Source organism: Bubalus kerabau, chromosome 16 (genome assembly GCF_029407905.1).
Source record: "Bubalus kerabau isolate K-KA32 ecotype Philippines breed swamp buffalo chromosome 16, PCC_UOA_SB_1v2, whole genome shotgun sequence".
Classification (NCBI taxonomy): Eukaryota; Metazoa; Chordata; class Mammalia; order Artiodactyla; family Bovidae; genus Bubalus; species Bubalus kerabau.
In genome coordinates, this window is record NC_073639.1 from 44,852,543 (window position 1) to 44,924,631 (window position 72,089).

The 72,089-nt window shown below is 38.6% G+C and overlaps 1 protein-coding gene and 1 pseudogene across 1 annotated transcript; one reads left to right on the forward strand and one right to left on the reverse strand.

Moving 5' to 3' along the window:
• Positions 1-21,230: 21,230 nt before the first annotated feature.
• On the reverse strand, positions 21,231-56,215 carry TMEM144 (transmembrane protein 144). The gene is made up of 11 exons (XM_055550205.1): positions 56,052-56,215; positions 53,108-53,230; positions 50,514-50,613; positions 48,402-48,482; positions 41,281-41,362; positions 38,990-39,066; positions 36,847-36,965; positions 33,916-34,035; positions 31,649-31,746; positions 26,990-27,043; positions 21,231-21,314 (listed from the first exon to the last, which is right to left on the reverse strand). Exons 1-11 carry the CDS (start codon positions 56,158-56,160, stop codon positions 21,231-21,233), a joined length of 1,047 nt encoding a protein of 348 aa, XP_055406180.1. The 5' UTR covers positions 56,161-56,215.
• On the forward strand, positions 41,828-43,829 carry LOC129630275 (ubiquitin-40S ribosomal protein S27a-like; annotated as a pseudogene).
• Positions 56,216-72,089: the final 15,874 nt, after the last annotated feature.

The window sequence follows — 72,089 nt, forward strand, 5'->3', positions numbered from 1 at the left end:
TTCTAAGATCCTATCGGGGAGGCCTCAGTGTCTCCTCTCCTTTGGGAGAATGGAAGGATGTCTGCGGCCTACGTAAGTGGTGCAAACTTCTTGTCTTAAAGTTTTACTGGTTTCCCGCGTAAACCAAGCTACTCAGCCTCTTTTCTCCACTGAATTTTCCTGCTGAGCTATCCTCATTCTATTACTCTTTACATCTCTAATTAATATCTAATTGAAGCTATTGTATCCTGATCCTCGCCGACACCGTCCCTGCTTCGAACTCCCTGGATCAGCCGGGGCTGGACCGCGGTAAATGTGTGAGTCTTGAATCAATCCTGGATCAAAAACATGAAAGCAGCATAAAGGATCTTATTTTAACAGTCAGGTAGCTTAAATTCAGACTCAGTAATTGTAATAGGGAAGACCAACTCTGACTCCATATTGGATCTGTCTTTTACTTTAACCTTTTATTTTTGCTATAAGTTAAACATGTGTCCTACAGCCTGAGATATACAGGAAGCCCATTCTCAAGGCTCTGACCTTTAGAGGTATTATACTCTTCCAATAACATAGAGATAAAAAGTTTCAGAACACAGAATAACATTTGTCTTGTTGGAGGTTTACAGAAACCTCACGACCTAACCCATGAGGACAGCTGCAAGAGCTAAGGATTCCAGCATCAAGAAGTTTGCACCAGCCAATCACCTTCCCTTTAAGTATAAAAGAAGAGTGAATTCTAACTCAGGTGATTCTTTGGGACTTAACTCCACCATCTCAGTCTATTCTGTGGGCTTTCCTTATAAATTCCCTATTCCTTACCCTAGCCCTTCATTTCTCAGTTTATTGGCAGGAGCATATGAGTTGAGGCTCAGTAACAGTATCATATATTTATTGCTGTGCAACCAATCCAAGCTAAGAAACTTAGAAAGTAATTTGTCAAGTTTCTGTGGATGGGTTGGGAATTTCCTCTGTTGGCATTGTCTGCACTCATGCAGGAATCTGGAGGGACCACTGGGTCATGGACTCCTCTGTCCGCAAGCCCTTTATCCTCAAGCAGGGTGGACCAGACTCTGTGGCTCCAGCAGCCTTCCTAGTCTTAAGCAAAAAAAAACTGGATTAGTTAAAGGTAGTGTGACATGATTTGTGTCATGACTGGTGGAATTTACTTTCAGTTATTTTAGGGAAGAAGGGAGGGAGGGAAGTGGTAGGTGGGGAGAGGAGTATAAAGAAAGATGGAGAGAGAGAGAGAGCGAGAGAGTGAGAGAGCAAAATGTTGGCAACTGTGCAGGTTAGGAAGCAACAGTTAGAACTGGACATGGAACAACAGACTAGTTCCAAACAGGAAAAGGAGTACGTCAAGGCTGCATATTGTCAACCTGCTTATTTAACGTATATGCAGAGTACATCATGAGAAACGCTGAGCTGGAAGAGGCACAAGCTGGAATCAAGATTGCCGGGAGAAATATCAATCACCTCAGATATGCAGATGACACCACCCTTATGGCAGAAAGTGAAGAGGCACTAAAAAGCCTTTTGATGAAAGTGAAAGAGGAGAGTGAAAAAGTTGGCTTAAAGCTCAACATTCAGAAAATGAAGATCATGGCATCTGGTCCCATCACTTCATGGGAAATAGATGGGGAAACAGTGGAAACAGTGTCAGACTTTATTTTTGGGGGCTCCAAAATCACTGCAGATGGTGACTGTAGCCATGAAATTAAAAGATGCTTACTCCTTGGAAGGAAAGTTATGACCAACCTAGATAGCATATTCAGAAGCAGAGACATTACTTTGCCAACAAAGGTCCGTCTAGTCAAGGCTATGGTTTTTCCATTGGTCATGTATGGATGTGAGAGTTGGACTGTGAAGAAAGCTGAGCGTTGAAGAATTGATGCTTTTGAACTGTGGTGTTGGAGAAGACTCTTGAGAGTCCCTTGGACTGCAAGGAGATCCAACCAGTCCATCCTAAAGGAGATCAGTCCTGGGTGTTCATTGGAAGGACTGATGCTAAAGGTGAAACTCCAACACTTTGGTCACCTCATGCGAAGAACTGACTCATTGGGAAAGACTCTGACGCTGGGAGGGGTTGGGGGCAGAGGAGAAGGGGACGACGACAAAGGATGAGATGGCTGGATGGCATCACCGACTCGATGGACATGAGTTTGGGTGGACTCTGGGAGTTGGTGATGGACAGGGAGGCCTGGAGTGCTGAGATTCATGGGGTCGCAAAGAGTTGGACACAACTGATCGACTGAACTGAACTGAACTGAACTGATTAACCTTAAATGAGGGGCATACAGCTGTTTATACTACTATTTTTGCAAAATTTCAAACTTGAGTTTGTTGTACATGTTGTCAGTAGGTTTGAAATTTTGCAGTGTAAAACTTGGAGGAATTAAAAAGAGCCCATGGCAAGCTTGACCAAGCACACCTCTCCTCCATCTTTGAGATCTGGGGTTCAGTAGGTCTGAGATCAGCCTGAGTAATATGCACTAAGGTGACTCTGTGATTCCATGGTCCACACTTTCAGAAACACTACCCTATACAGAACTAAGAGAGGTGCATATATTTTCTAAATTACAAGGAGGACAGAGGGTCAGAGAATACAGATTACGTAGGAAAAGATTGGGAAAAAAAAGGAAGTTACAAAAAATGAAAGACAGAAGATGAAAGAATTGAAATAAAACCTTGGGTTTAAAAGGATAACTATAAATGGATAAAACTCATTTCTTAAGTAAAAAAAAAAAAAAACTCTTTTACTGGATCAAAAAGCAAGACTCAACTATATGCTGCTTACATGCAATTCATCTAAAGTTAAATGAAAAAGTATATTCAAAGATAAAAAGATCTTTTATCTTCTGTAATGAAGATCTAGTTAACTAGTAAATCTCTTTGAACTAAGTAATATAACATCAGAATTCAAGAAGCAAACCTACATGGAATACAAAAGAAAGTTAATAGAAAAATAATTATTTCAGGGAACATTAACTGATAGATTAAATAAAGAAAACAGACTTGTTTAAAGGTGATGAAAAAGATAATAAATAAGGTTGATTTAATAGGTATATGCTGAATTTAATAGCTTTAGAACAGTTATGACATCTGGTTTTCAAACTTTGTTAAGTACTTATAGAAATAATATCCTATCTTAGCACACAAAAATTCTTAAATATATTTTAATAAATATAAGATATAGATTATCTTAATTTTTTGAAAAATAGAAATTATAAAAATTGAAAGCTTTAAACACCTGGAAAATTTTAAATGCTACCTTAATTATTGTTGTGTAAAGCAGGATACTGAAATTCATGGTACACAATTTCTAGAATGAAAATAAAACTCTAGATATCAAAAATTATATGACTTGTCTAAAATCATGTTACTAAAAATATTAGTAGACCTAGGAACTTATACTTACTAAAAAAGATAGAGCAAAATACTGAATTGGAGGCATTCAAAATATTGAAGAGAATTAAAATGATTAAAACAAGTATAAAAGATAAGTAGAATTCATTAATAAAGCCAATATCTGATATTATACTTTAAAACAATAATAAAATACAAGATCATGCAATAGCACAACCAAAATGTTTTTTAAATGTGCAAAGATATTAAATGCTCTTGAATAGAAAGACTATTTGAAGTTTATGTATTGAATTTTTCAGATTTAACATTAAAATTAAATCTGAAAATTCAGATACTATCCAATAAATATACCAGCTGACATCTCATTGCTGTTGTATGTGTTTGCTTGAAACTTTATAGACTTATTCTAAATTCATCCATAAAAATAAAGATGCAAGAATAGCCTGGAATAACGTGAAAGAGAATAACAAAGATAATGGACAAGCTAAACAATTTTAGTCAATATTGTTAATACAGTAATTACAATTCTGTGGTCCTAGCACAAAAAATGATTACATGATCCAGAGGTTGATTCAAGTTCCTATAGGAATCTAGCATTTCTAAAAACATTTCTGAACACAGGATAAAAGAAGAATTATTTGGCAATCAGTGCTGAAATAACTCCTGAGGTGTTTGGAAAAATAATATAGGTAAGTCTTCACCCCTCACTCTAAAATTGACTATGTGTAGATTACAATTTTAAATATGAAACATCAAAATGAAAGTGTAAGAAAAAAAAAATCACAGAGATTAAAAAAAAAATTATCCTGAGAGTGAGACCAAAATCCGTTAAATGGAGACATTGATACTTTTGCTGCTGCTGCTGCTGCTGCTAAGTCGCGTCAGTCGTGTCCGACTCTGTGCAACCCCATAGACGGCAGCCCACAGGCTCCCCCGTCCCTGGGATTCTCCAGGCAAGAACACTGGAGTGGGTTGCTATTTCCTTCTCCAATGCATGAAAGTGAAAAGTGAAAGTGAAGTCGCTCGGTCGTGTCCAACTCCTAGCGACCCCATGGACTGTAGCCTACCAGGCTCCTCCATCCATGGGATTTTCCAGGCAAGAGTACTGGAGTGGGGTACCATTGCCTTCTCCCTTGATACCTTTACCATATAAGAATTAAATGTATGGTCAGTTCAGTTTAGTTCAGTCGCTCAGTCGTGTCCGACTCTTTGCGACCCCATGAATTACAGCACGCCAGGCCTCCCTGTCCATCACTAACTCCCGGAGTTTACTCAAACTCATGTCCAATAACTTCAGGGACACCAGACAGAGTTGCTGAGCCACCTAATGCCAGTTTTTGGCTCTAAACTTGTAGGGGGGGGGAAATATATATATATATACACATACACACACACAAGACCTTCATGAGGATATAAAACCTCTTCCTATTCCCTTGGGGAGCAGGGCACAGTTCGTGAGGCACTGTGTTAATTGTTCTGTCGTGTCAGACTCTTTGCCAGTCCACGGACTGTAGCCTGCCAGGCTCATCTGTCCATGGGATTCTGCAGGCAAGAATACTGGAGTGGGTTGCCATTTCCTCCTCCAGGGGATCTTCCCGACCCACGGATCGAACCCGGGTCTCCTGCACTGCAGGCAGATTCTTTACCTTCTTGAGGCGCTAGCCTGCTACATACTCCCCTTTGCCAGGCAAAGATAAAGCCATTTTTCTATTTCCTCCAAACTGTCTCCATATATATATATATATATTTTTTTTATTTGAGGGACAGGGGGCTATGATTTTGACAACAATTACACCAAAGAGATGAATTCTTTTACTAAACAAAGGTATCCTACAAATTATGTTTAGACCCCAAAACTCCCTAGGAAAAAAATCAACAACAGGAGCAAGAAGAAATCACAAGAAAGGCAATACAAGGAGCCAATACACATAGAAAGGATTGATCAGTTCTGTCCACATATTAATGATCACTTAGACACATTTAGTGGTTTAAATGCCATTTTAACCACATCGCATTGGGAAATAAGAAAGAAAATCCTTTTAGCAAGTGTATGGAGAATCTTAACAGTGTTAAAATATAGTTACAACTTTTTGCAAAGTATTGTGAAAATATATACAGAAATTTTAAGTGTGTAACTATCTCATGATACAGTAATTCTACTGGGAATATGCCTTGTAAACAAATGTAAGTGTATCACAATATACAATATATATGGAAAGATATTAATGGCAGCATTTCATTTAGTAACAAACAGGAAATGCTGGGACACAGTGTGTGTAAGAAAGAAATTGACAGATTGGGAGACAATGAAAGCATGAATAAAGGTGCTATTTAACTCACAGTTTTGTACTTTTGATCTTTCACTATTTTAAAAACAAAGTTGTTTTACTGATAAACAAACAAACCTACTTAAACAATATCTATGTCCATTTTGGAGAGAATTTAGATGGACAGCATAAGCTACATGAAAAAAAAAAAGAAGAATCAGAATCTTGTTCTATAAATAAATTTTAAAAATATAATTTTAAACTCCAGCCAATATGAATAGCAATTTATGTTGATGTGCTTCTCTCTCTTGGACAGGTCAGTTGCAATCAGACTGGACTGTTTTGGCTCTGCTGGAGTTTTCAGAGACTTTTCTGAAAAGTTTGCCTGAATCAAGCAGCTGAGGCTGTAGAACCCCAAAAACACACAACACATGAGGATAATTACATTTTGCCCCTTTCATTCATGAACTTGAAACATCTTCTCAGGAGGAGAAATCAATCCCACACAGCATTGACATTAAGCAGTGATTGGGCACTTAGAATTTTTGCAGCAGTCATGTAAAAGACACCCACATAAAACAGCACAGCATGTGGAGACAGCCTTGTTTCTGCAGAAAATCTTTCCTATGCAAAAGTGTCCAATACCAAGTTGTCAATAAAATGCACGAAAACCTATTAGAATATATTGAGAGAGTTAATTATATGTATTTTTTCTAACCACATAAGAAATATATCATGCTGCTAAGCTGCTAAGTCACTTCAGTTGTGTCCGACTCTGTGCAACCCCATAGACAGCAGAGAAGGCAATGGCACCCCACTCCAGTACTCGTCTGGAAAATCCCATGGACGGAGGAGCCTGGTAGGCTACAGTCCTTGGGGTCTCGAAGAGTCGGACACGACTGAACAATTTCACTTTCACTTTTCACTTTCATGCATTGGAGAAGGAAATGGCAACCCACTCCAGTGTTCTTGCCTGGAGAATCTCAGGGACCAGGGAGCCTGGTGGGCTGCTGTCTCTGGGGTTGCAGAGTCAGACATGACTGAAGCAACCACAGCATAGACGGCAGCCCACCAGGCTCCCCCGTCCCTGGGATTCTCCAGGCAAGAACATTGGAGTGGGTTGCCATTTCCTTCTCCAATGCATGAAAGTGAAAAGTGAAAGTGAAGTTGCTCAGTCATGTCTTGACTCTTAGCAACCCCATGGACTGCAGCCTAGGCTCCTCCATCCATGGGATTTTCCAGTCAAGAGTAAAGGATCATAGTTTCATGTTAAATTTGAAGGCCTTATTACTAAGACAACACTTATATGTGACTTTGGAATTTCAGACTTGAGGTCTTCTATAGGAAGCAACACAAGATGATGTAAATGAAGAGACAGGATTCTGAATGACATTTATTGCATAAATGAAGAGAAATTAAGATGCTGGTGCATAGTTGCTCATTTGTGTCTAACTCTTTGCGACTCCTTGGACCATAGCCCGCCAGGCTCTCTGTCCAAGGGGATTCTCCAGGCAAGAATACTGGAATGGGTTGCCATGCCCTCCTCCAGGGGACCTTCCAAAACCAGGGATTGAACCCAGGTCTCCTGCATTGCAGGCAGATACTTTACCATCTGAGTTACCAGGGAAGCCCCAAGATGGTGGAAAATGTCTCAGTTTCTGATTTGAGCATTTGAGGCATGTCCAACTTCCCTATCTCAGTGGAATATATTATGCAGTAATTTTCCACTAGGCATTTTGGAGTTGGAGCAGACATTATGTTCATTTGCTACCCACTTTCCATCAAATAATTCACTTTAGTAAGACATTGTTCTGCTCCCTGGAAATAGAAGCTGAGGACATGCCTTCCTGAAGCCAGTGATGGCAAAACCCTTCAGAATCCATATTTGGAATCCATCCACATCAGCATATGATTACTTAATAGCCTATTTGGAAAACATTTCTCTCTCTTGGTTGCAAAAGTTTCTTCAAAAATGGCAGGGCAAGTAGTCCCAGGTCTCTTTGACCTAATAACGAAGCTCAGGAATTATTAGAACTTACAGAACCCTGAGGCCACTCAGCCTGATGATTTGATAATGATGTTTCTGTCATTGGGGCAGAGAATGTTGAGACTTCCAGCTCAATATTTGCTTAGCATCACTCATAGTGTTGGCAGCACTGGCTGTGAGAATTCTTCTATGTCCTTAATATTCTTAGGTAACACGTTCTTCTGTTTGAATAATTCTAGGGGTGGATTTATTCTGCGATGTGTTCAAACTTCTAGGATACCAAATGACAGAATGCAAATAATGTTATAAAGGTGTGAAAACATTAAGAAAGCAGATGTTAGTTACAGTGAGGATTTGATTGATACATATAAGATATAGGATTGTTGCTCTTTAGTCGCTAAGCCATGCCTTTTGTGACCCAATGGACTGTAGCCTGCCAGGCTCCTCTGTCCAAGGGATTTCCCAGGCAAGAATACTGGAGTGGGTTGCCATTTGCTTCTCCAGGGGATCTTCCTGACTCAGAGGATGAACCCGCATCTCCTGTATTGGCAGGCAGATTCTTTACCACTGAGCCACCAGGGAAGCCAAAAAAAATTACGTTTTTAAAATATAGACGTTTTGCCAAATACTAATACAATTATGTAAAGTTTAAAAATAAAATAAAATTAAAAAAAAAAAAATAGACGATCACAACTAAACCTACACTGCCCTCTGGTGCTCAAATATGAAAACATTTATACAGTTGAATTAAATGAATGATTATTTCACACATACCAAAACAACTAAAGGTACGGCAACCAGGTGCCTCATTTTGCATTTTCAACAACTCACTTGACCCGATTTCCCCTAATTATCAAGATTGAATGGCTTCTTTATGAAGACGTCCCAATTTTTCATTTTTAAACTTCATTACAGAAGCTTTATGTCGTAAATTGTATTGAGTAATGCTACTTACATACTTGGGATTTAGGTATTTATACATGTGACAAGTTATGCTGAAATAAGAAAAATGTTTTCCTCAATTTGTTACACTATTTAAAGAGTAGATGATGAATTATTTAATGCCTTAATTTTATCATGCATATTAAAATGAATATTTTAGGACTACAGACACACAATTATTATGGTATATCAGATCATAGACTTAATCCAGCAATCAAACCTAATATTCTCTGTTAATTTTTTTGATTGACAGTTTTAAATTTTTTCTAATTTGAACTTTACTACTTGCACAATAAAAATATTCTTAAAATATTTTAAAAATACTTTTCAAAAAAAAATAAAAAAAATAAAAAATACTTTTCTTTATTTATTTATTCACTAGGCTGCACCAGGTCTTGGTTGCAGCATGTGGAATCTAGTTCCCAGACCAGGGACTGAACCCGGGCCCCTTGCATTGGGAGGCAGAGTCTTAGCTACTGGACCACCATGGAAGTACCAAAAAATATTTTTTTAAAAGGAAAAATGTTAAATCAAGAGGAATCAGTTGATATGTCCACAGTTTCACTGCTGGTTGTATGTAGGTGTCCTGATATCATCCAGTGGTTTTCTGTATAGTCTTCAAATTCTGATATATTCTCTGTTGCTAACAAAAATGAAAGCAGGTTTTTGCTTTTCATTAAAATGTGCTCTTGCAATTTGCTTTCAGTCACATCTCAGATGCTAATTGCTTTGGGGTGAGTGCTCAGGTATGGGACTTCAGGCCCCAAGCCTCAGAGTTTCTCAAGAGTTGTTCCTGGTTGCACTTCCCAGCATGTCTCGGGGGTCACTAGTGAGTGTCCACTCTTAATGGAGGATGTAGGACAGATGAAGAAGCTTCTCTGTACACGTGTATACACCGAAAACCAGTGGAGAACTATCTGCAAGGTCAGACCAGGGCAACTACCCTCTTGCTCTCTGCCCACCTCCCTTCCTCACACCACAGACTTTGTTAGGACGTGGATAAGAGACAAGTCAGTCTGTGTGGGCTGTGCTGATGCCTCAGTGAAGAAGCATCTGACTTTTCTTAGCCATGTCCTATCACCCTGCAAATTACATAATTTGCCTCAATAAGAGTAGTCCTCAAAGTTGCCCCAAAGCCTCTTTCTCTTAATATATCATATTTTGAACCAAATAGACAAAAACTATTTTGAACATAGGTTTAATACAATTTCTCCCTCAAAATTTATGGAATTTTATCACATACTAAAACATTTTATGTATTTAAACATTTATCATGAATGAGTTGACCACCAACCTCTCAATGCTGTGACCACTCACATAAATGACAACTTACTCTGCCCCTTTATATTTCAACAGCTTTATGTCAGGTTTCAGCTGAAAGATAAATTATACACAGAGAAAATAGTTTCCTTTTTCAGATTACACAAATTTCTTAAAAGGCTGAACCACATTTTTTACATGGTTTCATGTTTAATTCTGCAGAGTTGAATTTGACTTTAATATAAGTGAGTGAAATTTGAAATAATATCAGACCAGGTAAGATCCAGAGGAAAACTTCCTAAGAATTGCATATTCTTTTGTGTGTTTATAATCATATTTTAACTATAGTCTCGGACATATCATAAGCAATCTCTACCTATCAGTATTACCAAACAGTGTATTCAAGTACTTAAACTCAAGTTCTTTTTATGATTGAGGGGTAAAATATGATTGAGTACGAGAAAATATTCTCCCATATGTGTGATGGTTAATACTATGTACCAACTTGGCAGGGCCACAGGGCGCTCCGATATTTGGTTGAACATGACTCTGGGTGTGTCTTGTGAGGGTGTTTCTGGATTAGATTGGCATTTGAATGGCAGAATGAGTGAGGCAGATTGGGTGGGCCTTATTCCATCCACTGAAGGCCTAAATGGAATAAAAGGCTAAGAGAGAAGCTGGGCTTCCCAGGTGGTGCTAGTGGTAAAGAACATACCTGCCAATGCAGGAGATTTGACAGATGTGGGTTTGATCCCTGGGTTGGGAAGATCCCCTAGAGGAGGGCGTGACAACCCACTCCAGTATTCTTGCCTGGGGAATCCCACTGACAGAGGAGCCTGACAGGCTATAGTCCATAGTGTCACACAGGGTCAGATACGACAGAAGCGACCTAACACGCACAAGAGAGAAGCCACACTCTCTCTGCCTGTCTCTAGGTTGGGGCAGGGGTCTTCTCCTGCCTTGGGCAGACCTGGACTCAGACCAGAACTTATTAGAGCGTTGGTTTTCCTGGTTCTCTGGCCTTCAAACTCAGGCTGGGCTTGACACCATTAACTCCTTTCTTTTCCAGGCTTTTGGACTCAGACTGGAATTACACAGCCCTCAGGGTCTCTAGGTCACCAACTGCAGACTAGGGACTTAGCCTCATAATCGTGTGAACCAATTACTTCTAACGAATCTCTTTTACATAGTTATGTACACGTAACTCGAGCACCAGTATAAACAATGATGAGTGAGTCATAGCTCACATAATTAAAATTCTGTGTTATATTTTATTTTTCACTTTACTCAGAATCCTTAAAAAGATAGGAGTATAATTATTTTCCAGAGAGACAGTTTGTCTTCAATAGGAAAAAGAAAATGACATAGTTCCCACATGAGTACATCAGTAGCTAAAAAACGATTGACTTCACATCGATGTCCTGTTTGCTAGAAGGATCTTACTGTCAATATCAAGAAATTTTAGACAAAGTTTTATTATTTTTAATAGAACATAAACTTCTACTAAAAGGAAGTTCTGTTATTTTTCTTATCTAATTCCTGTTTTCTATATGGATTTGTCTGCCTAAGATGCTTTACATAACATCCCAGATCATCAGGCTTATTTCCTTTTTAAAAATGAAAACCAAACAAATGAAAAATTGCTTGACACATTTCCTTTTCATAGAGGAAGAGAGGTATGCCCCCTCTCACACTAAGATGAAATGCACAACTCTGTCGAGGCAAAAACAGCCACTTTTTCAGACCTTCACGAAATGTAATTTTCTACTTATTCTGTTTGCCTTGCAGTTTAGCCAACATCTTTATCTTAGTAGTAGTATTGCCAGGACTAAAGTTCATAGTTTGCATTTGTGCATCTTATTTTGTGCAATATCTTGTATGCTCGCTGGGTTAGAGATACCTGAGTTAGTTGCTTAGGGGTGTGTGCTCTCTTACACACACCCCTGGTGGCTATCAAGTCTGAAATTAAGATCTTGGTAGGGCTGTGTCCTGGAGGGTGTGGGGAAGAAGTTCTTTCTATGTCTGTCTCTTGGTTTCCAGTGCCTTCCAGCAATCCCAGTCATCTCTTGGCTTATATTGCTTATGTCTCTCTTGTCTCTCCTCCCTTTTAAAATATCCTTTCTTGTGTTCCTGAGAATGCCAAATAACCCTCTCCTCCTCTTATAAGAGTTAGAGTCCATATTAAACCCAGGATGACCTCACTGTGAGAGCCATAATTTAATTAAATCTGCAAAGGCCTTATTGCCAAATAAGGTCACATTCATGGGTACTGAAAATTAGGACTTGGACATACTTTTTGGGTAGTCACACTCAACCTGGTATAATGCCTAACTATTATCTGATGTTGCTGTTTGTGAAAGTGTGACAGAAGAGAAGTTTCAGTAATTTAACCTGCTACAATTTAGTAACAGAATGCTCACCAGAGGGGTTCTGCTTCTGGCAAAGATGAAATAACTGAAGGCACAGTAATCTTCACACAATAAAGAAGTTTAACATGAGTAAAATATATAAAATATTGGGCCATAGGCAGGACAAGACTGTGATACCTGTTATACAGGGAAACAAGTTGAGTCCTACAATTTTCCAATTTTACTTCCTGGAGAGAGTTTGCAGGCTTTAGTGCAGCAAGGGGGAAAACAAACAGACCCCAGCAATCTTCCTGAGTTGAGTAGACAGAGATAAGAATTTGGGAATGTCAAGGTAGGTACAGTAAGGAGGATTAAGTACTAAAGTTGGGGAAGGGAGAGAGTGAGATCGAGAGACCCAGCAATATCCAGGGAGTTTCTCAAGTCTTCAGGTCACTAAAGTGTTGGAGACTGGGCAAAGAACCAGAGAAAAGGTAAAAAACAGGTGGGGAAAAAAATCCCCCAAATGACCTAGAGTTTGGGAGATTTCAGGTTCACCACTGCCAGACAAAACAAAAAAACCAACCTCCCCCAATACAAAAAACCTAACAAAGAACAAAAAAAAATCAAATAGCAAAACCACTAAAATTCTTATAGTATAAAAGGATCTGAGTATCAGAGTACATAGAAGGGTAATAAGTTCTGAACTATAACTTAAAGATATTCTTCAGAGTATATGGTAAAAAAAAAAATCACTTTTTCCCCTCTATGTGTCTACACTGTGCTATGTTCTTGAGATATAAAGATTAATCAAACAACATTCACATTTCATAATAATTTAAACTATCAATTGCCTATAAAGCTCATATAATTCTCAAATAAAGGGAGACAAAACAGCTTTCTATGTCAGAAAAATTTAGAGGTGAGTTTCATAATTCAGAACTTTATGGTATACATGAAAGACAAACTCATAAACCCTTTAATTATGGAAGGTATGAATGAGTTAAGAGTATTTACAAGTACCTTGTTGGTAAGAGAAAAAGGAAAAATAGATCTCTTTCTTAGCTGTGTCACCTCACACTGGTCAGAATGGCCACCATCAAAATATCTACAAATAATAAATACTGGAGAGGGTGTGGAGAGAAAGGAGCCTTCTGATACTTTTGGGAGAAATGCAAATTGGTGTACCCACTATGGAGAACAGTATGGAGATACCTTAAAAAAGTGAAAACAGAGCTACCATATGATCCAGCAATTCCACTGCTGAGCATATTTCCAGAAAAGATGAAAACTCTAATTTAAAAATATATACACAGCTCAATGTTTATAGCAGTACTGTTCACAATAGCCAAGGCATGGAAGCAACCTAAACATCTATCAACAGAGGAATGGATAAAGAAGATGTGGCACATGTATACAATGGAATATTACTCAGCCATTAAAAAGAATGAGATAATGCCATTTGCAGCAACATGGATGGACATAGTCAATCCTAAGGGAAATCAGTCTTTTTTTTTTCTTTCTCTTTTTTATTTATTTATTTATTTATTTTTTAAATTTTATTTTATTTTTAAACTTTACATAATTGTATTAGTTTTGCCAAATATCAAAATGAATCCGCCACAGGTATACATGTGTTCCCCATCCTGAACCCTCCTCCCTCCTCCCTCCCCATACCATCCCTCTGGGTCGTCCCAGTGCACCAGCCCCAAGCATCCAGTATCGTGCATCGAACCTGGACTGGCAACTCATTTCATACATGATATTTTACATGTTTCAATGCCATTCTTTCAAATCTTCCCACCCTCTCCCTCTCCCACAGAGTCCATAAGACTGTTCTATACATCAGTGTCTCTTTTGCTGTCTTGTACACAGGGTTATTGTTACCATCTTTCTAAATTCCACATATATGCGTTAGTATACTGTATTGGTGTTTCTCTTTCTGGCTTACTTCACTCTGTATAATAGGCTCCAGTTTCATCCACCTCATTAGAACTGATTCAAACGTATTCTTTTTAATGGCTGAGTAATACTCCATTGTGTATATGTACCATAGCTTTCTTATCCATTCATCTGCTGATGGACATCTAGACTGCTTCCATGTCCTGGCTATTATAAAGAGTGCTGCGATGAACATTGGGGTACACGTGTCTCTTTCCCTTCTGGTTTCCTCAGTGTGTATGCCCAGCAGTGGGATTGCTGGATCATAAGGCAGTTCTATTTCCAGTTTTTTAAGGAATCTCCACACTGTTGTCCATAGTGGCTGTACTAGTTTGCATTCCCACCAACAGTGTAAGAGGGTTCCCTTTTCTCCACACCCTCTCCAGCATTTATTACTTGTAGACTTTTGGATTGCAGCCATTCTGACTGGGGAAATCAGTCTTGAATATTCATTGGAAGGACTGATGCTGAAGCTGAAACTCTGATACTTGGACCACCTGATGTGAAGAACTGACTCACTGGAAAAGACCTTGATGCTGGGAAAGATTGAAGGCAGTAGAAGGCAACAACAGAGGATGAGATGGTTGGATAGCATCACCGACTTGATGGACATGAGTTTGAGCAAGCTCTGGGGGTTGGTGATGGACAGGGAAGCCTAGCATGCTGCAGTCCATGGGGCTGCAGAGTCACATGACCAAGCAACTGAACTGAACTAGATGGACACAGAGATTATCAAATTAAGTGAAGTAAGTCAGACACAGAAAAACAAATATATAATATCACTTATATGTGTATCTAAAAAATGATACAGATGAACTTTACAAAACAAAAACAGACTCACAGACATAGAAAACAAACTATGGCTATGGTTATCAAAGGTGGGGAAGGGATAAACTCGATATATACATACGACTATACATAAACTTGGAGAAGGCAATGGCACCCCACTCCAGTACTTTTGCCTAGAAAATCCCATGGACGGAGGAGCCTGGTAGGCTGCAGTCCATGGGGTCGCTAGAGTCAGACACGACTGAGCGACTTCATTTTCACTTTTCACTTTCATGCATTGGAGAAGGAAATAGCAACCCACTCCAGTGCTCTTGCCTGGAGAATCCCAGGGACGGGAAGCCTGGTGGGCTGCCGTCTATGGGGTTGCACAGAGGCGGACACGATTAAAGCGACCCAGCAGCAGCAGCAGCATACATAAACTAGATAATTAATAAGAACCTATTGTATAGCACAGGCAACTCTAGTCAATACTCTGTAATGACCTGTATGGGAAAAGAAGCAAAAAAGAATGAATATATGACTGATTCACTTTGCTGTACACCTGAAACACAATGTTGTAAATCAACTATACTCCAATATAATTTTTTTAAAGAAGAAAGGCATATAAAAAAGAAAAAATAGCCAGTGTCTTGGAAGACCCTATGAGGTTCTCCAGAAAACCATGGGGAGTGCTGTATTTGTGACTTTTACCTGTAATAAGTAGTAAGTTGGGGTCAGGCTTGCAGCCTGCTGTCTCCACACATGAAACAATTTTCACCTTTCTCTCCAGTTCATTTCCAGTGATTTGTTTCACTGGATCTTGCTGCAAAATATCCATTTGGAAGTTGGGATTTTTGTTTTGTTTCATGAGATCTTGTCAATATGAATTGTGTTAGAGATTTTATTATTAAAGAAAGAAAGAGTCAGTTTGCAGAATCTGAAATGGCTACTTCAGATTGGCCACTAAAATAAACTAGATAATTAATAAGAACCTATTGTATAGCACAGGAGACTCTAGTCAATACTCTGTAATGACCTGTATGGGAAAAGAAGCCAAAAAAAATGAATATATGACTGAAAATAGATATGGCCACTACCTGGAGATGATTCAACATATGGAAATTAAGTGTTTGAGCCAAAAATAATAATACAATGCCCAGTTTTTATTATCGTTATTTTTTTGCTAAAAATACCACTTAAATGGAATGGTTTTAAGCATTTTGTTTTTTTCTCCCCCAAACCTTCATAAAATTAAATGAATACCTGTTTTTTTTAAAATAACTTTTCTCTCTTCCACTAGAGGTAGAAGACAATATTCTTTATTTTGTAAGAACTTAGTACTTTGAAATCCTTTAAATATCAAGGTATAAGTCACAGATTCAAAAGAATTTAGAGTTCAGGTGTGATAAGAATCACCAAGAGCACTTGTAAAAAGTGCAAATTCATACTTTTCAGCCCCAGAGATAGTAATCCATTAGGCCATTGTAGGAAACCCAAGAGTATGCATTTTTTTTCAACATGCAGAAAATGGAAGTGATCTGGTTTAAGCAGCTTAATGTTTTGCAGCTCCTCAAAAGAGAACATTAAAGAATGGGAATGGACTCAAAGAGTAGCTAAGAAGTCTTTTTAATTACACTATTAATTTAAAACAGTGAATTTCTGGAGCAGGATACATCACACACTTAAATATAATAATTCCAAATGTTAGTCATTTTTGCTTTTGTTGTTATTTTGAATACACACATATGCTTTCTTCCACTAGGGAAAATAATTGAGAATGAATTATAATTGTTTAAGATCAAGAAAAATTGTTCAAAAATGGCTAGAACATGAAAGAAATCAGATTCGAAGGGTACATTATATATGATCCCATTTATATGAAATTTTAGAATAGGCAAAAAGCAATCTAGAATGACAGAAAACAGATCATTCGTGGCCTGGAGCATAAAGTTAGCTTCACAGAGGCAGAAGGGAACTTTTGGGGTTGCTGGAAATGTTCTGTGTGTAGTGGTGCTTATATGAGTGTGTATTTGCTAAAGCTCATATAGCACCGGTCACTTAAAATGGGAGAATTTTATTGGATGCAAATTATACCTTATTAAAGTTAATAAATAGACTGTAAGATATTTGTGTGTGTGTGTGTGTGTGTGTGTGTGTGTGTGTGTGTGTTTTAACGAGGCCAAATTTCTGAAACAAGTATGTTCAGTAGCTCACAGGATCTCAAGCAGCACCATGGAACCAGGCTTAGATCCTACTGCACGGAGGCCATGAAAGTGAGTTTCTGGCATCCACCTTTAGGAGGTGGGATTCCCAAGCTGGAAATTTTCCCAACTGTCTTGATTTTTGCTTCTTTTATTTGTGTGTACTTATGTGTATGCATTCTTATTTTGAAATTTTAACCAGTACCAAAAAGGATAAAGAGGAAAATAACATTCCTTCACACTCTCTTTGCCTAGTTTTAATTACTTCAACATTTAGACATACGCTTCTGAACTATTTTGCTGTTGATTCTTTAACACATATTAACGAACACATAGATAATTCATTGCCATAAAAAGTCGAGTATTACAGGTAATGCTCGAGGTTACCTTGACCCAGTGTTGCCATTTTAATCTTATTTATCCTCATTAAAAGCAAACCTTATGAGTTTGGTGTACATGTTTTTCTAACATGTTGCATACATATGAATTTATAGAAAATATACATATTACTTTGATTTTTACAGTTTTTTATTTTTTATTTTTTTTCCAATGGAAACCATTTTATTAATATCCAGCTTCTTTTTTTCTAGAGATGATTATTTTTTATCAAAATGATTCAGTAATACACACATACACACACACATATATATATATACACATTCTTTTTCATAATTCTTTTCATTATGGTTTATCACAAGATACTGAATATAGTTACCTGTGCTATACAGTAGGGCCTTGCTGTTTATCCATCCTATATATAAGAGTTTGCATTTGCAAATCCCAAACTCCCAATACTTCCTTGCCCCACCTACCATCAGACATCTTTTTTTTTTTTATTTTATTTTATTTTTAAACTTTACATAACTGTATTAGTTTTGCCAAATATCAAAATGAATCTGCCACAGGTATACATGTGTTCCCCATCCTGAACCCGCCTCCCTCCTCCCTCCCCATACCATCCCTCTGGGTCGTCCCAGTGCACCAGCTCCAAGCATCCAGTATCGTGCATCGAACCTGGACTGGCAACTCGTTTCATACATGATATTTTACATGTTTCAATGCCATTCTCCCAATTCTTCCCACCCTCTCCCTCTCTCACAGAGTCCATAAGACTGTTCTATACATCGGTGTCTCTTTTGCTGTCTCGTACACAGGGTTATTGTTACCATCTTTCTAAATTCCATATATATGCGTTAGTATACTGCATTGGTGTTTTTCTTTCTGGCTTACTTTACTCTGTATAATAGGCTCCAGTTTCATCCACCTCATTAGAACTGATTCAAATGTGTTCTTTTTAATGGCTGAGTAATACTCCATTGTGTATATGTACCACTGCTTTCTTATCCATTCATCTGCTGTTGGACATCTAGGTTGCTTCCATGTCCTGGCTATTATAAAGAGTGCTGCGATGAACATTGGGGTACATGTGTCTCTTTCCCTTCTGGTTTCCTCAGTGTGTGTGCCCAGCAGTGGGATTGTTGGATCATAAGGCAGTTCTATTTCCAGTTTTTTAAGGAATCTCCACACTGTTGTCCATAGTGGCTGTACTAGTTTGCATTCCCGCCAACAGTGTAAGAGGGTTCCCTTTTCTCCACACCCTCTCCAGCATTTATTACTTGTAGACTTTTGGATCGCAGCCATTCTGACTGGTGTGAAATGGTACCTCATAGTGGTTTTGATTTGCATTTCTCTGATAATGAGTGATGTTGAGCATCTTTTCATGTGTTTGTTAGCCATCTGTATGTCTTCTTTGGAGAAATGTCTATTTAGTTCTTTGGCCCATTTTTTGATTGGGTCATTTATTTTTTAAAAATGGTATCACAATACCGTGTACATGGTTCTACAACTCATCTTTTTACTGAGTGTGTTTTTCAGAAGCTCTCCCAATACTGATATACACAAGGCTAAGAGGTAGCAACTCTATCAGCACAAATAAATCGGTATAACAGGACTAAAAGAAGATTTGGTAGTTCAGAGGAAATGCTATATTATTCATTCTTTAACACTTGTTAGGGAATTTTAGTAATCAGGCATTTTTGTTGTGACAGTAGAAAGTTCTTACTCTGGATGCCAGTCTCACTGGGAATAAGTGCTGCCTCTCTGCACAAAGAGACAGAAAGCAAAGACAAAGTTAATGCAAACACAAGAATCTGACCACACTAAGCCCCAGACTTCAAAAGACATGGGCGTTAACTTCCTAAGGCAAGCAAAGAAAGTGGAGATCTACAATTGCCCATTTAGACTAGTCTCTACCTAAAAAGGTGCTGGTTTGGTAAGCATTTTGAAAAAGCTTCTTTTCTCTAACTTTTACTAACACTACTCTCACTAAGGCTATAGGCACTGCCTGGTAGCAGACTATACAGTGGTAATGGGATTTTTTTTTTTTTTCTTCATTTTTCCTCTGCAACTGCTTTATTTCACATTTAAAATTTTGCATACAAATTTGCAACCTCAACTAAAAAGTAATTCAATGCCATTAATATAAAAAAATTAAATATATTTAAATGAGAAAAATAGTTTTGCTTCATATCAATTTATTCAAAGCTATCAGTATAATTAGTGACATTTCAGGTTAAAATTAAATGAGATTTTGGAAGATGTTAATCAAATATTTATTTATATTCACAATTCAACAATTAAGCAGTGTCATTTTTAAGTTGTACTCATAGACAGGTATAAGTAGTTGTTTGGGTTGTGGGGGAGTGGTAAGGGAAGCAGTTCTTACAATGTAATCTCTGATCTACAGACACAGGCTTTTTCCCTCAAACAAGATGTAATAATAATAGCTGAGAATTATACAATGTTTTCCAAGTGCCAGACAATCATGAAAATACAGATTTTCACTAATTTGAACTTCCTGGTAACCATGTGAGATGGACACTAGCAATAGCCCCAGTTTACAGATGAGGAATCTGACTAGAACATTTATCCAAAGCCACACAATTAAGGTGAAGCAGAGGTGAGATTTAAACCCACACAGATCAGCTAGGGAGTCACATACATTTTGCCCCTCCAAGTAGCAAAGTAATGTGATATCATCAAGTGGGAGTGGACGAAACTTACACTGCACTATTCCAGTTTTTTTATACTATTATTTTAAGAGTTTGGGAACCATTGTAATAAACATTGTAATAGCCATTCCATTTCAGTTTTCTTAAAGACGACTATCATGTTCTGTGATTTTCTTTGACCTAGTGTAAACTACCATTTAAAAATTGAAGAAAACCACTGGTTACAAGAGAGGTTTTAGAAAAAATATATTTCATAAAAAAATTAAATTGTACATCTAATGGAGTGTATTGGTTCCTTAAAATTCTCACTGTGATAAGCTACAACCCTGCTTCAGCAATTCTAGAATTTCTCCACAAGTTAGAGTTCATACATATATGGGTGTATATTCATGGGTATGTAATAAGCTAGAATCTTGCTTCAGCAATTCTAGATTTTACCCCCAATTTATAGTAGAACATTCATATATGCATGTGTATTTACGGGTGTATACTTGTAAACATACGTATATGTGTTACACACATATTCTCAACAGTGGGAAGTTTTTGTTCTCTAAGGATGGATTTTATCTGGAGATATCAAAGGCATTTTGAGCTAACTGGGTGGGTGATTGAGAATCGGGCAACATTAATTTGAAGTAAAAATAAGTCTGGGCTGAAAATAATGAAATGGCTTTTTTAACATTCACTTGCCAACTCTGACATTTATTTTTTCTCACAAAGGCTCCAGATATCTTTGGATCCTAATTCCATCATAATATAAGTCTTCTTCCTGCTCCATCCCCCACGTTTTTATGCCTGTCTTCATGAATGAGGCTCATATTTTGGAAATGTGGACACATACAAAATTCTTTACATATGAATGCCACACTTTGCTAGATTATACACCAGTAAACACATATTGTGGTCAAAGCAGCATCTTCAGATACAATGAGGTCAAGTCCTACCTTCATAAACAGTTCATTAGAAGAACTTCTCATTTTTACACTTGACTGACAGCTGGTTTTCCTTCAGTGTCACATTTGTGGGAAAGAAAATCATTTACCCTAATCCAGGACGGATGAAGATCCACTTGCTGTGTGAGCATGAACTCTGTTCTCAGCACAATCTCTTGTGTCCAGGAGAGAAGTGTTCTCAAGTGCTGCTGCCATCTGCTGGCCTTGTGGTTGTCAAATTTTAGAAAAAGCTGTGCATAAGGCTCCAGTCAAGATGATGCAAAATGCAAGCATCATCAGCAGGTAGTTTTTTCGACCCTGAGTAATAAAAAGAATAACTAACATTAAGAAGACCTGAATCAAATATGTAAAAAGCACAAACTCTCAAGATTTCTGTGGACCTTACTAACCATCTGGTCTACCTCCTGTATGCTTTTCCATTATCCCTCTGTATGAATCTTCCAGGTTCTCAGGTCCTCTGTCATTACCCATTCAATAAATACATGTGCACTCCTACTATCCATCCACATGTTCTGGGATTAAAATGGTAAGCAAAACGTGCCCCTATTCAGTGACTCATGTAATGTGGGAGATGGGAATGAGTAACATGCAAACAGCGGTGGCTGTTTTGAGTGCATCACAAAGAAATCTTAAGGAGGCAGATCTAGAGTTGAGTGGAGCTCCTAAGTATCAGTGAACTGGGGGAAGAGGAGGGCAGCAAAATCTCAAATACAGATTTTGAGTAGAAGGAATGTGTGTGCAAAGCTCTGTTGTAAGAGAAACATGGTACTTTCCAGGGACTGAAAGAAGGTCTGAGAGGGTGCAGCAGTGAATTAAGTGTGGCTCGATGAGGGTGGAGGCTATGCATGTGCCTGAGCAGAAGGTATCTTAGAGGCCATGTTATACTTTGGATTTACTTTTCAAGCAATGGAAAGACATGAGAAGAACAGGCAGAGCCAAGTATATTGAAAAGACAGGCTTGCATTTCGTAAAGCCCACACTTTTGCAGATGATGAACAGATTGGAGGGGGCCAGAATGGATGCAAAGGGGACCAGTGAGGAGGTGACCGCAGTCCTCCTGGGAAGAGAGGATGAAGTGCAGATGGAGAGACAGAGACCAAGCTAAAGGGCAAGGGAGAAACAGAAACAAAGATGACTCCCCCAGCTACATGTGGGTGCACTGGTCTTAAAGATGGAACCACGGAGGATGCCAGCCAATCATTATATGAACAAACATATACCACTCTGTGTTCAGTAGAATACTGGATTTCTCACAAGTTCCATCTCTAAGAGTTTAGATAGATCGATTCTAATCTCTCTCCCACAAGATAAACCCTCAGACACTGGAAAATAAGTGTGCTGTATCCCTGAAGCACTTTTTTCCTTGGTCAATATTTTAGCTCCTCTGACCATCTTTCATAGGGAACAATTTGAAGCTCCCACATAGTCCTGGCTGTTCTCCTCTGAATGATTGCCAGGCTAAACAGTCTATATGACTGGGGTTAAATGTAGACCCAATACTCTGAGGCAAGTGGAACAGGATCTCAATTACACTGAGATCTCCTTGTAGTCAAATCATATGATACTATTATCAGCTTTTAGTAAAACTAATGACAATTAATATATAACCAAAATGTCAAAAATGTATATCCCCATTTTTCATCTGAATAAAGAATTGGGTTAGAGTAGGTGATTCTGCATCCATCTGATGACCAGAGTGGTCTTTATAAGTTGGATTTGGCTGGCTTAATTGATTCACTACCAGCACAAACTCTGCAAAAGTCACTCTGGTATAAGTTCCACAAGTGAAAGACAGCATAAAACCTTGCCAAGCCCAGGGCAGCTAATTTACTCACACTCACATACAGCACACACAGACACATAAACACACACACACACTCCTGAAGGCTTTAAGGTTTCCTGACAACTTTTTCTTAAAGGCTGCAGCCTTTGCCTAGATACCAGTATTGGTGCAGAGCAGGCACTCAATAAATATTTGTTCAAAGAGTCAATACACTCAATTTCCAAATGTGCTGTGTGAATTAAACAACTGATGAGATCATTGACATAAGGAAAAACAATATATGGGGTCTCAATTATCAGCACTTTACAACCAATTATGTGAATATGTTGTAAGCTCTATGTTTTATTGTCTTTGGAGGCAGTAGAACAATGTTCTCAGGGACTAAAATTTTTTCCCTTTTAAGATTAAGAATCTGAGCAAACTTCCTAGTCTCCTAGAGATAAAGACCAATTATATTTGGGCAAAAGCAATAGTTTTACTTTGTCAAAGGTGAATGCTAACTCTTAGAAAGAGCACGCTAACAATCTCCCCAAAGCAAAAAGTGTTTAATGTGGATTTCTGAGACAGGTGGTAAGATGACAAATCATCTCACTCTTTATCTGGGAGTCACTATTGACTTGTAAATTGTGGTAACAATTCCCTGCATTGGGATTACTGTGGACATTCTGACTAAAGTGTGTTGCTAAAAATATACTGGCGGTCTAGCTTAAAATAGCTAAATATGAGATTCTAAAAGAAACTTTCCAAAGAGGAACAGATATTAGATATAAAAGAATGTCAGAAGGGCAAAGCGTCCAACCAAAGCACTAATGGCATTGAAATGAAATAAAATCTTTAAACTCTTCCACACAGTGCTCGGATCTCCGATTAAGTCCTCACTGCTGTAGGTTGTGGACTTTTAAATATGTACCTTCGAGGACTGCTTCAAGACATAGCTGACAGGACCTACAAGTCACAAACATAAAACGTTTTGCTAATAAGGACCTTCTGTACAGCATGGGGAACTCTGCTCAATACGCAATGACCTATATGGGAAAAGAATCTAAAAGAGGGTTGATACATGTAGATGTAGAACTGATTTAATTTGCTGCACAGCAGAAACTAATAGAACGTCGTAAATCAACTATACCTTAATAAAAACTTTAAAAAATATTGCTTTTTTTTCCTCTAGGGTTTTGTTTTTAAGAAAAATAATTTAAAAAATTCAAATAGGATTTTGGTTTCAGTGTCTAGTTAAACTCTTAAACTCATTGGCATATAAAGCGTTTAAAACTGTCCTTTAGGTCATCTGTCAAGAGGCAGTTAGGCATCTGCTTTGAATGGTAAGTACAATGGACACTCCTTAAGTTCTGCTTGTAGACAGATTTGTAAGGTGTTTTAACTAGAGTTAAAAGGTCAACAAAACTCATTGAGCTTTCAGCTGTAGCCCTCCAGGCTCCTCTGTCCATGGGATTTCTCAGGCAAGAATACTGGAGTGGGTTGCCATTTCCTTCTCCAGGGGATCTTCCCAACACAGAGATTGAACCCATGTCTCCTGCTTGGCAGGCAGATTCTTTAGGACTGAGCTATCAGGGAAGCCCAGAGGGTCAACAAAATTTGCTGTGCTTTCAGCTTTGCCTTCCCTCTCTCTATTTGCATACATACTTGGCCAAACTCAAGCACTCACTTGCACATCTATAGATGGAACACGCTGGGATTTTATTGGAATTACACTGTTGGTGAATGGAGATGCTGCCCAGTAACAACAGGGAGCCGTTCCATCAGGGATATGGTGAGTTGCTCATTTGTTATGACAATCTTTGATGTTCTGTAGTAAGCTTCTGCAGTATAGGAAATTATTTCATAAATCCAGCACATTTCTTGCTATTTTCTTACATTTTTTATCATTTTTGTTGGTATTAATAGCATTTATTTTTTTTAAATTGGTTCTTGATGGCATATTGGAAAGTTACTAATTTAATATTTATATTTCAGTGCCTTACAAAGTGATCTTATTGGTTCTCCAGATTTTCAGCCAATTCTTTTAAATTTACAGAAGAATATTATATGCAAACAATATTTTTTCTTATTTTTCTCTTATATCTTCTTAATTTTATCCTAGCCTACTGGCTATGATCTCCAGAAAATACTGAGTAACAGCAATGATGGAAAGATCTTTGACTTATAGAGAACTCATATTTTTTCAGTTCTATTGAGATATAATTGACAGAGAATGCTTATGTTTCACTTTAGTTATGTATTTACATAGTTTTTGATAGACATATCAACTAAGCTTCCTCTTATTTCCTATTCCTCCTATTGTTAACTGTTGTTCTCTCAATTAAAAACTGGTTTTTAATTTTAGTAAATACTTTTTGAATATATACTATTACACAGTTTCTTTTCTATCTGAAAACAGTACAATAAATTACATTATACATAATATGATCCATCATTGCATTCCTGAATTAAACCCTACTTGGTCGTGTTTTATCATTTTTAAAAGCCCCTCCTCTAATTGATCTGAGCTTTTTTTCCAGGTATCTTAAAAAGTCATTTTGTCTTTTATGTGTCTCTTTAAAAGACTCTCAAGAATTAACAGTAGGCCCAATAGTTGGGTATTCTCTTGCTCAAGTAAGTTCCTCTATCTAGGGAAGAAGATTTTTAATTCAGTATTGTTATACTGTAAAATAATTTTTATATGCTTCATAATAAAGCTATTCTTAGTTTATGCTTATTTATACCTATAGTTGTAAATAGGCTTGTGATTTTCTAAGGTTTCAGCATGTTGTGCTGAATAATACCCAGTTCTTAAATAGGAATCATTATCCTTCATGAAGCAGATGAAATATTTGTGAAGAGATTTAGAGTGTGCTTTGGCATAAAATTATTTTTTTTTTTTGTGGAAAGCAATCCTAACTAAAATAAGTAAAAAATATATTCAAAAGAATGCTGCTGCTGCCAAGTCACTTCAGTCGTGTCCGACTTTGTGCGACCCCACGGACTGCAGCCTACCAGGCTTCTCCGTCCATGGGATTCTCCAGGCAAGAACACTGGAGTGGGTTACCATTTCCTTCTCCAATGCATGAAAGTGGAAAGTGAAAGTGAAGTCGTTCAGTCATGTCCGACTCTTAGCGACCCCATGGACTGCAGCCTACCAGGCTCCTCCATTCATGGGATTTTCCGGGCAACAGTACTGGAGTGGGGTGCCAATGCCTTCTCCCATTCAAAAGAATAAATGTCTATAAATGTTTTAAGTTGTCTTGTAAATGTAAAAACACAGCAATCAAGATTGTGATCCAAATATCTTCTAAACAAATTTATTACTTCTTTAACCTGAAAATCTTACTTGTATTAACATCTTATGACTTTCTAAGTCAACACATTTCATTTGAAATGAATGATATGACGTTTTAAATCTAAAATTGAGTAATCACTTTAAGAATTTTCCAGGGACATGTTCACTTTATGGCTCCCAGAGATTAGCAACATCAGATCTTCTTAGAGAGAGGAATTATTTGCTTCTTGTTAAGGCAAAATATATCCATAATGCCTTGACAGTGTCTCTAACTTATATTGTTTTCAGTAAAAACTACTACAAAATACCATTCACATAGCCTCAACTGAAGGCTTTTTCCACAAATAAAGGTAAAGGGGAAAAATCTTAAAAACAATTTTTAATGAAAACACACACATACGCATCCTAGAACTACTTGGTAAAAGCATTTTAAGTCACCATCATTTTATGCTTGAGAGGGTGTTCTCCTATAAAGATGCTGGTTGGATGTGGAGGACTTTGGAAGGCATGAGATTCAACAACAACAAAAAAATCTATTCTCAAATTCCATCTGCCTCAAGGATGTTTTAATTTGGGGGTAAAAATTTTCATCTTGTTTATCTAACATTTTTCACTAGACAAAATTTCTACCTATCCTATTTTATTGGATGATTTAACCAAAATCTTTTAAGGGAAAATAAAGTCAACTAAAGCATTTTTCCTCTAAGGTTGGGGTGGAGAAAAACATACCCATAATAATTATTATATGGTTAGTATTTTCTTTTCTAATTAGAGACGATAACACTTTGAATATCTGACCTGTCAAATTCATTCACCTGTTTTCTGCCCTGGGCTTTGGTGTTGCAGTTTTCAGAAATAATACATAGTATTAAATATGTTTCTTGACTGGATCTACAACTTTTGTGTACATACCTGTATTTCCTTAAACATGAAGACACCCCACATTGTAGCTATAAATCCTGGACCCTTAAATTAAAAAAAAATTAATTAAATTGGCTATTTTTCTGTGACTGTACTCTACACAAATACAGTAAGTTGGAGAGCTGACCTGACACTTTTATCAAATAAATTTTGATTGTAAATCAATATAATAACATTGTCAGGAAAAACTATTCATAATCTCAATTCAAACTCAATATTAAGTTAAACTAAGCAGCATTAGGAGAAAAATGAAGACTTTTTTCCTTTTTTTCTTTATGGTTTTCATTTTTATTTTTTTGATGATGATAGAATATTGTGTGCCATAGAATGTTTTTCTTCAATGTGATTTATAACAAAATATTTTCATAAGCAAATAGATAATCTTTTTCACTAGTTCCTCAAGATACTAGAAACGGGCTTAATAGGAACAAGTGTATGAATAAACATAACTTCCTTTAGCATGAGATAATTTCAAAACTAAAGAAATTCTAATATGTTATTTTGGACCTGAAATATAGCACGTACTTTAAAGTTTTCCTTAACTGGAGAAGGAAATGGCAATCCATTCCAGTATTCTTGCCTGGAAAATTCCATGGACACAGGAGCCTGGGCGGGTACAGTCCATGGGTTTGCAAAAGAGTAGGACACGACTCAGCAATTAACACTTCAACTGATATTACTGGACAGTAATCAGCTATATCTCACATTTCACTCTAATGAATGCTAAAGGTAGTATTATGGCATGATGGAAAAATAAACAGTGGGTTAGTGAGCAGGAGACAAAGACAGGAATGAAATAATATAGGACAAAAGAGAAGAAACGAGATGGAAAAAAGATTTGCAATTTGAAAATTTTAAGCTCTTAAAGCATATTATTATTATTATTTATTTATTTTTTGCTGAGAAAGGAAAACATTGTAACTTAGATCAATTGCTGTCTTTGTGAAAAAGATGTATAGTATCAGCATTCTGATGATTCATTTTCAAGTCCTGCACAAACTCTGGAAGAGTTCCAAATAAACAATCCCGACCTGTTTCCCACTGTTTCCCAGTTGTACATGACTGGATCAGCAAAGCTGGACTGCATTCCTGACAGGTAAGCCAAGCAATGGGAACACATTACTTTCTGTTTATCAGGTTCCAGAAAAGTCAAGATTCAAAGAGCCAGAGAAATAGGTCAAAGGAACTGTCTTCCACCAATGATGTATGGGCTTAAGCCTCAAAAATCCAAACCAAACAAGAAACACCTGGGCCCTTTGGCAATTCCACACTGACTTTGGGCAGGATGGGAGGAAACAATAGCACAGGGCACAAAATATTAATGTTATCATGCCAATCACACTTTATCCTCTTCAATCTGGAAACTCATTTCCCTTTCCGAGTACGTGGGCGAAGACTATACCAAGAGGTACCGTTGACCTCTGCAGGGTTTTGGCTGATGATTTTTTAAATATGAGTTTGGACATGGCCTAAGGGTTATTGCAAGGAGCAATGTAGTGCTTTGCTAGAAGTAATCCAAGCAGAAGTCAATGTGCCTGGCTCAGTTCAGGCAAAGGAGATCCGAGTAAGGCTGTTGTTCAGTCCCTAAGTCACATCCGAATCTTTGCGAGTAGGGAGGGCATCTTAAACAAAAGAGACAACTGTTTTGGCATTGGGATCATGCATTTTTCTGCTGTAAATTAACACAAATTATACATTTATAAATTGACCTTTGAAAAGAAGGTGAGCTGGAGCCATCTGGAGAGGCTGACCCTTCTGGAGAAGCTGATTTGGCTGTTAAGCTCCTTGAGAAGACTGGAAAGAGAGCCCTTTGTCCTGCTACATGGGCTTTTCTTCTTTCTTCACCTTTTTGCTTTTTAATTGAATATTTGCCAAGGAACTATATAGAAAATGCTTTCAAGGAACTCCCAGTTTAGTCACCAATGGATTCTAACAATGGAAATACATGTCCTTGGGAGGAAAAGTATGCTGCTGGGATGTGAAAAATGCACTCTTGATGAAACAAGATTAGCCAGATCCATACTTCTTAAAGCTGGGTGGTGGGTATGGTTGAAATTTTCCATCAAAAAGTTAAAGCAAATCTAGCTCTATGAGGAAAATAAAGAAGAAAGTAAGATCCTGGAGGTTATGGCTGAACTTTTTCTGCATGTGGATAAGGCCATCTTTGAATTGAATAATGACAATGAAACCGAGCAAGACTCCAGTAGCAGTAAAGACCTAGGCCCTCACCTCCCAGAGATACCTGTCCCTCCCAGGAGACAATCCTCAGGCACCAGAGGAAGCCACACCAGGGGGGTGAGATGCCTGCTTCCATCACAGTGGTCAAGAGGCATCCTTCTGACAGGTCAGTCTCCAGATGCCACAGAGACCACTCCCACTGGCCCTGCACCCACGCCCACCTGCCTCAGCAATGTATTTGCACTGCATTTGGCTGTCATGTCTTGCCCTAAGTCTTCACTGTCATTTAATACAAGAAAGAATAGTAGGAAAATCATATCTATCTACTATAAAATTTTTGTGAAGAATATTATTTATTATTGTTCCACGTCTCTTGTATAAGGACCCACAGGATAAATTCTATTAAGAATTCATATTTTTAAAAGAACCAAAAAAAATTAGTGTTAGAAAATAATTAGTCTTTTCTGAGGAAATAATGTTACCAGTCAAAAAGAATTAACTATCTCACTGTCTCACCCGCTTCTGCAAGCACAAAGCAAAACAATGTGTAAAAAAAAAAATGCTTAATCACATGACTGTTTACCCTCTGTGTGACTTGTGTGACTTAATTGTATCTGTGTGTTTTACAGAAAGTTGCCTCAAACTCATTTTGAAGAATCCACATTTGTTCAAGAAGATAGCTTGATTGAATGACAAAATCACTGTCATATGCCCAAGTTTAAGTTTGATGTGATTAATGACTTACCTATTTCAATACGTGTCATTCTTCCTTATATAGTGGGATATGACTGTCATGCAGCATTTGCATCCCTAGTCGAGGTGCATATCACACTGTATACTTTGCTCTACAAATTTAGTTTAAATTTGTTTAATTTCATTTAGTTTTAAGTATTTCACTGATAAGTTTTATATCCCATTGCCCATTACTATTTTTCCTGTTATATTGGTCAATTCTTGCACTACATATCTTTGAAAAAATGAAAAACAAACACTTTTTGGGGAAAAATTCAGGTTTTTACCACTCCAATGATGAGGACTTAAACTATTCCTTATAATCTGCTCAATTTTGATAACATTTTCCCTCAGTACAGATTAAGAATGTCAAAATGTGAGTCCTTTAAGTTAAAAAAACCCCAAACCTTTATTATGTGAATTTAATTGTATACTAAAGCTAACTATTTTATGAACACAGTAGAACTGTCAAAAATATGCTATTTGAAACCCAGATTCCTATTAAAATTGAAGGATGTTTCAAATTTTTATGTAGTTGTACTTTAGATCAGACAATGTATTTTAAAAATTCAGTTTTGTATGCTTGCACAGGTGTGTGGCTAAAATGTTTCAGGCAAATTTTATTTATGATTATGATTTAGGAAGCAGGGGAGGCAGGTAAACAACTGAACAATCTAAGATACCAAGAGTAGAAATAAGAGCAATTAATTCGTGTGTAGGCATGTCAGTCCTGGCACCATAAGGAACCTGAAACATTCTAAACTGGATTTTATACTGAAGGCAGAAAGCAGTCCTGCGTACAGTAAACTTTATACTAAGAAGCTTTGAGATGTCCATGTGGCTGTGTCCCTTCAGATGATGCTCTTAGCTACTGTCTCAATTTTCTCGTCTTCAAATCGGGGACAATCCTATCAATACTAGTCCTATCTACATCAAAATAAACATTTTTGTTTTTCTGTTACCTGACTATGTGCTACATGTCTGGCACTCAAAAATATCAGATGAAGCAAATTACATTATGAATGCATGATAAATGGCACCATCAAGAGACAGTACTTTGCTTCAGCACTTTCTGAAAACCTTCTTTAAAACACTGACATACACTATGAAGAGGGGCTAAAGTACTCTCTGTCTTACAAGGATGCCATGAGATTCAAGTGTGACAATATACACAAAAGCATTTTATATCTATAAACTATTACATAGAGATAAATATTGTTATCAGTCAGATTCCCAGGTGACTCAGTGGTAAAGAATCTGCCTGCCAATGCATGAGACACAAGAGAAGTGGGTTTGGTCCCTGGGTCAAGAAGATCCCTTGGAGGAGGAAATGCAAACCATTCCAGTATTCTTGCTGGGAAAATCCCAGGGACAGAGGAGCCTGGTGGGCTACAGTCCATGGGGTCGCAGAGTCCGATACAACTGAGTAACTGAGCACACACATTGCTATTAATAGCAAATTACAATGTATCCCAAAAGAAATTAGGCAAAATGACCAAACAAAAACTGCAAAGGTATCAAAGATGAACAGACTTATTAAAATGAAGTTAGTGACATTCCCTTAGCAATCAAGGACACGAGACTAAAGGTGTCAGTTTATCCACATGAATCTGTTACATTGACTGTACTCCTGAAAAATCAAACTCCATGACAGACTTCTGTGATTCACTAAGAAAGCTTCAGAAAAGTGTGATTTACATTTGGAAAACAAAAATTTGGAAATGCAATACAGCTACTTACGGCAGTGATGATTGGAAAACTGACCACAGCACTGAGAGAGCGGTTTGCTATGAACCAACAGCAGGTGGCGATTGCCCAGAGGACTCCGGACAGGAACCCTGAAACACACAGACAGCACGCGTTGGCCAACCACATACCTCTCCAGAAAAGTCCACACTCCAGGTGGAACGACTACTAAAGCGAACACATCACACACTCCTATCAGCACCGACAGCCAACATGGGTTTTTGAGTCATGTTTATGACCATTTGGAAAACAAATATTTTCTCTTTTTGTGACTGCACTAGGTGTAAGGATCACCTTTTACCTTACTGACATTAAATCAAGTACCCAAAGTAATAGGTGTAGTAAAGATTGGATAATGGAGCGGGACCCAGGGAAGGTACTGGGTCTGAACATTTTCTGAAAACACCATTTACTCTAAGCCATGTACATAAAACTATGTGCAATTCAGAATGATGCTTAAATAAGGGGTGGGGTGTAACTTGGAATCTGAATAAAAATACCAGCTTAAAATGTTCAGGGTACTTTAGCTAGACATTCAGTAAATATTCTACCATTCTTCTAAAACTGTATAGTGGAGTAGTGGCACTCTTTGGCTTAAATGAATCAAGCACTCAAAAGTGAATCTCTGATACATGCTTTGTTTTGTTCTTTAAAAAATTTTTACTTGTGGACCTACATTCCATATTGAATTATAGTGAATTCTTAAGTGAGAAATTATAATTATATACAATGTATTTTTATAATTAACTTAAAATATATTAATTTTAATCTTTTAATGCATAATACATATTTAAATTGAATTTTTTAATATATTTAACAAATTTAAATTGAATTTATATATAATTTTTATAATTTATGTATTTATAATTCTTACTATATATAATTTCTCACTGTATATGTTTGAGTATATATACATATATATGGGCTTATATGGGCTTCTCTGGTGGCTCAGATGGTAAAGAATCTGCCTGTAATGCAAGAGACATGGGTTCAATATATATACAATTATATATAGCTTTCTTTTTATAATTTATATATTATTTATAATTCTTATATATAATTTCTCATTATATATGTGTGTATATATATATGTATGTGTGTATATATGTACATATATGAGCATATATGGGCTTCCCTGGTGGCTTAGATGGTAAAGAATCTGCCTGAAATGCAGAAGATCCATGTTCTATATATATATATATATATATATATATATACACATACATTACCATCAATGCCTAATAGATTAAATTCAAAAGCATGTATATTTGACATAACTTTTTTTACACTCTGAAATAATTTCTCCTAACTTTTTTGAAAAAAATACTTGTTTTCCCTAGTGATAATATAAAAATATGTGAAATTCAGAATGATACTTAGCTTAGGGGGAAAAAAGTCTGGAATTTGAATAAAGATACTAGCTAAAATTTTCAGGGTATTTTAGCTAGACATTCAGTAAGAATTCTACCATTTTTACATCTACTAGTACACATTATACCATTACTATAATGTCTGAAGTATAGTAAACATTCTGTACTATAAAATGGTACAATGGTGTAGTGGTGTACTTTGGCTTAAATGAATCAGGCACTCAAAGTGAATCTCTGGCATATGCTTTATTTTGTTCTTTAAAAAATTTTACTTGTGGATCTATATTCCAAATTGAATTATAGTAAACACCTAAATGAGAAATTATAATTCTTCATCATATATATGTGTGTGTGTATATATATATATGTGTGTATATATATATACATATAAAACCAACAATGCCTAACTGATTAAATCCAATAGCATGTTCATTTGACATACCTTTTTTAAACTCTGAAATAATTTCTCCTAAATTTTTGGAGAAAATGCTTATTTTCCCAAGTGACTGCAGATTTGTATATGTGGATACCTTTAAGAATAAAAGAGCCCTAGCACTCTGACTTTTAATGTGTATCCTTACTGAAGAAAAAATACTAAAGTCTCATGCTCATCACACACGGTATTTCAGTGGAGGAAACAATCTCAGATTCACTGGTCCAGTTCTAGGTTTAGTATTGATGACTTGGCATTTCAAATCCAGTTTCATAGTTTTTAAATCCTCCATATTTGGTGGTGAACTGAACCAGAGCAATTGAGGGAAGGAACACACACACACACACACACACACACACAGAATGGCTTCATTTCCAGAAGACGAGTATTCAAGCTAAATTAATAGGGAATGATGCATTCAAAGCGTAGGAAGATTTTTCTGTAGTAAAGATTCTTACCTGGCAAGACTGCTTCAGGATGTAGTTTAGGATTATTTTTCATGGCTACACAGTAGGCCAGAAAGTAGACTGTACTTGTGAGGAAGATGCCACTGAAGTGCGCAAAAACGTAGTCTAAATCTGGAAGTACAGATAATAAAAATCTCAAGCATATCATGTTAGTCATTTCAAATGTATTTAGAGTTCTAAGAATAAAACAAGCTCACCAAAATTAACCTCAACTGTAAAGGAAGCATTCATTATATTTTATCATACTATTTTTCTGCATGCTATTTATAGAGAATTTTAATTAACATATTTAAAATATTAAGAAGTTGGTTACTATAATGAAATCTAAAAGGCTGGCTTTTATATTGTCTTGGAAAGCTAAGTAAGAAATGACAAACATTATGTGAATATAACATTAATATCTCATTTTTTAAGAACAGGTATTCAGACTTAATACTACTGATGGCTATAGAAACTAGCAAATCTCCAAGTAGATGGTATTTAGGGGGTAGTATGTAAAGAACTTTGGCAGAGCTGATTTTATAGGTTGCATTGATCAATCTGGAAACCAGTGTCCAGGTTGCAGCTATACAGAAGGATATTCAGGAAGTTATTCCAGGGGATTTAAGTATTTGTTATAAAACTAATTACATGGTGAAGTTAATACACAGATGGTGGCCCAAATTCTGAGAAACCCAACTCCACTGAGGAAAGCAGATGGTCCTTTTCCATAGAGATGGGTATAGCAGGTTCTTGGCCGGGAAGGTCACTTTGGGCCCAGTGTTTAAACTTAATCTAGAGGATGAGCAGCCATGCTTAGAGAGGAGAGCTTGAAAGTCAAAGGGCTTGTCTATTCTTCTGAGTCATATCATAACTCATCTGTCCCAAGACCATCACAAAAGGCAGCTTAACCTAGCGATCAGAAACACAGACCACCTGGTGAGACTCCTGAATCCACCATTTGCTAACTTGGAGACTTGAGTAAATTAACTTATATCTCTCTGTTTCATCTTATTGTAAAACCAGGATAATAATGGTACCCAAACAGTAAAGCTGCTATGAGGGCCAATCAAGTTATTATTGTAATTAGAAGAGTGCCCAAGATACAGCATATACTGTTTATATGATCATTAAATAAATGAAATAAAAACTATGCCCCCTTGAATGAGTTTTGAATGAATCAAAATAAAGTATGTTTCTATTAGACTACATTTGAGTTGCCATAAAAAGATCCCTTAGACCTGATAGTACTATTTATGTGAAGAGATTGTTAAGGACATTGTCCATTATGCTCCAGGACCAAGAACAACTGTGCTTCTGAACAATCAGTTGTTTTTATCTTGTGTTTGCTGAATTCTGGGACTGATCTGATTTCCTTTGTGGCTGTAAGAATCCTGGAGCCAAATTTATGACTCATTACTAGCAAGTGTACGAGTGTGGTGCAGTTTTTAAGACTCGTTCATGGTTCCATTTTACTTGGTCATTCATTTTCCCTTCCCTCTTAATTTTTCCTAAGTGATTCTATTTTTATTAGTATTTATCCTTTAAAACAAAAAGAATAAAAATACAAAAAATATTTGCATAAAATCTTAAAAAACACAGAAGGTAATAAAAGTACTTTGGGAACTGTTTGTGGGGCTGAACATATAAGGGAAAAAACAAACCATGGTGTCTATTCAAAGTCAATCCATTCAATTAGAGTTCAGATCCCAGTTTTTCCATCCATCTGCCCCTCATGACTTGCCCTCCAAACTTCTCCCTTATCTGAACACAGATGACATTCATTTCCCATGCCACTGAGGTAGAACTGACTTAACCATGATCTCCTTTTATCATCATAGATGTGAGCCACATTTCAATATAATCACAGGATCCTGAACTAGACCCTCTCATCTCCTTCTGAGCCTGTAGAAGGCTGTTGCACGCAGTGTGGAGGTGACGTCTGAGAGAGGAATTCTATCACTAGAACCCGAGACAATTTGCAAGCATTATATTGGGTCTTTCAATGTACTACTTTGTGCTTGAAAAATAATATCCTAAGCAGGCTATATTTTGACCTTTACTTGATTTGAAAGCACTGTATGCTACACTTCAGCTTCTTTTTTAAAGAGGAGACGAACACACATTTTCCCAGAGATCATCAAAATGGAAAATAACCTCCAAATCCTGCAGCAAATCCAGAAACCATATGTTAAGATACAAGTAGCTGAAATGAATCTTGACTAAAATCGATTCCATTAGTATGCTGAAGATCATATGAAAATACTGAAATAGTCCTTTATTTCTTTTAGTTTCCAGCGCCCTTCTAATTCACCACTCACAATGACAAAGTAAGATCAAATCTGATGAAAGGAAATTTATACTTTAAGACGGGATGAGAAAGCTTAAGCATAAAATTGTCTGTGTCTGTCTGGGCTTTCTCCCTCTCTAACACAAAGTGTGCACCTGCCTTTTACTTTAATCAGAGCTTCTCAAAGATGAGGGCACTTGCTTGACCATAAAGATCAATTTCTTTCTTTCTTCTCATGCTAGTGATGTATTAATAACTTCTTAAAAGAGTAACATTCTTTCCCAGCTCTGCAGGGGGTCATGGTGACTCGCTGTTCACTTTGTACTATGCTTCCCTAGACTATGTATCCTTGGTGAACTTTATGTGAAATGTCAGTATGTCATTTTGATGTACATCCTTTGTCTCAAAAGTGCCTTCAACTTTTAACAGGTGGAATTGTTCTCAGAGCTTCAGAGAGTGGGTCTCCCGGGTTATAATGCTCAGTTTGGCTGAGATAAAATTTCCTTTTTTCCCTTCTTAACTTGATTTTTCATTGTATTTCCATCAACCAATCTATGTACCAATATCTACCACAGTCTGTTTCTTTTTATAGTCTAAAGTAGAAACACAGGTATTGAGTTCACTTATGAAGTAAAATGACTTTTTCCTCTCACCATTCTGGCTTGCCCCTGCATATATACTATCATTTCTTTTGCTGTGGTCCTTGATGTAAATGATGGGCACAAATGTAGATCCATAGAGAATTCCAGATATCACTGCGAGACTGCAGCCCCTTAAAAAACAAATACATTTCTATTCATCTTGGCCCAAAGCAATATTTCTGCCACACATAAATGGAATCATATCTAAAGCATGCTTCAAAATGTAAATCACAAGGCATCACATAGCAATTACCCATCTATCTCAATCGGGGTGATGAGCAAAAGTCCCAGGAATGCCCTGCAGCATCCAGGGACCTTGCTGGGACACAGCTTCAGCCCTTCACTATCTAACGGTGGAAGGACATGATTTACAGACACTGTAAAGGATTATTATTATAAATTGTCATTACATAGGTGAGAATATTGCCATCATCGTCTACAAGTGACATGAAAAAACATGGCTCTCTAACTAAATTAGGACTTCACTGGTAGCTTGGAGGTAAAGAATCTGCCTGCAGTGCAGGAGACTCGGGTTCGATCCCTGAGTCAGGAAGATCCCCTGTAGTAGGAAATGGCAACCCACTCCAATATTCTTGCCAGGGAAATCCCATGGACAGAGGAACCTGGAGGGTTACAGTCCATGGGGTCCCAAAAAGTTGGACCATCCTGGGTGACTTGTAGAATCTTAGTTCCCCAGACCAGGAATTGAACCTGGGTCCACAGCAGCAAAAGCTCCAAGTCTTAACCAATGGACTGCCAGGAAATTCCTTAATAAAATAATTTGAATATTTCAGATAAAATATTACTTTTGTAAAAAGAAAATGTTTTGCCTTAAGCAGTAGTCATGTTGGACCTTCATACTTGGGCTATATCTGCATGAAGCAACAGTCTTCATTGACTTTGGTGGGAGATGATTAATATTTTAGAACAGTCCCTTTAGCTTAACATAAAGGAGAATGGCAAGAAACAGGAAAGAGTTTTAGGCAAAAACCATTCCTTTCTAAGCTTAAAAATAAATTCTTAAAGTCCATTTTAGTGGTGCTTTGAGGAATATGAGACTGTAAGTACTCATAAGACCAATAAACTCTGTTCATGATGGAAACCTCTACATCATGGTAAAGACCACGAATCCTGGAGGAGGGTCCCAAACAGATCAGACTAATGGACTAGGCTCTCCAATGAGACAACTGAAAGAGCGCTTAACAAATATTCCCTGAATGAAGGTGATGCTTCATGAAGAACGTTTTGTTGGAGAGATCTATTTTATTTCAAAGCAAAAATAACATATTTCTTTCTTCCAAAGCCTATAGGTTAGTTCATTCTTTCATTCATTTAATTGATTCAAATATTTTTTGAGCACCTATTATGTGCCCAGCACTGCTTCTTTCCACTGTGAAGACAGTGTATATACTAACAGAGGACATGCTTTCTGTTCTTAAAGTATCACCACATAAAGTCTAAAACAGCCCTCAATTGAAAAATGCAAGCTACATACTACTACGTATTCATATTTCTTATATAAACATATAAAGGTTCATACGTAAAACATATCATTCTCATATTTCTTTGCTAGCCCCCTAAACCCCTAAATATAGAAGCTATTGTTGAGCCTAAGTCTCTCACTCTTTACAGAGACAGCACAGGGGTGGGGACTAGGACCTACATGGACACAAAATATTCTGCCATACTTGACAATAAATACCTCAGGATTATAAAACTCTCTGATGCATGAGTGGAGGGATTCCTAGGGCACAGTGGTCATCTTGGCTAGAGATGTGGATTGCCTAATTCGACAGTGATTGCTGGGAGCATATTGGTTGTCACACTCTGTGGCCTGTACTTTTCCTTTACTTTGCTTTTTTTTTAATCTTTCCTTTTACTTTAGGCATGAAAGTCCTGCAAAATGAGATTGCTTCCGTGAGCAACTTATTGACTAGAAACACTGCAGGGGCTTAGGAATTCCTTGAAACACTGAGACCAAGGCCGTCTGTGCTGTAAAATTCAGCAAGGGACTGAATTTTAGTCTCTCTACCATGAAGTTAAGAAGTCAAAGCTTGTGTTACCATTTTTATCTTGAGCTCAAATGGATACAACTCTACTCTGCTTATCCTTGCTGTAACCATATATGAAACAGAATAACAGAACCTCTTCTTACACTAAGCGGCTTTGTGCTGTAGAAAGTTTATCCACCCAGGAACAGTCAGGATCAGGATCTTGAGTTTTGTTAATCACCTAGTGAAAACATTGGCAAAAACCAAAAGAAAAACAGCATTCAATTAATAGCCACACTGGTGACAAGATTTTCAGTGTTTTTCTCTTCTGTCTCAGATACACTTTAAAAAAAAATAAAACCATGCCACCCTGCATTCTGATTCTGTGGTCATCACTAGACTCACATGTTTCCAATTCTGTTTCTGTTTTACTCAGAATGGTCTGGTCTCTTTTAAAATGTTTTTCACAGTTTAATAAATGGCTACTTTGATACACCTATCAAAACTAATGAGGTTATTAGTGCTTGCATTTTATTTGCAAACTTTAATAATCTGTCAGAGGATGAGATGGCTGGATGGCATCACCGACTCGATGGACATGAGTTTGGGTAAACTCTGGGAGTTGGTGATGGACAGGGAGACCTGGCGTGCTGCAATTCATGGGGTCGCAAAGAGTCGGACACAACTGAGCAACTCAACTGAACTGAACTGAACTGAATAATCTGTCAAGAAATTAGAACTTAAGAGTCTTCTACTATGGAGTACTTAAGATCAACAGGCATATTTTTATCCAGATTTTTAAAAACTAAATTGGTTGCTTAAACATTTCCAGCCTTGTTTTAAGATTAGCTCATATTCTAACTTAGGAAAAATTTTGCCCAAGCTCATAATATTTCTATCAAAGTAATCATCTTTGTTTCTTAGCTGAGGTTTCCTTGATGCTATACTCCTAATAGTAAGAGATGAGAAATTAGAATTGAATTCTTTGTTATGTGCTAGGTCAAGCTTTCTTCTGACAATGATGCTTTTTTCCCCCATGAGGACCTCTGGATGTATGGCTGCATCATAATCAACACTTTATGCAACTTTAATCTTAGTTGGCTTACCTACTGCCAGCTTGATGGAAAACTCTAAGGCAATTAGACTCCTATGTAGCTTTCCCCAGGTTGCATTTATTTCTTCCCCTCCTCCATTGTTTGAAGGGAGGTTGGTTAGGAGGTATCTGGAACACTAGACAGGGACACCAGACACCTTCTCCCCATCTCACTTCTCCATCCTCTCTAAAGAGTTCCCTGATTAGAGATGCCCGTGGATGAATACATCTCTTTCCTCTTACACCTAAGCTACTTACTATTTAACTTGACTCCCCTGGTGACTCAGATGGTAAAGAATCTGCCTGTAATGCAGGAGACCCAGGTTCGATCCCTGGGTTGGGAAGATCCCCTGGAGAAGGAAATGGCAACCCACTCCAGTATTCTTGCCTGGAGAATCCCATGGACAGAAGAGCCTGGTGGGGGCCACAGTCCATGTGGTCACAAAGAGTCAGACACGACTGAATGACTAACATACTTAATGTCAATTTAACTAAGGTTTCCGTCACCTTAGCTGAGAAGAGTTTTGATATGGGAAAGATAAAAGGGGGGAGAAAGATTAATTTTGAAGTAAGGTGTAGAGGCTGTGCCTTCCAGGGGGGCATTGCCTGAATGTGGGGGTGGGATGTGGGATTGAGGCCAGCTTGCTAGCACTGGGCCCTGGGAGGTGGACAAGATACGTGCCATAGGAGGACAGGAGTGTGTGCTCATGGCCATGGGGGTTTGCCCCGAAATCGCTTCTGTAGGGTGGAACCACTGGGACTGGTACTGTGTGGGCTGTCTCGGAAAGACTGTCCCTGCTTAATCTAAGTTTGCTATGTTCAGACTCATTTAGCTTCTTTAAGGTTAAAACACAGACTCCTTACATAGTTCCTGTCTTCACCTTTGAGTGGAAGAGATAGGGCAGAAAAATGAAAAGAAATCCAAGTCTAATTCCTATATTCATATGACCTGATTTACCTTTTCATTAACTTCCTCTGATCGGTTACCTGCTGCCCTCCCTAGAGTTATTAAAACCTCCTCCCTCCTCCTTTCCAGGTAATTTTCATCCTCCTCTGTAGTATTTAGAATTGCTGTACCAAGACATCCTTAAGTTATTACAAAATATGGGCTTGTATGAACATCTACTAGGAATCTACCATTAATAAAAACAACTAGACCTCTGTATTCGTTGAGAAATTTTACTGTGGAAATACAGATTGACTGCTACATAAACCTACCCATGATAAATGCGCTAAGATATTTCAGATAGCCTTGATTTAACAACATGCCCCACCATCCTCTCATCTGAGTTCAAATCTGTGCAGTTTCCTTTTATCCTAATTTCATGTTTCAGATCAAGGTGGTTCTCATTCTGTACTCACATGCTCTGATATCAGTGGTGTGGTGTCCACAGAATATGTGTTATTTGGTATTTCACTTTTGATGAACAAAAATATGAAAGCACTGTAAAGAAAACAAATTTTAGTGACATTTATCATAACCCTGGTTCACATTAAGATGCCTGCATTTTAAGGGAAAACAGAGCTAAAATGAAGACCTAATGGTATTGCTTCCAAACTGCCTTTGCAGAGATCCTGCCATTTCTCCAGCACTGACATTCTCTTTGATGTCTCTCCTCAACCTTAATGTCAACAGTTTAAAAGCTGAATTCATAAGCTTCCCTCCAAAATCAGCTCTTTCTCCCAGTTTTCTTGTTTCAGTCAATGACCCCATCCTTCTTTTTATTCCTGCTTAGTGCTGGAATTACATGGTAAGAAAAATACAAATGAAAACTACATTGAAATGTATGTCTCACCTATTCTATTGACAAAGCCCCAAAAGCTTAACATGCTTGAACAACCTGGAGGAGAAAAGCACCACTGATATGAATGCAGACTGTGTGACCCCTAGGGAGCAGACTCTGGGGCCATGAACCAAGGGCACAGGTGCGTCCACTCCTGCCCTTACCAATGCTGCTCCAGGCCCTATCACACAGGCACAGCCACACTCAGGTGAGCTGATCTTCATGGTCATGTGATGGAATAAAACACAGCCATAAAAAAGGAACGAGGATACCCTCTATGTTCTGATATGGAAAGACCTCCAGACTATTTAAGAGATAAAGACACATGTAAACCTAATGATTTCTTTTGCCCTTGAAACTCTCTCTCCTAATTTACTAACTATTCATGTCCAGCATCTTTGTAATAAATACCTCAATGACTTTGACTTTTAAAAACTATCCAGAAATGTTAAAATGTGTTACTTAATTAACTGAAGGAAAGTTACAACTCTAGTATTCTTTTGCTTTCTTTTTTTAAAACATTTGCATGGCTCAAAAGTGAAAGCAATATAAGAAGTTTTCAATGCACACATGAGACTAAAATAGTATAGACAGCTGGGGGCAGACGTGGGCACCCAGACATGCTATCATTTGTATAAAAATTAAAAATGTCTAGTGGTTTCCTTACTTCAGTCTCTTGTTTGCTTTATACACTTAACCGGCTCCATACTCCATCCCATAGGAAATTCAAGTTTCCTTTTGATTTTTTAAAAATATATTTATTTATTTATCTTTGGCTGTGCTGGGTCTTTGTTGTGTGTGGGCTTTCTCTTATTGTGGCAAGTGAGAGATACTCTCGCTAGTTGTGCTGCGTGGGTTTCTCATCGCAGTGGCTTCTCTTGTTGCAGAGCACAGGCTCTAGGTACATGGGCTTCAGTAGTTTTGACGCATAGGCTTATTTGCCCTCTGGCATGTAGGATCTTCCCAGAGCATAGATGGAATCTTGTCCCTTGCACTGGCAAGCAGATTCTTAACCAATGAACTGCCTGGGAAGTCCTCCTTTTACTGCTCTCTAATTCATGCCACACTCAACCTTCCTGAACATAACTCCCCCATGGACTTCTTTCTCTGACCAGCCTCTGCTCCAAGCTTTCATGTCTTGCTTGCCAGCCTTCCTTAGCTGGGCATACCATATTTTCACCTCTTATTCAAACTACAGAAGAGGTGACTACTGACTGTGAGATGGGAGCTCTCCCCAGGCCAATCCTCCCCAAATCCTCCTCTTTTCTGAATTCCTGCAACACTGAGAACCGTCATCACACAATCCAGACCATTTTCCATGCAATCTTTTTTCTCTAAAGATGTTCCAATTTTAGAAAATTGAATAGGAACCACATTTTCTATCTCTTTCAAGGTCCTCAAAGTACTTGCCTATCTTAATTGTTAAATATGTAAATGTGTGTGCTCATATATACATTAATTCGCAAAGCTAATGTTAGACACTACCTTTGCATTTTCTCCTCAAAATTACCATGAAAACTTTCTACTTTGTATAGACCAGTCTGTTTTCTAATAACAACAGAGAATGATATTTTAGAAATACTTGAAGGAGCTTCGGATCCGCCATCTGTGGTGGAACCACCGCCAAGGTGCAGATTTTCGTGGAGACCCTGATGGGGAAGACCATCACTCTCAGGTCGAGCCCTCACATACCATAGAAAATGTAAAGGTCAAGGTCCAGGATAAGGAAGGAATTCCTCCTGACCAGCAAAGACTGATCTTTGCTGGCAAGCAACTGAAAGATGGATGTACTCTGTCTGACTACAACATTCAAAAGGAGTCCACTCTTCATCTTGTGTTGAGACTTTGTGGTGGTGCTAAGAAAAGGAAGAAGTCTTACACCGCTCCCAAGAAGAACAAGCATAAGAGAAAGAAGGTTAAGCTGGCTGTTCTGAAATACTATAAGGTAGATGAGAATGGCAAAATCAATCGCCTTCACTGGGAGTGTCCCTCAGATGAATGTGGTGCTGGAATTTTTATGGCTAGTCATTTTGGCAGACATTATTGTGGCAAATGTTGTCTGACCTATTGTTTCAACAAACCAGAAAACAAGTAATTGTATATTGGTTAATAAAGATATGAGCTAACATTAAAAAAAATACTTGAAGGATCCAGAGAAAAGTCCTTGAACGCTTCTTCAAACACCTGTACGACTTTCCAACAAATCAGTTAACCTCGCTGACCTTCAACTGTTTTCATCTAAAAAATGGGGAGAGACCCGCTTTAGAGAGCTGTGATGAGCAACTGTCCTCCGATAATTATGTTTTGGTCTATACTTCTCATAGTGTACAATTATAGTCTTTAATAATGAAAAACAATTCAAAAAAATGATCACAAAATTCTCAAGGTACTTTTTGGCACATGATAAAAGCTCAAAATATGTTAATCAGTTGAGAACCTTAGCTATAAACTGGATGGAAGAGAAGGGTGCTGAGCATATGAAAGAAATCAAGACTAAGTCATCTGAGCCTGTGTGACTAGACACAAAATGGGTAAGTCAGAAAGAAGAATCCCAGCTAAGTCAGGTCAAGAGAGGATGTGGTGGCACTAAGTTAGGGCCAGCTAATGAGACATATCATATATGTCAATATATTAATATGAACATAAAGGTAAATAGATCACATGGTCTTCTGGGTTATAGATGCAAAGAACTTGGTGCAGTTTGTCAAACACAAAGTTCCATGAGAAAGTCTAGAAATCTTGTCAAAAGCATGGGAAGCAAAAAAAGAAAAAGAAAAAAAATTAATTATATTACAGGCAAGGGTGCTTTTCTACATTGTCCACCTTTCAATTTCCCTAGATCTGCAACTTTCTATTAGGAAAACTGATGTGCGTGTGTGTTTACACTGACAACTGATTTCAACAAGTGTTTATTCTGAGTCAAGCACTGTCTGAGAGTGATGGTGAGGGACATGGTATCCAAAGAGGAGACTTTGTCCTTTAGGATCCCATGGTTTAAGGATAAAGATAGTTGTGTGAATAACACAAAACAGACCTGGGGGATGTGGATAATATCAATAGAGGAAGTGCAAAATACAGTAGGAATTTAGGAAGAAGAAAACATCATCAGATGGGAAATCTTACCTGAAATTTCAGGGTGGCCCTCGAAGCAGAGGAAAGGGCTTTTGGGGCTGAGGGAAGTGCTAGATACGCGGTGATAAATAATTCCAGGTCAATGAGGTGACAACCCAGGAGAAACCATGCTAGGAAGAAGCACTAGATCTGTAACTATGAGGGACATGCCAGACTAAGGAGACAGATTTATTTTGAATCCAGTGGTGAGCCTTCAGAGGTTCTTAAATAGACGAGTGATGTCCTGATTTGAGAGCAGATACAAGCAAGTCATTCTGACAAAGTAAAGAACAGAACTAGGGAAATGAGATGTGAGATTTTTACAACTGTTTACAGGTGAGTAGATAGACAGGGGCCAAGGCAAAGGAGGGGAGGAACTTGTGAAACATTCAAAAAGAATTTTACAGAATTAGATATGGGGGGTTATAAAGGAAAAAAAAAATAAGAAGCCTGAGTTTCTGAATTTGGATGACTGTGACTAATATCTTCCACGCAGAGATGAAATGCAAGAAGAGAAATCAGTTTTCAGGGAAGGCTAAAGTAAGAAAAGTATTCATTTTTTTAAAAATAGTACTTTTTAAATTAATTAATTTATTTGGACATACATGATGTGGGAATCTTAGCTCCCTGACCAGGGACTGAACCTGTGTGCCCTGCATTGAAAGAACAGAGTGTTAACCACTGGACCACCAGGGAAGCCCTAAGAAAAGTAATTCTGATTGAAAATGTTGAAGGCAAAGAGAAAGGAACCAACAGCCCAGGGTTTGCACAGTTTTGGCCTTGTTCCTGACCTGGCAGGGTTCCCTTCCACAGGTAACCCCACCTGAAATGGAGTAGGAGGTGCCTGGAGAGCACCTACCTTAACATGACTAGCCTGCTCCACAGTTCCATGTAAGGACCATGGCTCTGAAGAAAGGTAACGGCTGGAGTCCAAGACCTGGGTTTCTTCACAGTGCCATTCTCCAGGGAAAACAAGAAAGTAAAGAATGGAGACAGATTCAAGGATAATCCAGAGCCTGCTTTTAACTGAAAAGGAACTCTGTCTTTTTATGAATTCTGACTCCAGGATCTTCACTAAAGCATGTCTAAGAGAGTGTCTTGAACTTTGTTTCTTGGCATCAGTTCTACTTCTATCCTGAACCATGGAGCCCAGAAGACTGAAAACTATGTTTTCCCAAACTGTGCTTCATTTTGGCTTTGCCAGCAGGAGACACATGAATAAGGCAAAGGTAGGGAGGCGCTATATTGCCTTCGTGGGGGCTCCAATGGCGGCGGTAGCTCAGGGCAGGGAGTCTGTCCCCAGAGCCAGCAGGAACAGGGGCTCTGGGGTTTCTGGTGAGGCCACTTTCCTTCCCTTTGCTCCTTTGGTCCTTGTAACACTTTGGTCAACAATTTCCTCTGTTAAATCCTCTGCTGCTTAGGATGCCTGGAGTGGTCCTAATGTGGAAAGTGACTGATCCTTACAATAGATATCATGTAGGAGAAACGTAATGTTAGACATGGCCTAAGCAACCGTTTAGACATGATGGTCAGGAGGACTGAAGCAATCACTGCAATTTTAAAAAGAAAGCAACATCTTAAACCAAGATGACCATATGTCACGTTTCCTTTTACTGACCATGAGACTCCAAGGTATTTCAGTGAATTCCACTCAGAATAAACTAATTTATAAATTTCTCTTAGGAAAGCATAAAATTTTTTAATAAACAGAACCTTTATTTAAACAGAGGGAAAGGAAATTTCTCACACCCTGTGAGGATGGTAGAGCCAACAAAAAGAAAAAGGTGCCTCTTCCTTCCTGTCCAGGACTCAGTCAGGGAAAATCCATGCACTCCTTGCTTACTGTAGCCTTCCCAGCTTCCTTCTCCCCTCTATAGAGTTCTCCTCCCTTTGCTGTGGGAGACTGGTACTGGCTTGTCATGGCCGCAGACCCCGAATGGCAATTCTCTGTTGATCCCGAATAAACCCATTTTGGCTGGGGACTATCTGGCCGTGTAGTATTTATTTTAGGTCAACAAAAGAGAGCCAGGATGCACCACAAGCAGAGACCATTGCATCTCCCTGTCTCAGATCAAGCTTCAGGCCAAACTGGGAGACTCCCCAGGCACTCTGACTAGCTGATTGCAGGGATGGACACCACAGGTCCAAAGAGGAAAGAGTAACTGAGCATGGAACAGTTACTAACAAAAGAATGACTACTGTAATTAAACTTATCCAACATATAGAGTCTTAGCTACGTGTCTAACATATTTTATTTCATTTAATGCTCAAAATGTCATATAAGGCTGGTGCAATTATTATCCACACTTTATCCCCAGACAAAGAAACCAAGATTTAGGGAAATTAAGGTCACACAGGTGGAAGTGGTAAATCATGAATAATCTGTCATTTCAAAGAATGTACACTTTCTAAAGAAGAAGGAATATGGAAAAGAAACAATGTCTGATGGACTGGGTAAATTGGTCTTAAATTACCATTAAGTCAAGATAATCGCATGCCACATTCCAATTCTAGGGAGTAAAAAATGGTTTTTGAGAAAGCTATTCAAAGCTCGAATGCTATGTGAATTGTACACAAGGCACAAAATTGCCTCTAACCAAAAATGTCAAGAATCTGCTATTGTAGAATAATCTATATTATTTCCTCTCTGATTGGCCTGGAACCACTCTCGAAGGCAACATTTCAGTGACAAAGAGATTGTTCCTGAATGTGACTGGGGAAAAGTCATCACCACAGGAGGAAGAGAAATATAGTGTTTTTTCCCTGAAGAATAAAAAAGTACTAAAATCTTCGCAGGCAGTGTTATCCATTATGTGAGGTGCTGACAGGAAATATAGACAGAGTCTAGAGAGGAGAAGGGAGTGAATCAAAGGTGACCTAATTCAGCAATGACTTTTATGGACTGAACGCTGCCATGCAGAGACTCAGAGTCACTTTCACCCTCGTTCATGCAGTGACTATAACTAGATCCCCAAAGAGGCAGCTACAGAAGTGTGTGTTGTCACAGGTGAGAGTGTGCTTAACTGAGCAGGCTGAGGAGACGGGAGTGAGGCCATGGGAAAGCAGAAACCGAGTGGCAAAGAATCCGTAAGAAATGAGAAGAGCATGCCAGTAGCTATTTCAGAACCACAGGAAGCCAGCACAACGCTGATTCGTATAGGATTTTCTAGTTTGCAAAATATGGGGTTGGCTTAAAAGTTCATTTGGGTTTTCCCATAAGCGCATACAGAAAAATTCGAATGAACTTTTTGGCCAACTCAATACTTTAACGGCCATTTGATCCTCATTTATGAGCCATGTTTTAGGACTTTCTGAATATTACAGATAATGAAAGTGAGCTTGACAACAGCTGAACAGTTTCCCGGGGTCTCAGAGCTTTCTAGCTGTGAAGCTGGGGCTCCGGACCCCAGAGCTGGCATTTTGTATCCTCTGAAGTCATCATGGCTGTCAATGTAAATGAAGGATCTGAGGCAAAAATCATGCTGATTGATGAGATGTGGATGTAAAACAATGTAAACACATCAGGATCTTTAAAAATGGTTTTTGATGTTGGGAAGAAGAATTAAATGATTATAAATGGCCATGTACCTTACTACAGACAGCCCAGCTCCAATATAATTGAGCACTGGTTTTGCCACTTCTTCTGCATCCATTCCAAACCAGCCAAACCTGGAAATGGAGAAAGTCACATCAAAGTCGATGTTGCACTGTTTGCACAGAGACATGGATGGACCTAGAGACTGTCATACGGAGTAAAGTAAGTCAGAAGGTAATATACCATAAAATTTACATATTAATGCATATGTGGAATCTAGAGAAACAATACAGATGAACTTATTTGCAAAGCAGAAATAGAGACACAGGTGTAGAGAACAAACATATGGACACCAAGGGGTGGAAGCGGGGTGGGATGAATTGGGAGACTGGGACTGACATATATATAACTACTAGGTATAACACAGGTAACTAATGAGAACCTACTGTATACAGCACAGGGAACTCTACTCAGTGCTTTATAATAACGTATATGGGAAAACGATCTTAAAAAAAGTGGATATATGTGTATGTATAACTGATTCACTTAACTAACACAACATAATGAAACAACTATATTCCAATAAAATAAATAAATAAATTGTAAAAAAAAAGCATATTTTTGAATATGTGTGCATCACGCTGTTTAAGGCCATGGACTCAAGATCAGATTCCTGATTCAAACCCTAGGTCCATGATTTATTAACTGTGACTTGGATAAGTTAACTACCTTTACTGTGTCTCAACTTCTCATGTTTAAAATGGGGATAATTATATCTATAATTATACCTAATATACAAGTTTCTTATGAAGATTTAATGAGTCAGTATATGTAAAAGTACTTGTCTAAAAGAAAACTCCCTTTCACTTTAAGACTAAGAAATAAAGAAGAAAAAATAGGTTAAGTGGCTAAGTGAATGCTGATAAATTGACTGCAATTTTGTATAGAATTTGAAATAAACTTCAGTGACTATTTGGTTAAAGATCTCTACTCTTTGGCATCGCTTTAAATTCTGTTTTTAATCCCTTGATCTTGCAGTGACCATTACCAATAATCACTGTGAACCATCCAAGGATGAGGAAAAATGGAGGCAAGAAGAAGAAAACAGCACTTGTAAAAGGCAGACTGGGGGTGGAGAAAGGACAGGAAAGAATGTCTTGGAGGTTAGTTTGCTTCATTATAACTGAGGTTGCTGTAGTGCTTTGAGTAGGAAGAGGAGCTGGAAAAGTAAGGTTAGAATAAAATCCTCCTTCCATTTATCATCCCAAACTCAACTGGAATATTCATCTTAATGCTGACAGAGGGTGGCACAGTCCAACAGGACTTCTCTAATGTTCCATGGCTGTTCCATGGTTGCACAGGGCAGCTTCTAACCAGATACAGTGATGGAGCACTTGAGATGTGGCCAGTACCACCGAGGAACTGAATGCTTAATTTTATCACATTTTAATGAATTTAAATATACACAGCCACATGTTTTGTGGCAACCCCACCTGACAGCTCAACTCTAGAGCTGAGGAGTTGGCTAACTTTCCCATAAAGGGCAAGAGAGTAGATATTTTAGGCTTTGTGGACTGGATGGCCTCTGGTAACTGCTCACCCCTGCCTTTATGGGGTAAAAACAGCCATGCTGTAAATGTTCCTAAAACGGATGTGTTTGGTTGTGTGCCAATAATATTTTATTTACAAAGTAGAAGCTGGGCAATGATTTGCTGACCCTGGCTCAGACCCTACAGGGAAGAATATAGGCTCTAGAACTATTAGACCTGGGTTTGAACTCGGCTCATCAGCTCCGTGACCTTCAACAAGTCACTCATCTTTTTGTGTGTCAGTTGTCTTCTAAGACAGCACCTACCTCATTTGTTTGTGGAAATAAGATTAGAATGATTATGTGTACAACATGTGAAACAAAACAGTCACACTCAGAAAAGGAAAATAAATATCAATGCCCTTTCTCTCTCCTTATTTCATTCTCTAAAGAAAATTATTTATCTTGATTGGCGTGTTAGATCACTTCTTTAGAATTAAGGCAAATAATTCAACATAGCACATGTTACGTGTACGTCTTACAAGAAGTGACCTTTGTGAGGGCAGGAATCAGCGTTTGCCTTACACAGAATGTGAGTGAAGAGAATCTGAGTTGAAAACACCCTGTTTTGTGTTACCTTGAGCTTGCCCATCCAGTTAAGGCATTAAATGATCCCCAGATTAAGATTCCAAGGCCCAAACCAATGGTTTTGATAATTGGGACAACAGCTATGTTACCTGTAGGTGAAATATACAGAAGAAAGGTGTTATTTTTCAATACAGAAAATCTATTTGTAAATTAAATTAGTTTTAATTTCAGATGAAGCTTATGGGATTTGGACAAACTTAGTAAAGCCTAATTCCTCATTTTAAAAATAAAACAACCAATGTTTGGCATTAACCTCATGATTATGATTGCTAAAAGAGCCAGGTTTATGGCAAAATCCTACAAAGCAAATGTTAAATTAGCTCTTTGCCTAACTGTACCAATGTTCTTCATCTTTAGTGCAGGTCTCCATTATGACTATTTTGCAGAAGTTGGCCAATGATAAAATTAATGGTGACCATCCTCTTAGACTGGACCTAGACCAACCATTGGCAGATGCCCTTGGCTCAATATGGCCCCAGACTTTGCTCTCTCATGCTCATTTACTTGTCTTTTGGATTGCCCCACCCAGTGCTTTGTGCTCTTGAGGGTCACTCAAGACCAAATTCATGGTCATTTTTTTTTTTTTTTTCAGTTCCTGACCTGCTATCTGACTCAGTCAATATTCTCTTGAAAGGTTTTCTCTCTTGGTTTTCAAGATGCCTTCATCATCAGCTTCCCTCCTGTTTCTCTCATTCTTTGGCTGTTCTTTCTCATCATACCATCTGGATAGAGGCACCCTCTAAAAATTATCCCTAAAATGCACTCCTCCTCTTGCTATATTCTTTGGGCACTTGACTAGTTTCGTGATTTCAGCTATCAGCTAGAGACACATGCTTCCAGCACTAGCCTGGACCTTCTCCAGAGCTTTACTGCCAATAAGAGATTACTGACCAGATGTCCCCCATTGTGGGAATATTAGGAACTTTAAACTAAAAAGGTTCCAAGCTGAAGTCATCATTTTCCCTTTCATCCATGTTCTTTTCCCTTTTCTCCTCATCCATTTCAATGATACTGTCACTCTCCTAATCACCTACAATAAAATCCCTATATCACCGTTAACTCTTCCCCTTCCTCTACTAACCATATCCAGTCAGCTACTGTGCCCTACACTGTGAGATGGTTAGATAGCATCACTGCATCAATTGACATGAATCTGAGCAAACTCCAGGAGATAGTGGAAGACACAGGAGCCTGGTGGGCTGAAGTTCATGGGGTCCCAAAGAGTCAGACACAATTTAGCAACCAAAGAAAAATACTGTGACCCACATCATCCCAGTCTGCAGCAGTTCTCAAATTAAACTTTTCCCATCAACTCCTTGGGCCATAAAGAAGCCTGAGGGCCAAAGGACTGATGCTTTTGAACTGTGGTATTGGAGAAGACCCTTGACAGTTCCCTGGACTGCAAGGAGATCAAACCAGTCCATCCTAAAGGAAATCAGTTCTGAATAGCCATTGGAAGGACTGATGCTGAAGCTCCAATACTTTGGCCACCTGATGCTAAGAGCCTGATTCATTAGAAAAGACCCTGATGCTGGGAAAGATTGAAGGCAGGAGAAGAAGGGGACAACAGAGGATGAGATAGTTGGATGGCATCACCGACTCAATGGACATGAGTTTGTGTAAACTCCAGGAGATAGTGAAGGACAGGGAAGCCTGGCATGCTGCAGTCCATGGGTCGCAAACAGTCAGACACAACTGAACAACAACAACCAACTCCTAGTGTGAACAGCTGTGTGAATATAAATACTGCAGTGGTTGTCAAGATCTGCAGGATGAATGACTGGTCTCTCTGTTCCCCTCTCCTATTCAAAATGATGATCACAATCATACTAAAGTATACATGAGGTACAATAATTACAACTCTAGTGCAAATTTAACTCTTTTGTCCTCCAACTCATCATCTTCACTAAATCACTTAATTCTGTAGAGATTCAAATTAAGTAGGTGCCCAATAAATTTTTAACATTTAAACATCTATTTGCTTTTAATCAAATTACCTCTAGAGATCCTTGATTTTCTTTGTTAAAGAAAAGAAAACTCCCCCAGGGTTATATTAATAGAAGAAAAATATTCCTGATAGGCCAAGCAAAGGCATAAACTCTAGCTATAAAATTTCAGGCAATAGTGGTAAGGCAACAGAAGGAAGATTTTTGTTTGTTTTTGTTTTTCTGCCAGTGCTTTTGAAATGATACTGTGTTTGTATTTGTCTACTTCTAAGCACAAGTCCTAAAAATGCTATTAGTAGATAGGATTATTTAATAAGTATTTTTTGATAAACATGCTAGAGAAAGGGCAGAGCACTTATACTTGAACAAATAGCAAGTGAAACATTTTTCCTATAATAATTTATATAATAATATAAGTATAATAATTTTGCTATAATAATTTTCTAGCAGGAACAAGAAAGAAATCATTAAAAGGAAAGAGTCAGGAAAATATCTGAGTCAAAAACACGAACCAAAAATATTTATGGAGCATATAAATGAAAGAAATGAAATCATTAATTTCTAGTATCTATCAACATTTCCTTCTATTATGATCATAGTATCAAATGATTAAAGGATAAGTTATATTATACACTACCTGTTGCCCAAATGCAGCCCCCAACCATTGCAAAAGGCCAAAATTTAGGGCAATGTAGTATCAGATTTACCACCAAGGCAACCAACCATATGGCAGCACAAAGTACCCACTGGAGAAACATTCCTAGAAATAAAAAAAATCAGTGTCAGGGGCTCAACCCCATATAAGAAAATTAGTGCTTAGGAATATCAATGAGATGTTATAATAACAGTCACAATTTATTGAAAACCTATATTCCAGATGCTTTACACCTCTATTATAACACCTGTAACTACTACGCATCATAATTAACCCTAGTTCAAAGACAGAGAAAACAAATCTGAGATGAAGCAACTTGTCCAAATAGCTAACAGTTTGTAAAACTACAATTCCTTACTTGGCTCCAAAGCTTGTTCTACATTATGCATTCCTGCTTAACAGGGATCAAGAATTTTCTGCCAAAGAGTAAGGGCAGGACCAAGTCAATATATTTTTATTCAGATGTCATACTTAGTGCCATTCCTGACCAAAGAGAATGGCATTAAGAATTTCAGAATAGCACAGTAGTAATTTGAACCTTTGGAGATCATATGAGTCACTCTGAGATAAACATAAAGTCCTTTATGGCCACGTATAGGATCCATGCACTTGGAGTTGAGTGTCTGTGATAAGGCAGACATTCCAGACCTGAGAATTAGCCTTTCTACTCCCCTTCCTATGCTCTCGGCTGCTATCTGCCAGTTACTGGAAGGCCATGTGGTGATATGGGGTATATCCGTACCTTTCTGAGGCTCAGAAAGAAGGTTCAGGGATTAAAAGGACAAAGAAACATCAACCTTGGAAGAAACACTAAGGTTGTTATAATTCAACGTTATTTATAGCACTTTAGACTCTATTGGAAGATTTTTGCTTATTGCTACTCAATCTCATGGTGGAGGAGAGAAAAACATCTGTTAACCTCTAAAATTAGGAACACAGAGATGAAAGGGAACTTCATTTTACAAGCCCTTCATTTTACAAATGAGAAACTGAGAACAAATGAGCTGATCAGGCTTCCCAGGATCACATGGTTCTTGTAAAACCCCGAAAGCCAGGTCCTCTACCCTTTAGCATCTTTTTTGTTCTTCTTTTAGTACTTTTCATTCCTGTTCTGACTCCACTGGGAAAAAGAAGAAAGGCTATGGAAGGAAAGGATCTGCGACTCTATTGTCCAGGTAGTATAAAGACATAAGAAATTGGGGTGATAACACAATGCTTCTCACCAGACTTTCACCATAACATCTCTATTCCTTTTCCTGACTTTAACAGGAAAAGCAAGTGGATAGAAACAACTATTACTTCTCCTTTCTTCAACTCACATTACAGTCAATTCTATGAATATGTGATGTGTATGTTTCAAAAATCACTGCACTAGGTAAAATAATGTGATAAAACCCACAGAGCTCATGAGGGAAATGGGACTAAGGACACAACACTTGAAAACGTCATTAAAAAAGGTATTAAAAAAGATAGGAAGGCTTCCCTGATGGTTCAGTGCTAAAGAATCTGCCTGCCAACGCAAGAGATACAGGTTTGATCCCTGGTCCAGGAAGACCCCACATGCTTTGGAGCAATTTAGCCCGTGTTCCACAGCTATTGCGGAGAAGGCAATGGCAACCCACTCCAGTACTCTTGCCTGGAAAATCCCATGGATGGAGGAGCCTGGTAGGCTGCAGTCCATGGGGTCGCTAAGAGTCGGACATGACTGAACGACTTCACTTTCATTTTTCACTTTCATGCATTGGAGAAGGAAATGGCAACACACTCCAGTGTTCTTGCCTGGAGAATCCCAGGGATGGGGAGCCTGCTGGGCTGCCGTCTATGGGGTCGCACAGAGTCAGACACGACTGACGCGACTTAGCAGCAGCAGCAGCCACAACTATTGAGACCGTGCTCTAGAGCCCAAAAGCTGCAAATACTGAAGGCTGCACACCCTGAAGCCTGTGCTCCACAAAAGGAGAACACTGCAATGAGAAGCGCTTGCACCACAGCAAGGAGTAGCTCTTGCTGCTGCAACTATAGAAAAACCCACCCAGCAGCAAAGACCCAGTGTTGTCAAAAATAAATAGATAAATTATTTTTTTAAAAAGAAAGCCTAACAAAAATGGTAGTACAGCTTTATACTGGTTAAGTGGTTAAGAAATTCACAAATTCTGTAATAAATATGGCACTTTACCTTGTAAAAGATATGAAGTTTACTTAAGCAGATGAGTGTGAAAAGTGTGGTAACCCATGAATTACTGCAAAGGTTGGGAAGGTTTGAACACCAGATGTGGATGGGTGTGGTAGTTTGGGGCAGAGGGTGTGAGCACATTTTGTGCATTGCTATGCACCTTTATCCATCTGGGTGCAGTTTTCTATGTTCACATAAGGTTTGTCAGTCAAAATTGTGTATGAGCAAGCACAAAATTTGTGTTATGAGCAAATTGCTTCCTTTTATATCATGTGTTGGGTTTTAAAAAGCAAGTATTATTACAGGACTGACTAACTTCCTTTGTAAACATAACTTTTGTTGCTGTAGCTGTTCGGCTCCTCTGTCCACAGGATTCTCCAGGCAAGAAGACTGCAGTGGGTTGCCATTTCCTTCTTCAGTGAATTTTCTCGGACCAGGGGTCGAATCTGCATCTCCTGCCTTGGCAGGTGGATTCTTTACTGCTGAGCCACCAGGGAAGCCCATAAACATAGCAGGTATGGCTAAAAAGCTTCCTTCATCCTAGCTTTACCATGAAACAGAATATTAAGGTTATCCTATACTGACTAGCACTTAGATAATCTGGCATGGGCATTATCAACTGCTTTAAGCTCTACTCACTTGGCATCTGGCACAGCAAAATTCATTTTTAAAGTCATCATTTAAAGAAGACCTAAACAGTGAACTTCACATCTAAAATGAACTTAAGGTTAACAATGAAGAAAACATAATTACCATCGCCAGTCTCATATTTTTTAAGCGGTACAAAGTTTGAGCCGAACAAAACGATGGCTGCAATAGAAGCGATGAAACCAGTGGTGAGGTCTGCTGCATTACTGCTCATGGCTCTGGTGCTGCCCAAGGGCAAGCTGATTCACTTTTGACTTGATCTTCTTTTCAAGAACTTCTGAAATAAATAAAAATGAAATAATTAAGAAGTTGTGAATCTGTGAGCAAGTTATGATCAATACATGATACTATTAAGTTTTTCAAAAGTATGGTAAGATTCCTTCATCTAGATTAAAAACTTAGGACATTATGAATTTATGTCCACACCCCACATTAATTCATTTTCTTCTTTTATTTTGCCAACAAATATTTTCTGACTACTGACCTAAATAAAAATCAAACAGAAAAAAACAAGCAAACTTTGTCTTCAGAGTTTGAAAAACCTAACTTCTTCCAAGATCTGGCCACAATTTGTATGATATCTTAGAGAAATTCTCCTGTGTGGATAGACTGGTATAATGAAGATTTGTGGACCAAAATTCTATTCATTTCAATTGGGTCTTGTGACAATTAAGTGACAAAGCACATGTGAAGACAGAAGGTACTATCAGTACCTTCTGAGCACAAGCTCTTCTGCTATTTGAAACACAAGCTTAAGGGCATATTTAAGTTGTATTGTTGCTACATACTCAGGATCCCCTAGAGGTAAAGTCATTTTTCTTCATCAGTAGCACCCTTTCAGTGTGTAATAGTTCCAATAGTTTAGCTCATGAAACTATCTTTTATGACTTAAAAAAAAAAAAAACAAAAAAACACAACTGAACAGATAGAAGAACCTCCTACAGACCTCTTCAACAATCTCCTAAATCTCTTGAAGGTGGCCAACACGGTGGAGTGGGAAGACTCTGAACTCACCTCCTCTCATGGACACACCAAACTCACAATTATTTACAGAGAAACTATCAATGAAAGTGACCTGAATACTAGCAGAAACAATCTTCTACAACTAAAGAAATAAAGAAGGAACCACAAGGGGATTTCCTGGTGGTCCCTTGGTTAAAACTCTGTGCTTCCACTGCAGGGGACATGGGTTTGATCCTTGGTTAGGGAACTAAGATCCCACATACCATGAAGAGCAGCGATAAAAAAAAAAGAACCCAACAGGGATGGGAGGAAGTGTGGAGACACAGTAGAGTTGAGACCCATACCTGTTTGTAGGTGACCAAAAAAGAGTATGATAATCATAATTGCTGGGATTCTGCCAAGGTGAGGGGCCCAAGTCCCACATTGGGCTCCCCAGACTGAGGCTCCTGCATGGGGAAGAGGACCCCATGCTTTGGAGAGGACCCTTCCAGCTTTGAAGTCCAGAGAGACTTGCTTTTGGGAAACCCAGAGGGCTGCAGAAAACACAGACTCTGCTCTTAAGAGGACAGACACAAAATCTCACATGCTCCAAGGCCCAGGGCAGAGGTTGTCATATGAAAGGAGCTGGGTCAGACCCCTTGCTAGTCTTAAAAAGTTGCCTGGTGAGGAAGGAGGCAACTAACACTCACCCTGGGGAATGCAGATGTTGACAACAGCCATTTCTGGGACCTTAGTCTGCCAGGAAGATGCTGGAAAGCATCATTTTGAAATCCTCCCACTAACCCGGCCTCACCCAAAGGCCTGCTGGCACCATTCCTGTGATGACCCAGGCCAAGCAACCAGCAAGGCAGGGACATAGCCTAACCCACTAGCAGACCAGTAGCAGCCATAGGTAGGCCCCTGCTTAGTCCCCAGTATTCCCAGGACTTGACCCTGCCTAGTGACACCAGCACTAGGACCACCAGGACCTGGCCCTGCACATTGGCAAGTCCAGACTAGCTCCAGAACCTCTTGGCTTGCAGCTAGCTACCACAGGACTTGACTCAGCATTAAGGGGTCCTAGAGCTAGTCCTAGCCCACCAGTAGAACATGTGAGATTTTGCATTCACCTTTTAAAAGCAAAGTCTATTTCCACCAGTGCAGAGCACTAGCTCCATGACCTCCTGGTCCACTTCAGTCAGCTGCGTTAGGACCTGGTCTCACCAACCAGCAAGTGGGCAGCAGCCCTGGGATGACCTGGGCCCCATAGCCAGCCATGCTGGGACTTGGCCCCTCCTACCAGTGGCCAGCAGTCTATGCACTAGGCAGGGCCTGGCAAGCAACTGATTTGAGGGCCAGCCACACTTAGCAGTGTACCCACAGTAGTTGGTTCTAACACAACAGAAGGGCTAATGCAGTCCACATAGGGGGCACCACTAGAGCTCTGGTGATCAGAGAGGAGTGTTATGCTGGGATGCATAGGATGTCTACTACTTATGGCTGCTTCTCCAAGATCAGAAAATATAGCCAACCTACCTAATACGGAGTAACAAAAACAAAGAACTGGAAAAATGAGGTGACAGAGGAATAGTTTCAAAATAAAAAAACAAGATAAAACTAAACAAGAAAAGCTGAGTGAAGTGAAGAAAGAAATTTACCCAATGAAGAGTTCAGGTAATGATCATAAAGACACTCAAGGAACTTAAGAATGGATGAAACAACAGGAATTTTAACATTGAGCTAGAAAATCTGAAGAACAAAGAGAGGTGAAGAATACAACAATTGATATAAAAAGTACATTAGAGAAAAATAACAGTTGATGATTAGATGATACTAGGCAAGGGATCAGCTAACTGGAAGACAGTGTAGTGGAAATCACCCAAGCTGAACAGAAAGAAAATATTTAGAAAACTAAGGATAGTTTAAGAGATTCCTGGGACAACATCAAGCATCTAACATTCACACTGGGCTCAGTCACTTCAGTCGTGTCTGACTCTTTGCAACGTTATGGACTGTAGACCCCCAGGCTCCTCTGTCCATGGGATTCTCCAAGCAAGAATACTGGAGGGGGTTGCCATGCCATCCTCTAGGGGATCTTCCTGACCCAGGGATCAAACCCGCACCTCTTATGTCTCCTACACTGCAGGCAGATTCTTTACCTCTGAGCTACCAGAGAAGCCCAGTACTCACATTAAGCAGTGCCAGAATGAGAAGAGAGAGAAAAAGGGTAGAAAAAGTTATTTGAAAAAATAATAGTTGAAATGTACAAACAGCTCATGTAGCTCCATATGAAAAACAAAAACAAAACAAAAAAAAACAATAAAAAAACCAGCAGAAGACCTATAATATGATCCAGCAATCCTGGGCAGAGAAAAATGTGGTTCAAAAGTATACATGCACTGCAATGTTCACTAAAACACTATTTACAAAAGTTAAGACATGGAAGCAACCACCAACAAATGAAAGGATAAAGAAGATGTGATATGTATATACAAAGGAAGATTACTCAGCCATAAAAAGAATTAAATAATGCATTTGCAGCAACATGGATGGACCTGGAGATTATCATACTAAGTGAAGTAAGTCAGACAAAGACAAATATCATATGATATTGCTTTCAATCTAATAAAAAAAAAACTGATACAAATGAACTTATTTACAAAACAGAAAGAGACTCACAGACTTAGAGAACAAACTTATAGTTACCAAGGGAGGAAGGTGGAAGAGGAGGAATAGTTAGGGAGTTTGAGATTGATAGGTATACATTGGTCTCTTTAAAACAGATAACCAACAAGGGCCTACTGTAAAAAAAAATAAAGAATAATAATAATAGCTGAAACTTTCTATAACCTTGGAAAAGAAACAGAAATCCAGATCCAGTAAGCAAAAACATCCCAAACAAGATCAATTCAGAGAGGTCCACACTAAGACACAGTAAAAATTAAAGATAAAGAGAGAATATTAAAAGCAGCAAGGAAAAAGCAACTAGTTACATACAAGAGAACTCGCATAAGACTGTCAGCTAACTTTTCAGCAGGAACTTTGCAGGCCACAGGGTGTGGCATGATATATTTTAAGTGATGAAACCAAGATGGCTTTATTCCAGGGATACAAGGATATTTCAATATCTGCAAATCAATCAGCGTGATACACGACATTAACAAATTGAAGCATAAAAACCATACGATCATCTCAATAGATGCAGAAAAAGTTTTTGACAAAATTCAATATCCACTTACGATAAAAACTCTCAAGAAAGTGGATAGAGAGGGAGCAAACCTTAACATAATAACAGCCATATATGATGAACCTGGGGCTTCTTTGGTGGCTCAATGTTAAAGATCCGCCTGCCACTGCAGGAGACACAAGAGATTCGAGTTCGATCCCTGGGTCACAAAGATCCCCTGGAGAAGGAAATGGCAACCCACTCCAGTATTATTGTCTGGAAAATTCCACGGATAGAGAAGCCTGGCGGGCTATAGTCCATGGGATCGCAAAGAGTTGAACACGACTGAGCACATCTACACACTCAACTAGGTGGTGGTATGTGCAGCAGGCATCATGAGGAGCCTACGGCTAACACCACTCAACGGTGAAAAGCTGAAATCATTTCCTCTAAGAATAGGAGCAGGACAAAAGATGCCCACTCTCATCACTTTTATCGAATGCAGTATTGGAAGTCCTAGTCATGGCACTATGGACAAAAAAAGAAATAAAGGTAATTCAAATTGGAAAGAAAGATGTAAAACTGTCACTGTTTGCAGATTACATGATAATATCTATGCTGCTGCTGCTGCTAAGTTGCTTCAGTCGTGTCCAACTCTGTGCGACCCTATGGACAGCAGCCCACCAGGCTTCTCTGTCCATGGGATACTCTAGGCAAGAACACTGGAGTGGGTTGCCGTTTCCTTCTCTAAAAATGCATCAAACACGTGAGAACTAGTATATGAATTCAGTAAAGCTGCAGGGTACAAAATTAAAATATAGAAATCTGTTGTGTTTCTGTACACTAGTAATGAACTATCAGAGAGAGAAATTAATTAAACAATCCCATTTACAATAGCATCAAAAAGAATAAAATCTCTGGGAATACGTCTAACCACAGAGGTAAAAGATCTGTACTTGGAAAACTATAAGACGTTGATAAAATTGAAGATGACACAAACGGAAGTATATACCATGCTCATGTATTAAAAGACTTAATGTTGTTAAGATGACCATACTACCCTGGGCAATCTACAAATTTCATACAATTCCTGTCAAAACAGCATGGCATTTTTCACAGAAGTGGAACAAATAATTCTAAAATGTGTATGGAAACACAAAAGACCCCACATAGCCAAAAGGATCTTGAGAAAGAACAAAGTTTGAGTTATTATGTTCCCTGATTTCACACCATTAAGCTACAGTAATCAAAACCATAAGGTACTGGCACAAAACTGGCACACAGATCAATGGAACAGAATAGAGAGCCCAGAAATAAACCCCAAAACACGTAGTAAACTAATTTATAACAAAGGAGGCAAGAATATTCAATGGGGAAAAGAAAACCTTTTTGATAAATGGTGTTGGGTAAACTGGACAGCTACATGAAAAAGAAATATCAAATAACTGTGTTGTGTACCTGGAAATAATAGAGTGATATAGGTCAACAAAGCCAGTGGAGGTGATGGAATTCCAGTTGAGCTATTTCAAATCCTAAAAGATGATGCTGTGAAAGTGCTGCACCCAATATGCCAGCAAATTTGGAAAACTCAGCAGTGGCCACAGGACTGCAAAAGGTCAGTTTTCATTCCAATCCCAAAGAAAGGCAATGCCAAAGAATGCTCAAACTACCGCACAATTGCACTCATCTCACACGCTAGTAAATTAATGCTCAAAATTCTCCAAGCCAGGCTTCAGCAATAGGTGAACCGTGAACTTCCTGATGTTCAAGCTGGTTTTAGAAAAGGCAGAGGAACCAGAGATCAAATTGCCAACATCCACTGGATCATTGAAAAAGCAAGAGAGTTCCAGAAAAACATCTATTTCTGCTTTCTTGACTATGCCAAAGCCTTTGACTGTGTGGATCACCACAAACTGGAAAATTCTGAAAGAGATGGGAATACCAGATCACCTGATCTGCCTCTTGAGAAACCTGTATGCAGGTCAGGAAGCAACAGTTAGAACTGGACATGGAACAACAGACTGGTTCCAAATAGGAAAAGGAGTACGTCAAAGCTGTATATTGTCACCCTGCTTATTTAACTTCTATGCAGAGTACATCATGAGAAATGCTGGGCTGGATGAAGCACAAGCTGGAATCAAGATTGCCAGGAGAAATATCAATAACCTCAGATATGTAGATGACACCACCCTTATGGCAGAAAGTGAAGAGGAACTAAAAAGCCTCTTGATGACAGTGAAAGTGGAGAGTGAAAAAGTTGGCTTAAAGCTCAACATTCAGAAAACGAAGATCATGGCATCTGATCCCATCACTTCATGGGAAATAGATGGGGAAACAGTGGAAACAGTGTTGGACTTTATTTTTTAGGCTCCAAAATAACTGCAGATGGTGATTGCAGCCATGAAATTAAAAGACGCTTACTCCTTGGAAGGAAAGTTATGACCAACCTAGATAGCATATTCAAAAGCAGAGACATTACTTTGCCAGCAAAGGTCTGTCTAGTCAAGGCCATGGTTTTCCCCGTGGTCATGTATGGATGTGAGAGTTGGACTGTGAAGAAAGCTGAGTGCCGAAGAATTGATGCTTTTGAACTGTGGTTTTGGAGAAGACTCTTGAGAGTCCCTTGGACTGCAAGGAGATCCAACCAGTCCATTCTAAAGGAGATCAGTCCTGGGTGTTCTTTGGAAAGAATGATGCTAAAGTTGAAACTCCAATACTTTGGCCACCTCATGCGAAGAGTTGACTCATCGGAAAAGAGTCTGATGCTGGGAGGAATTGGGAACAGGAGGAGAAGGGGATGACAGAGGATGAGATGGCTGGATGGCTCAATGAACATAAGTTCGAGTGAACTCTGGGAGTTGGTGATAGACAGGGAGGCCTGGTGTGCTGCAATTCATAGGGTCGCAAAGAGTCAGACATGACTGAGCAACTGAACTGAACTGAACTGATAGGTCAACTATACCTCTATTTAAAAAAAAAAAAATTAGCCACCAGAAGGAAATATGTCAAAACAGCAAAGACAGTCACCACTGGAGGGTAGGGATTATGAATGAATTGTAAATTTTTACTTGATGCTTTTATGTGTTTCTAGTAGAACATATGGGCTCCCCTGGTGGCTGAGCTGGTAAAGAATCCACCTGCAATGTAGGGGGCCTGGGTTAGATCCCTGGGTTGGGAAGATCCCCAGGTTGGGAAGATCCCCTGGAGAAGGGAACGGCTACCCACTCCAGTATTCTGGCCTGGAGAATTCCATGGACTGTATAATCCATGGGGTCACAAAGAGTCGGGCACAACTGAGCGATATAGTAGAACATATATTGCTTATACAATGAGAAACAAAACAATGTCATTAAGAATGAAAAAAATTAATGTCTTAAATCCCTTCAAGAGTAATGTTCTTGAAAAATACCTTCAGGACTATCTGAAAATCCAAGGTCAGCAGTTGTGTCCTGCACAATACTATAACCAGCCACTAGAATAAAAGGAAGCAGCTAACTAGCTGTTTGTGCAACTGGGTAGCCATGGGTCACATAAGAATAAATACATTTTCATTAAAATCAATTAAATTCAGCAAAAGAAAAAAATTCAATTCCTTAGTTAAATTAACTACATTTCAAGTGCTCAATGGCCACATAGTACCAGTAGCTATCACAATGGACAGTGTAGATTGTATGCAGAACATTCCTATCACTGCAGAAAGTTTTACTGGACAACACTCCTAAGCTTATTAAAAAGCTCTGGTTTACTATGAAGAAGAGGACCAAAACTCAAAGAGCCCAGAACCAGACATTTTTCACAAGATAATATCTGGAAAAGGTTATTGAATATAATTCACTTTTTTAGCTATAAAAGCTACATGAGAAAAATACAACAGTCATTTTTATCACAAGAGGTAACCAGAGTCATGCCACAATACCACTCTGAAATCATATTTGGCACACTGACCTTTTGTTTCACTCACTTCTGTATATAAATCCTCTGGAATGTAATTTAAAACAATCCACCTCTTTCCCCCCCCAAATTTAATATTATAGTGATATCTTCCTATGAATATGTAATGAATAAAGCATTTTATACATCTAAAATCATTTTTATTATTTTATTTTACAATAATAAACATTTACTTTCAAGGTGTTTCATTTTGTTCATTGTCAAAGAACAATGCTTTTTGCAGAGAATATTTTATATACAACTATCTACAACATATCTTCTTTGGTATTATTAAAGATAGTTTAACCCCAGACAGGGATAACTTCAATACTGATCAATAAATTTTAGTAAGAAAGCTATCTATTTGAGATTTTGTGTGCTTTCTTAAAATGAAACAAAATGCCGGTAAGACAATATCCTCCATGAGGATGTAGTTGAGAACGGGGTGCTGACATATTTAACACTGACAGAGTAAAAAAACTTCAATAAAAATACTACAAATCTTATCGTTAGATGCAAACTAAGTTTCAGCCCTGTGGCTTCCATCAGTGGCTTACATGAGTTTGGTTCAAAGATCAAGCTGGTGGATTGTTGCTAAAATATCAGAGAGGCAATAGTTCAGAGAAACAGGAGATATCCAGGAAGGATATCACAGGACTAAAGACACATGATTAGTTTCAGCTAAGAAAGCAATTTTTTTTCCATTTTAACTAAACTCAAGGAAGCCGGGTGTGGGGGGCGGGGCGGGGGGGCGGGGATCCTTGATAAGCACATTGCAGAGAATGCCCATCCTTAAAAAATAGCAAAGTGAGCAAAAAGATGATTCTATTGAAGAATATTGAAAGCCCCAAACCGCTCAGATTTCCTTGAAAGAATAACCTGGTATGCTAATCACAGTGGATACACTGCATTTTGACTGCTGGGTGAACATTAACCGGAGTTAGTTATTGCGGGCAGATGCAGACGAAGTTTACTGCATGCGCCTCTGGCACATTGCAGAAAGCATGTGATCTAATCTCACCGTGGGTTGACAATGTTTATTATCTTTAAAGAAGAGTCTATTCTTTATAAATCAATGAAATTTTTGTGGAAAAGAAAACACCACTTTAGCACATTACTCCCAGGTTTTTTTTTTGGTGCAAACCTACCGAGTTAACAAGGCTCAAACTTTTAATTATAATGTTTAATTTAAATAATTGAAAATATTTAAATTAACATACTCTCGACTAAAGTAGTTTTTAAATGGCTATCTACTGATATATTGTTAAACCATATTTATTTTTGTTCTAGTACTTTTGATTTACTGAATAGTACTTCTTTAAATCTCTCGTGGTAATTTAAACTTTTTCCTCTAAATCTCTCCTAGCAATTGAAAGCTTTTCCTCTAATTTTCTCCTAACAATTTAAACGTCTATAGAGACCTTTTTTTGGCTAGTCTTTGGTACGCTCTGATCAATTTTGCTTGCTCCACTTCACCTAAGATTTCGGTTTTAGTTTCATGTTAATTTCCTCAAACACGCGCCGGTGTCTTGGCTAACATTAGCAGTGTTGAATTTACTTACTCTGAGACTTTTGTGTGTGTGTGTGTGTTTTATTTCAATCAGGAGCATGTTCTAAAAAATCATCAGACACTCCCCTGTCTAGCTGCCCGGGTTTCCTTAAGTTACTGTCCCCACGCTGCTCGGTGCTCCGGGCTGGGCTGAAATCCCCTGGCGCTCTGCAGCGGCACAGCCGCCTCGCAGCGCAGATGCCGAACAGGCACCGCCTTACTCTTCCGGCGCCCAACCAGCCTGGACTTCCTGCGCGACCTTCCTTACCTGTTCACCTGCAGAAAGGGAGGGCAGGGCTCCTGCACCCACGTTCCCAGGCTCGTCTGAACTCCTTTCCTTCCTGGGAGGCAATGACCTGCACACCCGGCCGCAGAGGACCGAGAAGAACTTAACAAAGGAGATCCCGGACCTGCGGGGCGTTAGGCTGGGAAACACCTTCCTCCTGCTGCCGGCCAGTGCTGGTCACGTGACTTTGTTGTGCGGTCAACTGGCCCCTTGTCAATCAACCAGCAAACTAGAAAGGCTTTTGTGTATTTTATTTTTTTTTTCTTGCTATTTTTTTAAAATTTAAAATTTTATTTTATTTTTAAACTTTACATAACTGTATTAGTTTTGCCAAATATCAAAATGAATCCGCCACAGGTATACATGTGTTCCCCATTAGAAAGGCTTTTGTGTATTTTAAAACGTGATTGTTTTAGGGAACTCAAAGTGTCATCCTCACTAAATCTCCCAGAGCATGGTATGATTGGTACTGTTAATGGATAAAAGGACAAGGAATTTCACAACTGTTAAAGATTATCTAAAGCTGTTTTCTTTTTTACAGAATGTGAAGAAATTCATCTGAACCACCAATGTCACTAATATCTCTTGTAACATCACAAGATTTTACTTGACATCACCACCCTTTATAAAAGCTCCCAGACCATTTACCTGTATATCTATTGGGTCTGTTTTGAGGAGCAGGTGAGAACACATCTTCTAGACACAAGCTTGGCTGCCCATCACAGTCCTCTGGGGAGATTTTCTGTTTTGTTTCATTTTTTAAAAAGACTAATACCTGGGGCTTTTCCTGGTGGCTCAGTGGAGAGGAGTCCACCTGCCAGTGCAGGAGACATGGGTTTGCTCCCTGGTGAGGGAAGATCCCACGTGCCATGGAGCAACTAATTCTGTGCACCACAACTACTGAAGCTGTGCTCTAGAGCCTGGGAGCTGCAGCGACTGAAGCCTGCCCTGCGCCTACAGCTTGCACTCTGCAACAAGAGAAGCCACTACAAGAAGTCCCCGCTCACTGCAACTAGAGAAAAAGCCTGCACGCAGCAACAAAGACCCAGGGCAGCCAAATTAAAAAAATAACAACAACTAATACCTGGACCCCGCTCCAGGCCAACTGAAATATAATCTCTAGAAGTGTGATTGGGACATATTTTCTTTTAAAACTTCCTTCAGGTCAGTCTAATGTGAAGCCAGGATTGAGAATCCCATTCTAGACCAATAGTTGTGAAATTTTGTTGAATTACCCAGAGAATGGGTCACTAAGCATCTTAGTGACATCTTGATTTAGATTTTGAGAAACACGGCTCTAGTCCCCCACTGTCAGAGATGTGACCACAAGCTGATTTTAGCTATTTAAATTTAAATTAAGATAAAAAATTCAGTACAAGTAGCCACATGTGTGGATTACAGACCATTTCTATTCCTGCAGAAGTGTCTAATGGACAGCACTGTCCTGGACTGTCTGTCCTGGGGATCAGCCGTGACTTGTGCACAGTCTACCCTTGTGAGGATTCCAGAATAGCAAGGGACAGAGCTATGAACACACAGGTTCGGAAAGAGGAAGTTCAAGGAAGGCCTCTCTGAGGAAGTGACTTTGCACTGAGACATTTCAACGGTTGGTAGTAGTTGTGGAGTTACAATGAGAAACCCTAAGGACAGTTCAAAGACAAAGGAAACCCTGGAAGGAAGTCTTGTTTTAAATATCAATCACATTCATAAGCTATCATTGTAATTAAGCAGATGGGAAGGTAAAGTGTCATCCCATTTAAAGAATTAAAGAAGCTAAGGCTTTTCACTTCAGAGAAAGAACAAATTTAACAGTTCAGAAAAACTGTGGAGAAATAAGTTCCCCTTTCCACATATCCATACTCACAGACACACACATATACAAACTCTCTCTCTCTTCCAAAAATACAGAGCCTAAATACAACCTAGAATTGCTTCTTTTTGTGATTACAAAAGACTTCAGCGGATGATCACATGGTTAGGTCTTGCTCCAGATTCACTGAGAAACAGACTCCCATTGTTGTGAATTCCCTAAAATCTGAGTATGAGTTAGGGACTGAGTCAGGTTTGAGGACACATTATGGAATATCGCTCTCCAGGGCTTTTTATGTCAGGCTGCAGAGACACCTGAAACATGGACAATCCAAATGCTTTTTTCAAATTTTCATGTGCATTAATGCCTGAGCATGAAGTTTTGTGTTGAAGGAGTCTTGGTAACCTCTAGAAGATATGGCTTACCTTCACCTTCTGACCCTTTATCTTGGCAAAGTCATTCATTCTCTCTCAACTTCAGTTTTCTAGTATGTAAAATGCCAATAACAAGACCTGTGTACTTTGCCCTTGTGAAATAAAATTCATATTTTATGGCAAGACAGGGATTCCCACATAGTTTAGGGGTAAAGAATCCATTCTCTTGCCATTGCAGGAGACCCAGGAGACCTGGGTTTGATACCTGGATCAGAAAGATCCCCTGGAGAAGGAAATGGCAACCCACTCCAGTATTCTTGCCTGGAAAGTCCCATGGATTGAGGAACCTAGCAGGCTAAAATCCATAAAGTCAGAAAGAGTTGTACATGACTAAGTTGCACTCACATACACGTACATGGGAAGACAAGAAAAATTTAAACATAAAATTTCTCCTCTGACCATTGACTGCTCCGCATTCTGCATTGTGGATGTGCATTATGCATGGACCAGACCTCCCAAATCAGCAAGAATACTTCAGTTCAGTTCAGTTCAGTCCAGTCACTCAGTTGTGTCCACCTCTTTGCGACCTCATGGACTGCAGCACGCCAGGCCCCCCCTGTCCATCACCAACTCCTGGAATTTACTCAAACTCATGTCCATCAAGTCGCTGATGCCATCCAACCACCTCATCCTCTGTCGTCCCCTTCTCCTCCCCTGTCATCCCCTTCTCCTCTCACCTTCAGTCTTTCCCAGCATCAGAGTCTTTTCAAATGAGTCAGTTCTTTGAATCAGGTGGCCAAAGTATTGGAGCTTCAGCCTCAACATCAGTCCTTCCAATGAATATTAAGGACTGATTTCCTTTAGGATTGACTGGTTGGATCTCCTTGCAGTCCAAGGGACTCTCAAGAGTCTTCTCCAACACCACAGTTCAAAAGCATCAATTCTTCAGTGCTAAGCTTTCTTTATAGTCCAACTCTCACATCCATACATGACTACTGGAAAAACCATAGCATTGACTAGACAGACTTTTGTTGGCAAAGTAATGTCTCTGCTTTTTAATAAGCTATCTAACTTTTCTTCAAAGAAGCAAGTGTCTTTTAATTTCATGGCTGCAGTTACCATCTTCTATGATTTTGGAGCCCCCCAAAATAAAGTCTCTCAATGTTTCCACTGTTTCCTCATCTATTTGCCATGAAGTGATGGGACCAGATGCCATGATTTTACTTTTCTGTATGTTGAGTTTTAAGCCACGTTTTTCACTCTCCTCTTTCACTTTCATCAAGAGGCTCTTTAGTTCTTCACTTTCTGCCATAAGGGTGGTGTCATCTGAGTGTCTGAAGTTATTGATATTTCTCCTGGCAATCTTGATTCCAGCTTGTGCTTCATCCAGCCCAGCATTTCTCATGATGTGCTCTGCATATAAGTTAAATAAGCAGGGTGACAATATACAGCCTTGACGTACTCCTTTCCCGATTTGGAACCAGTCTGTTATTCCATGTCCAGTTCTAACTGTTGCTTCCTGGCCCTCATACAGATTTCTCAAGAGGCACGTCAGGTGGTCTGTTATTCCCATCTCTTTCAGAATTTTCCACAGTTTGCGGTGATCCACGCAATCAAAAGCGTTGGCGTAGTCAATAAAGCAGAAGTAGATATTTTTCTGAAACTCTCTTGCTTTTTTGATGATCCAGCGGATGTTGGCAATTTGATCTCTGGTTCCTCTGCCTTTTCTAAAACCAGCTTGAACATCTGGAAGTTCACAGTTCATGTACTGCTGAAGCCTGGCTTGGAGAATTTTGAGCATTACTTTACTAGCGTGTAAGATGAGTGCAGTTGTGCAGTAGTTTGAGCATTCTTTGGAATACGTGCTCAATCATAAAGAGTAACATTTTTCCAGCATTGATAAGACAACTTCTTAAAAGATAACATTCTTCTCGATCTTGTAAAGGGTCACGTAATCTACTATGATAATGTTTAGTCTGGATATGTAAACTGTAAGATGTCATATGATATATAGCTCTCTGTCTCAAAAAGCTTCTCCTCTCTAACTCCTCACTAACTGTGCCTTGACTTCTGAGATGCTCTTCCTGGTTATAATCCTCAAATTTGGCTCAAATAAAAGTTTTTATTTCTTTCTTTGATTGACTGATTAATTTTCCATCAACAGCCTTTTGTGTGGTCAAAAGATACAATGGATATAAAATATTATTATTACGACTTTTGGTTTCTGCTCTGACATATGAAGATCTTGAAAATTGTCACTACTGCCGCCACAATAAGAAAAAAGTTGAACCAACTGAAAATCAGTGATTCTTTTTACAAACCTACCAGAGAAGTGAGGTCACTGTAGAGATCACCTCTCTGGAAACTGACGCAGACAATCCCAGCTGACTAGGAGCAGAAGCCACTGTCGCCAGTCACGCATAGGGGCAGTAATCGGAGGACAGCTTGAGACCAGTGTGAACTTGACTGAGAGTGGAAAACTCTGAGGCAGCAGGATTTAGGCTTAGGTCAACATCCACACTTACATGATTTTTACCTTGAGGAGCGCTACCGGTTTTTCCTGTGAAGATAAGAGAGGAATTCCCTCTTGGGTCGGGCAAGGAGGAGGAGCAATAGCTTTGAAATGCACGTAGAGCTTCCTGTCCCTGAAACAAAGGCTGGATGAACACTCAGTTGCTCAGCCATGTCCGACTCTTTGTGACCCCATGAACTGTAGCCCGCCAGGCTCCTCTGTCCATGGGATTTCCCAGGCAAGAATACTGGTGTGGGTTGCCATTTCCTTCTCCAGGGAATCTTCCCCACCCAGGGACCGAACCAGCATCCCTTGCATCTCCTGCAGTGGCAGTTGGATTCTTTACCACTGAACCACTTGGGAAGTTGAAACAAAGCTAGTCCTCAAGGGTCATTTCTGTATCAGAGCTCTATCTGACCTCGAGGGAGAATAATTAGACAACTTCTGCTCCTTCCAGCCTGTCTCACATGAGGAGAAAAGGAGCTGCTGGTTCCCACTTGGATATTTGAAGATTTTGCAAGTTGTCATGCCTGTCATCACAGGAAAGCTGAACAACTATTCATAGCCCAGGGATTCCAGCCCGCTAAAAATGGAGATTTAATCACAAGATTATAGAATGCATCCCCTCCCCAATTCCTTATGGTCGTAATAAAAGTTTTCCAGTTACAGTAGCAGTGGATTATAACTGAGAGCTGCAGGACACAGACACAGTTCAGGAAGAAGTTTCTAAGGAAACAAAGAGCAGACAAAACAAACGTCATTAAAGGAAAGTGAAACCTCTGCTCACCAAATATTAAACGCAGCTTAACTCGTGGCCATTTTAACATAAAAGCTCACACTAAAGACTTGCTTATCTCATTTCCTATTACCTGATACATTATGCCTGGCTTGTAAAAAATTGCAACACTTGCTGAAAGGTGAGCAGTCTGAAAAAATAGAGCAAGCATCAGAAGCAGACTTGAAATTGGTAGAGGTTTTGAAATTATCAGAGTGGGAACTTAAAATACTTACAATTAATATGCTAAGAGGTTTACTGGAGAAATTAGACATCATGAAAGAACAGGTGTGTAACATATGCAGAGAAATAAAAAACTCTAAGAATCAAAAGAAAGTGCTAGAAAACAAAGCACTGAAACAGAAATGAAGAACACTTTTCACAGCTGAAAAATAATCCATGAACTTGAATATATCTCAATAGAAAGATCTCAAATTTCAGTATAAAAACAGATTTTTTTTTAAAAAAGAACAATATTCAAGAACTATGAAAAACTACAAAAAAAGTGTTAAATATAGGTAATGTGAATACCAAACAGAAAAGAAAGGATACGAATATTTGAAGTAATAGTGCCTGAAAATTTTCCAGAATTGATGGCAGATACCAAACCAGAGACTCACGAAGTTCAGAAAACACCAAATAGGATAAATACAAAATTATCTACATGTCAGTGTATCATATTCAAATTGCAGAATGTCAGACAAAGAAAAAAAAATACTGAAAAAAGCTGGAGGAGAAAATTACCTTACCCATGGCAAAGCAAGAATAGAATTACATCAGATATCTCTCTTCAGAAACC

Bases quoted from the DNA above. Each gene is read 5' to 3' on its own strand.
- TMEM144 (XM_055550205.1), bottom strand. From the start codon at position 56,160: ATGAGCAGTAATGCAGCAGACCTCACCACTGGTTTCATCGCTTCTATT. The intron at 41,363-48,401 runs GTACATGGCCAT...TTTTCTTTACAG, and splicing joins GCTGGGCTGTCTGTAGTAAG to TGCTTTCATATTTTTGTTCA. The intron at 39,067-41,280 runs GTGAGTACAGAA...TGTTTTCACTAG, and splicing joins CACCACTGATATCAGAGCAT to GTGATTAACAAAACTCAAGA.